The following is a 72,089-nucleotide window of genomic DNA, read 5'->3' on the forward strand; positions in this document are numbered from 1 at the left end:
GTCGATGATAAAGCTTTGTGCGGTGTGTGCAAATGATAGAGCCTAGTGAGAATTGTAGGTGTCGTGCAAGGGTGAGGATAAAAGGTGTGTCTAATCACCTAGACATTACTAATCACCTAAAGAATCTCCTTTTTTTGGGTCCTCCTCGTGGTGGTGGAATTACATGTGTTTATTAGTCAACACCCCTAAAGAGGGTTTTGTACTAATTAGCCCATTTGGCTAGATTTGTGAGCTTACCCTTAGGGTTGTCTTTGAGTGGCTATATAAGCTCTGGTAATGGCCCTTAGTTTGATGATGAGGTCGAGGGGAGGCGGGTTGGAGCATTGTGGATGAGGCTCTTATCATTGACAAGAATGGGCAAACTGAGCTTGTGAGTGCCCATGTTTTGTGTATGGGCAAGTCCATGGTATTTAGTTGATGAAGAGGAGAATTGCTTCCTCATTGGCCATCAAACCATATGCGCCGATTGGACAAGGACTGGCTTGGTTTGGGCCAACTTTTGAGGATTATTCGAAGGGACCCAAATGATGGAGTTGCCATCATTGAAGCAATGGGCTTCAAAAAGATGTTTGGGCACCCATCGTTACCAAGTGATGAGGGCCTGTGGTTGCCGGGGCCTCTTGGTTGTGGACAAGGCTTGGAGCGATGAGTAGGTTGTCGACACTGAGGACAAGCTTTGGATTTGGGCTTTGGGAGCCATAGTTCTGTGTTTCCTTCATGGAAGCCTTAAGTTTGGAGCACGTTGATAGGCACCCATCATTGTTGGCTTCACGGTGCTTGGGGTTCCCTAACTTTTGGCCACATTGGGCCTTTTGTCACGTAGCTCTTTGGGGATTTGTTGTGGTGGATAAGCACATGATGCGTTCTTGGGTATCCAGACATTGGACCTATTGAAAAATGGAGCTTACATTTTATTGGCCCTATTAGTCCTACTACACATGGCACACGAGCACGCTTCATCATTGTTGCCATAGATTATGTAACCAAATGGACTGAAGCAAGAGCTTCACAAAAAGTAGATGCCAACATAGCTCTTTGGGGATTTGTTGTGGTGGATAAGCACATGATGCGTTCTTGGGTATCCAGACATTGGACCTATTGAAAAATGGAGCTTACATTTTATTGGCCCTATTAGTCCTACTACACATGGCACACGAGCACGCTTCATCATTGTTGCCATAGATTATGTAACCAAATGGACTGAAGCAAGAGCTTCACAAAAAGTAGATGCCATGGAGAACATCATTACCTGCTTTGGATGTCCATTTAAGCTAGTGAGTGACCAAGGTAAGCATTTCATCAATGATGTTATCAAAAATCTCACTAGCACATTCATGATCACACATTATAAGTCAACAACATATTACCCATAGGCAAATAGCCAAGCAGAGAGCACCAAAAAGGTTCATAATTTGATATTGACAAAGGTTGTTGAGGCATGATGCACTAACTAGGAGTCTAAGCTCACAACAACTTTATGAGCCTATCGCACATTATAAAAAGTTGCAATTGGTTACACGCACTTTAAGATGATGTATGGACTTGACAAGCAGCAATGCCTTGGGAATTCATGACCCCTAGCTTAAGGGTACTTGTAACTGAAAATCTTGATGGTAATGAATTAGCTAACTGGTGGTTTGTTTTAGAACAACTTACATAGGAAGGACAAGGAGATCAAGGGAGGAGATCTTGTACTTATGTATGGCTCCATAGTGAAAACAAAAAGCTCTACACTTAAATATATTGTAAAGAGACCATTTAGAGTTTGTGAAGTTACACCACAAGGTACTATACGTGTTAAGACTCTTGGAAGTTGAGACTATCGATTTCCTTAATGGTAGTAAGTTTAAGAAATACTATGGACCTCTCACCAAAGAATCCTTACATGTCTCTCATGACAAAAAAGCTACCAAGGAAAGGGCCGCTTAAAAGAAAATCAATTAGCACCAAATCAATGGAAATCGTGCCTTTCTTCATGAACATGGTTCATGAGATTCACCATTGTTTGGGTGCAATTACCTACCAACTTGTAATTGTCTTTTGAATAGTAACAACTATTGATTTCCCAAATTGTGCCAAATTTTTTTCTAATCTATTGTGTGTTCAAATGAGTTTCCCAAAATGTGTAAACTGCTAAACCTCCAAAACTCTATATTTTTCTGGAATGTTGTAATTTCTCAAATGTTGTTATGCCCTTATGTGTTTTTGTTTTCCCTACTACTACTGTGTCATGCCAAAATAGGTCGCATAGATAAGAAATGTGAGCAATCACACACACAAGAAATTCAAAGGAGCAAAGAACAAATTATGGATCATGGGTTACCAATACATGACACCCTGAAATTGATGGGCATGAGCATATACATGGTGATGAGCCTAATCATGTGGATGATGTGGGGGAGGAACATGCTACTGAGCATATATATGATGTTGAACATCATGGGATATATTTGTGAAAAAATTAATGGGAATGGGCATGCGCATGTAGATGAGCCTAATCATGTGGATGATGTAGAGAAACATACTGCTAGTATACGATGTTGTGAATAGCATGGGATATTCGACCATATGGATTTTGGGCATCACCCTGAAATTATTGGGAATGAGCATGTGCATGTCAATGAGCCTGATCATGTGGATGATATCAAGGAACATGCTATTGAGCATGTATATGATGTTGAACTAGATATATGACCATGTGGATGCTGGGCATGACCCTAAAATTGATGGAAATGAGCATGTGCATGCCAATGAGACTAATCATATGGATGATGTTAAACATCATGGGATATCTAACCATGCATATGACCATGTAGATGTTGGGAAAAGGTTAAACAGCATGGGATAATTAACCATGTGGATTTTAGGCATGTGGATGTTGAACAACCTAGCGTCTCCGACCATGTGAATGTTGATAAATAGGAACATCATATGGTAGAGGGTTACCCAAGCGAATGATGTTCAAGCATGTAACTTATGAGAACAATGACCTAATACTCAAGGCTAGATGATGATTCAAATGAAAATGAGGATACTTTTTATGAGCATATAGACGATAAATAGGGTGGACCGCCAATAGGATAAAGACCATGTGAAGGGTAGCAAGGGTGAAGACCAGCAACAATAAGAGGATTCTACTCTCCTAAAGATGAAGTGCTCTTCGTGACTCTAGGATCAATTAATATTTCTCTTTCTCACCAAAAAAATTAGCTGCTGGTACTGGACATGAATGGGCCACTAAACAGATACAATCCAAGGTATGTAGCTATGATGCAAATAACCAAATATAATCCAAGGTATGTAGCAATGCTATGTAATATGTAACATATTGCTTTTGCACTTCTATATAGCATTGCTATACATCATAGTTATATGGCAATGATCATGTGCACCAAATGGTCGTCAATCCAGGATCTTCGATGGAGGCCAAGGATATAAGGCAAGGTAGGGGTCACTCTACAGACTCCTTGGCTACTGCGAGTAATTTGTCGAGACTGCTAAAAAAGTGCTATGCTCTATGCTTTGCTATGCGGCACCTTGTGACCTCCTCATATAGCCTCTATTTTTTCTCCCCCATCCTCACTCTCATCTACTCCATCTCTACCCTCATGTGCTCCATCTCTACAGCAACCCGTCTCTAACGGTGCTGACTCAGTAGTAGAATGTGTAAGTGTCTACACAAAAAGAGCAAACATGAATAAGATACATAGAAAAAACTACACGACATTAATGTACATGTAAGTAAACAAATATAAAAAAGATATACCAACCTCGATCAATAAAGGTACTGTGTATGAAAATAATTGCACCACATTCTAGATGCTCTTGGTAGTAAGGTGCACATCGACTCCTATCTGCGATCCAAGAGTCTCAACAGTCGAAAGTGACACAAATGCCAGGTTTGCCTAAACAACTCAGAGGGCCGAGGGGTCACGGCGTACCCTGCTCGCCTAAGCAACCCTTGCCTGCACCACCGCCATGATGAGTAGTAGTATAGTCCACCTTGAGTCCCATACACAAACTCTACATATAACTGCTTTGCAAAGTATAAAGGAATCTGGCGATGGTTCAGCATCCTCCCATTAGCGGCTACATATCAGCTAGATATGTGCTGCCATGGCTAGGTGGGAGCACCTAGAAATGGCTGGTACACACCTAGAAATGGCTGGTACACACCTAGCTTGATAGATGCACTATCATCTAAATAGGCCTTTAATACATTCTCAGATCGTAGATGCATGTGAATACGGGGTGTTTGAAGGTCCTACGGATGCCTCAAACAAGTTTAAGAATATTAATTTTTTTCTTTTTTTAATAATTATTTTTTGGAAAAAAAATTAGACTATCCAAACTTTTTCCAAACACGTTTCTGGTGTTTCTTAACCAGTCTGGCACAAAAACAGTGTACTTTTTTGGGTTAGTCAAGCACTACATGCACTGGCTCCCATAATTAAGCTCCTTATGGAAAAATACAATTTTTTGGAGTGTTGCACAAGTTGCATCAAAACACTCGCAAACATATATCAGGCAAACAAACTTACTCGAAAATGAGTTGATGACAAGCTTTTTTACCTTTTTTGGCTAGTGGCCTAAAAGCCTGCACACATTAAATGTAGCCAACTAATCAAGTCTAACACCTAGTAGCCCAAATTATAATGGGATTAATCTACATTAATTACACTAATACAAAATTGCAAAAAAAACTGCAAAATGCATAATTTAATTCGCCTTGCAAATCCTCCCCGAATTTCTACTTCAATCCCAATTTCTCTATATAAGGAGTCTAAATCGAGATAAACCCTATGTCCAAAATCCGATTTTGAGGTTTGATTACCTAGATTAATTCAATTTCATGTGCAATTCACTAATTTTTATTTTTAAAATTAAAAAATATAAAAATGCTGAAAGTGCAAATAATCAACAAAAACATAAAATGCAGAATTGAAAAACACACAGTTTTTGTAGAAATCGACTAAAACTAAACACATATTCAAATATAACAACAAAGTGAAACAAGAAACATAAATAATGCAAAAAAATAGACAAATTTCTAAGATTTTTCTTATGTTCCTTTTTTACCAAAAAACACAATTTTCATGAAAATGAGCCACACACAAGCATTCAAGATGCATTGTGGCTAAGCGGTGGGGCTATTCCTTGGTAGCAATGCCAGTTATGAAAGGCCCTTGAACCATGGAAAAGACACAAGAAACAAGCACTTGTCCTGTGGCTTTGCCCAACGACACTCGAGAGTATAAAATAACTCAGCCTAAGAAGCCAATGTTCCATAACCTAGCTCACAAATGCAAGGGCAGGGTGTGTCACTCACCTCATGAATACTTGTGCTTGGGATCCTCGTGGGTTATGCCACCATAGGAGCACCTGAGAGCTCCATTCCGCTACCGCCTCCACACTCCAAACGCAACTCAACCCTCCTCTCACTCAATCTCTCTCTCTCACACATACACAATGAGCATGTAACAACTCTAATTGAATTAGGCATGCAAGACACAAGAGAGCATGAGAGTAGAGAAGAAGAGCACTCTATTGATTATGCATAAGAGAATGAATGAATGGTGAGAATACAAATTGACCCTTATCTTGGCCCCAATCATTCACACCTTGGCTGGCCATACTTAAAACATAGGTCCATGGCCAATGCCGCCTCGGCTTATGCAAACATTTAATCTAAGCATGCAATATTAATAATTAATCCCATGGCACGCCTTTCATAGACAAGCGGTGATTGCACACGTAAAATATACAATATTAGCATTTTTAATACCAATAAGTGACGGTTACTAATGGATGGTGTCGACATTGGAGAGGTGTCCAATGAGGGTTAATAATGCATAAAGAGATGCATAAGGGAAGGAAGAGGCATGCCAGCTCAGTGCTCACTAAAAGAGTGGAGAAGGCAATCAACAAAGATTTCAAAGGACAACAAGCAATACCGCAACAAAAGGCGGTGCATCATTTATACTTGGAGAAGTACTATGCCACAAAATATAGGTTATGTGTTGCTAAATATGTGTCATATTTTTATGCATTTGATTTCACTTTATGTTTGTAATTATAGGAAATGATAGTTGGTCGCACCCCAAGGGAATAAGAGAACAATTATCGCAGACATCATACTAAAGCCAAAACTTGGGAATAGCATAATCTTCAAAATCTTACAAAAGATTATCTTAGTTTGCTTATTTATTTTAAAACAATAATTTAACCTTGTACATCTTTATTTGTAATATAATATAAACATCTTGTTTAACTTGATGTGGGTCACTCTCAACATATGTTTGTATTAAAAAAAAACTTTTTGTAATATATTGTAAATGTATAATTTTTCATGTTTTAGTTTTTCTTGGTAGACATAATGGGAGAGAGAAGTAGATCTAATTTGTTTCTCTCTCTCCCCATCCCCCCCCCCCCGGGCGGGCTATGGTGGACATGACTATGGATGCGGTTATGTGCGTGGCTATAAATGCAGTTATGGACGTGGTTATACACATGGCCACATGTACAGATGTAACTACATGCACAGCCATGTAAGAGAATTTTAAAACTTCAAAATTCCTTTGTTGTAGCACGGTTGTGGACAAGGCTATGTCCTCATCCTCTTGTAGTGTAAGCTTATAAGTATTGAATATGCTTATGTTCCTTTCTTATAATGGCTCCAAAAACCCGATGGAGATTGGGATTCCATCTATCTTTTGTGGGATGACTTGAAGAGCCATCGTGATCCCGCACAAGGTCATGACTATTTAGAAATTAAATCTGGTTATACTTTTTTTATACTATATCTTATCTTCATAAGAGTTTTGAAGATATATTTTGGAGATATAGTTATGCATGGGATGAATTGAAGAGCCATCATAATTTCGAGGTCATGACTACTTAGATATGGTTATATTTTCTGCTACTCTATCTTACCTTCATAAGAATCTTGAATATATATTTTGGAGATAAAGCTATGTATATCTAAGTGTAGATCATGTAGTCCTCTTTACCCAATAAGTTTGAAATCATTTTTTTTTGTAAGATGCTTATTGAAACTTATTTTTCCTTTATCCATCATAGTATGAGAAATACATATTTTATTTTTTATCTAATTTTTATGAAATACATATTAATGGAAAGGCTTTCTAAAATATATAGTTTATATAGGTGAATAGTGTGAACTTTGAAGGCTGTAAAAAAATCTGAATGTATTTTTAAAAGGATTCATTTAGATGGGCATAGGAAAAAATGTGTCTTTCTTTAAAAGGTTATTGGGTGATGGTTGGATACCATTGCAACAACGGGTGCAATGGAAGATGAAGTGTGAAAGTGCAAAGTTGTTGTTGGGCGATGGTTGGACACCATTGCAACAACGGGTGCATACAAGACTGCATGACGATAGAATGCTCCGAAAATTTTAGCTATAAAACCGATCAACCTATGCATTTTTTCAATAAAAATCAGTTCAGCTTAAAGATTATACTTTTTTTTCACTCGTTTGAAAAAGGTTTATTTCTTACACCGGATTAGAGGGGCAGTGAGGACACATCGTTGATGTGGGGTGACTTCCCAACAACTCATGAGTAATGGGGCCATGCCCAACAACTCAGTCGCAATGGGGACATGTGCGGGGGTGTTTCCCAAAGCCCAACAACTCATGAGCAATGGGGCCATGTATGGGGGTGCTAGCCAAAGCCAGGGATCATGGGAAGCTCACATTTTGGGGACTCATGAACATGGGCTATTGTACCAAATGGGTGGAAGCCAAAGCGATGCCAGATCAATGGCCAATCTCATATCACCAAATTTGGGAGAAATTTGGTTTTTCGTTAGAGATTGTTAGTGATCAAGGCATACAGTTCCTAAATGAGGTAGTGGCCTTGTTATTGAATGAATTCATGGTAATCCTTAGGAAATCATCACCTCATTATCCAAGAAAATGGACAAGCTGAAAGTATAAATAAGGTCCTTTGCTCAATCCTCCCAAAAGACAGTTGAGTCGCGCACACACACTGGGAGCAAAAGCTTCTAGCTACTCTTTGGGCTTATCATACAGGTTATGAAGTTGTAGTTGGCACAACACCTTTCCTCTTTATTTATGGCCTAGATGTTATCACTCTTGACAAACATAATATATCTAAACAATTGGTAAAGTTAGAAAAGTTGGATGAGGTAAGGCCTTTTGTAGTGGTGGAAATGTGGATAGAGAAGTGCTAAAGGAAGCGTTAATCTGATGCCAATGTGAAGAAAAAAAAGTTTCATGTGGGTGACCTAGTATTGATGTATAACATCAAGAAAAAAAAAAGAAACTGAAACTTCATGGATTGGGACCCTATAAAGTGGCTGAATTCTGCAATAGCGGTGCACTATGTTGAGACCTGGAGACCCTACAAAGTGGCTAAATTCTCCAAGATCATTGCAATGCACTTAGAAACTCTAGAGGGTGCACAAATGGATACTTTCATCAATGGTAGCAAGCTCCACCATTACTAAAATGAGCCCTTAACTCAAGAGCAACTCATGGGATTACATGTGAAAGAAGGAGAGGTTCAAAGGGAAGTCTAAAAAGAGGCCAAAGAAAGACAATTAAAACTTAGACAAAGATGCCAAATGTTGCACATAAATATAGCTAAACTTGTGGGAATTGTGGAAGAAGAGGAATGGGAAGTTAAGCCTATATGATTGTGGTTGCATATGCCAGAGGGTAATAACTTTGTTCGCAAACTAGGTTTCCTAGATTACGGTGCAAGCTACAACCTAATATCTTATGATATTTGGACTTCTCTCAAGAAACCCCATTGCCTTCCATAGCCGCACATGTGTAACAAATTGGTAACCAAATGATGAATCGTATGGGTTTATGCAAAATGGTATTTGACATAGCTAATCACCTCGTAGAAGGAATTTTTTTTTGTAATGCTTCCTAGTGCTCTATCAAAAGATTTTTTGTTGGATAGAAATTAGATGGGCCACTACAAATGCACAGTCGACTAGGATTCTAGATATACTTCATTGAAAGTTTTTGGTCATCAACAAGCAAGTATTCTCCTTTCAGAGGATGAATCTATAAACCTACCTCGATAAAGAAACCCTTTTGGTTGTGCCTACACCCTCTGAGTGTGAAAAACCTTCTAACCTAGCTGCCCTACCACCACTAAAGGCTCCCAAAAATATCTTAGACTCACTAGGATAAAGTCGAACTATGTCTCAAAAACAAACTCACGCAAACAAATCATCACTAGGGCCTCAGTATAAATATATAGTCCTAAGACAACCCTAGGCTCAAAAATCGCAATGTTGGCTACCAGGATAAAGTTGAGCTACTATTTCTCACATAAATAAACCATCATTAGGGCCTTAGTACAAACAACAGTCCTAAGGCAACCCCAAGCTCAAAAAACACAAACAACATTGTAGAGCCCAAAGTTGTCCTCCTAATGATTTAATTAATTAAGGTGTAAAAGCCAACAGACGAATGACCTTAGAAAATTTCCCACAAAGGAAGAAAACCAAAACCAAAAGAAACTATATTTCTAGTAAAAAGAACCCAATGGGAACTTATGAACCAGACTTGAAGCACACACGTTAAGTATGGGTCCCTAAGGACCTTCTCACAGCTCAAGGATATTCTGTTTAGATTCCTTGAAGGAAAACTTGTGACACTCAAACAAACCAAAAATGGCTTCTTTCTAGTAAAAAGAACCCAATGGGAACTTATGAACCAAACTTGAAGCACACACGTTAAGTATGGGTCCCTAAGGACCTTCTCACAGCTCAAGGATATTCTGTTTAGATTCCTTGAAGGAAAACTTGTGACACTCAAACAAACCAAAATGGCTTCACCTTAAGACCCACCTGAGGATGTAACAAACTCCCTTAATTCTAGTAGTGGGAACATCCAGAAATTGCCTATGGTTGTAGAGTCACGTAGTATCTCACCTTGTGAAAATCATCCCTCCATGCTACACAAATGTTATGTCCCATCATGTTGTGTGGACATAATGTGCTAGTGTTAGGGGCCAGCTGTGTTACTCACTGGGGATGCCAAGATCTAGTGAAAGCAATGGCATCATGATAATGAAGTTACCCGACACTCCTAACCTGGGATGACATCAAACAAGCTGTGAAGGAGCGGTATCTTCCCCCATCTCATGAGTCTATCAAGATGCGTGAGTTCTTTAGCCTTAAGCAGCTCAACTTAACTCTAAAAGAGTACTACCCTAAATTCATCAGTCTTTGAAAATATGCCCTACCCATGACTACCTCCCAACAGCAGCAGGTAGCCCGCTTTTGCCAAGGCTTGAATGAACTTTTGTGAACTGGTCTGGAGGCTATATAGTTGGGATTATGGCTTATTTGTGAATAGTTCCCTACTGCTGCTAAGGAGATCTACCTTAGAATTGGGACATCCGTCCCATCTAGTGGTTAGTCCACTAATGGATGGTGCCAGTCGTGATCGCTAGGGGTGCATGGTATGGAACACGCATGCTTTGTGGGCACATGCTTACTGGTTGTGTCGGTGTCTATCTCGGTGGGTGGCTCACTGCTCGCTATGTGTGGTTTGGAGCCTACACAATTGGGTGGCGAACCCCTATATGAATTTCCTTTATTTGTTTGCAATTATAATGGTATGTGGTGTTATAAATCTATGGACAAGAAGTAAGTGGATGTGACATGTAATGTGCAAGGTGCCACGTAATGTACGATATGCGATGTGTAAGGTATGGTGTGTGATATGCATTGTTGATGTGCGAGGTGCAAGGTATGACATGCATGTAATGTGCAATGTGACATGTTGTATCGTGCAATGTATGATGTACGAGAAACACATCATACGTAGTGAAATGGTGTGTGTCGATGTATGAGGTGCAAGGTGCCATGCCACCTGTAATGTTCGTTTTGACATGTGGCATGCACATGTGTAGTGAAATGTTGTGTGTAGTGAATGTTGTGTTTATTCATCCAAGCATAGGGAGGATGCCAAATTCCACTCACCACAACTATGTCAACGTTCTATCAACATTTTAGTTTTCCATAAAATTGAGTTCCATTCTAGTACGAGATCCAACTTGAATAAACAAGCATTTAGAAGATCATCATCAACACCTATGGTGTGTTTCACCATTAGGAATTCGAGACATATGGTTGTTCAAAACATGTTATGATCCCTTCCTTACTCTAATCATAAATTCAAACTCCAAAAGTAAAAGCAACCAATGTGTGATGCATTTATTTGTGCAAGGTTTATTTACAAGATTTAGTAAGGCCTAATGGTATACAAAGGAAAAAAACTTTGAAAGTAAAAGAAACCAGTGTGTGATGTGTCTAGAAGGCCTGATAGACCACAAAGAAAACAAACTCTAAAAGTAAAAGCAACCAATATGTGATGCATTTAGCTATGTAAGGCTTGCTTATAAGATATAATAAGGCCTAATAGTACACAAAGAAAACAAACTTATTGGCCCGTAGAAACTCCACGATAATTTTTTTAAGAATATACCATGGCTAATCCTTCTCTTTCTATGGTGATATAGTTGCTTACTAGAAAAATAAATAGGGTAGTCCAAGTTGTATTCTTTTGGTTGTTCCAACACACACCCAATTGCAAATTTGAAGCATCAATATGTACATGGAAGATTAAGTCCCACTTGGGTGGTCTCAGGATTGGTGCAACTCTAGCTAGTGCATTCTTAAGTTCATCATGCTTAGCATTCTTGGACGTAATGTGTCAAAAACAATTGATTTCATTTCCTCAAGGTCTCCAAGTACTCACAAATCTAAACATCAAACCAAAAACCAAAAAAAAAAAACTTATTTCCCCTCAAAACACATAACCTTATCCACTTCTTAACCTACCACAACACTATTCATAAAAAACCTTCAACTTACCATAAAACTATTCATAGAACAATGGCTAAGGGAAAAATTGCATTTGCATTTGCATTTGGGAGCAGAGGGTCTAAGAAGTGGAAACCACTGCATCTCTTACATGGACTTACACTCCTCTCACTCTCTACTCTCTCTCACACAAAATAGAAAGGAACATGCACTAAGAGTCACTCTAGCTTCTACTCTCAACTCTCTCTCATGCACACATAGACAAGAGCAAGCAAATAACTAGAGAACTCAATTATCTTAAGGGAGATTGTGTCTTTTCATTATGAGAAAATAGTTTATATACAACTGACCTTATTCATACTTGGGTGCCCAAAACTCATAAGTCAACTAAGTGAGCTTGAACATATCCACTTTCTAAAAAAGGTTACAAATTATTGAGTACCTTTTCATGACATTTATTACTAACTCTCCGTGTAACTCTGTGTGGCCATGTTTTAGGTCTCTCTAGAACTCTATCTCAGAAAAGTAGATGCAAGCAACAACGGTTGTGGGGGGAACATACGTTGCCTCCAAGCTTTGGTCTCTTAAAGACATCCAGACTAGTGGTTGTTAGCTCCTCTCCTTTTAGCTCTCTCTTCTAAGTTGTCACCAGGGAAGTTGTTACACCTCTTGTAAGGACTCACACTTCTCTCACTCTTTACTCACTCTCCAAGCTGTCACCAAGGAAGCTATTACACCTCTCCTCCAAGCTATCACCAACAAGGAAGTTGTTGCATATCTCTAAGATGTCAGCAAGGAAGCTATTGCACAAGGACTCACACTCCTCTCACTCTCTAGTCTCTCTCACAAAGAATAGAAAGGATCATGCACGATGATAGTAAGGAAGGAGAATTAATCTATTATACATCCAAAAAAGTTTCTACATCCCAAACACCATTTTACATGGCCTTTAGCCTTGAAACGATAAATGATGAAATGATAATGCCAGTGGAGTATCTAGTGCCAAGTGACAATAACGGAAGTACTGTGGGAAGATGCGTTAACAAAAAATATTGACAAAACAAGGGTAAGAGTTGTCCATGGGATGGTGGTGGAAAATTTGCAATAACAATCTCAAGGACAAGGACATAATGATAGCAACCTCAAGGACAAGTACATAAAGGAAGGAGATTTAGTCCTAATGTATGGTGTTTGAAGTACAGAGCTGAAGTACAAAGGGCATGGTTTTTTTAGAGTCACCAAACTTACTCCACAAGGTTCACCCAAATAGCTAAACAATGAGGATACATTAAGGAAGTACAGTTTTTTACAAAAAGGGCATGAGATGTTACCAACTCTTAGCCCTATGTATTCCCCAAAATGCTAACGTGGCTCTACAAAAAAATGTGGTTGTCATTGGCATACTCATAATCATGCTTTCTATTGTTGTTGTGGTGGTTTTACTCTTAAAAGCCATGATGGCCATCGAGAAAGGCCTGGGATTAGCCTTTCTTTGGAGGAGAGGGAGCTTTTGGCTCCCACAGTATTGCCCCCTCTCCTCCAGGAAAGGCCTTTTCCTACACCTTCTAGGTTGAATACTTCCTCCTTTCATGAAGTGCCTCTTCATGACTTCATCTCCTTGTTACGATGCCTCCTTAAGCTCATTAGAAAATGCTTGCTTGCTTATCTGACTATAGATCTAAAGTTTCAAATTGAGTGTCCTACTTAAGCTCATTAGAAAATGCTTGCTTGCATATCTGATTATAGATTTAAAGTTTCAAATTGAGTGTCCGACTCATATTCAAATTGAGTGTCATACTTAAACTAAGTGAAGATGATGGAAATGTTATGACTATTGTGGCGTGAGAGGCCTAATTTTTGTTGTACATTGTTCACACAAAACATTTTTCATTGAGGGATGGGGGAGTAGCCCAATGGTAAAGCTTCAACTTTAGAAGATGGGCACACGAGTTCAATAATCGGCCTCCCCTTTAAGTCCATTTAAATGGTGACCTATAAAAAATATATTTTCTAAACAATGAGAAAAAGAACAAGGTTAGAGTTAAATTTCCTTTATCAAAATCCAATAACTGGTAAGTTTTACAACTAAAAGTTCTAAATTTGAATGAGTTCTTTTCAAGATAAGGTCAAAGCTTAGTTGGTTTTGAATTTTAGTCAGTTCAAAATACATAAATGGATATTTTTGAGCACTGGGAGAGCGCATTATATTTCCTTTTTATAGATTGTTATTTATTAATTACTATTTAAGAAATTATCGATAAATTATGATTAAGGTCAAAGTTTAGTTAGTTTTTTGAATTTCAACTGGCATAAAATACATCAATAGTCACTTTTTAAAGCATTGGGGGACACATCATATTCCCTTTATAGATTGCTATTTATTTAAGAAAATATAATATATTTATTGATAAATAGCAATCTATGTATTCAATTAATTGTGTGTGTGTGTGTGTGTATATATATATCTATATTTTGTATATTTATATAGATCTATCTATCTATTTATCTATACGTATATTCATATAGATATATATCCATGTATGTATGTATGTGTGTGTGTGTGTGTGTGTGTGTATATATATATATATATATATATATATATATTGGTAGATGCATACATATACATAATACATATTGGTAGATGCATACATCTAGATAGATATCTATGTATACATATACATAATACATATTGGTAGATGCATACATCTAGATAGATATCTATGTATACATATACATAATACATATTGGTAGATGCATACATCTAGATAGATATCTATGTATGTACATACATATAGATAGATACATACATATACATGTAGATAGATGCATACATATACATGTAGGTGGATGCATACATGTACATAAATATATATAGGTAGATGCTCTAGAGACCAAGCTTGAAAAAATTCCATTAAGTAACACATAAATAAGATTAAATCTTGGTAACACATAAATCAGATTAATGCTTGGTAACACATAAATCAGATTAAAGATTGGAATCTCCATACCAAGTTTGATAAAAATTCATTAAGTAACACATAAGTCATACGTTGATCAAGTTACCTGTATGGAAAATTCCCTAACCATCATTAAAAAATGGCTACACCCAATCTTGCTTTTCTGTGAAAGTTATGGGTTGATCAAGTTACCCCTAGAGAAAATCTTTCCCTGAACGCCACTAAAATGGCTCCTACATGCATATATGCCCACGTAACAAAAACCCATACCTATAAAATATAATAGTGCATTTTGAGGTTTTTAAAGTGACAAGAAGGTGATTGAATTCTAATGCACTTATGCGAACATGATGCACAATTGATGTATAACATGTATGTAATGCTTGAAAAACCCGATTTTAATGTATTTCACTAACATAAATTCAAGATCTCCCACTTGCAATTTGACATCGCCTTTATTTTTAAGGGATAAAAATAATACATTCTAGTTATAATCCTAGAATTTATCTAATTTTTAGTTGCTTTTGAGCATCATCTTTATTTTAATTGGTCAGAAAAACAATGCTATATATGCAATGTGCATAGGAAGGACAGTTGTTAGTCTTGTAATATAAGAGCCCCGTCTCACACTCCCCCTTTCACAATTAGAGCGCTTCTCTCCCTTCACCGTCCCACGGATATGTACTTGTCACTATGTGCAACAGAGGAAGCCAAAAAAAGCAACATATTTTTCTTTAATCAGAATGTATTATGAGCAACTAGCGTCTAGATTCATGGAACCCCTTTCATCATCGTGAAAGTAGCTGAAATCTTCATTTTCCATCGCCATTAGCAGTGCTTCGAAAACGCACGAGAGAAAAATGGAAAAGGGCATGTTTGCTTTTTTGAGTAAAGAAAGATGCACTACTAATGGGGCTCTAAAAGCCACCCTCCTTTAATAAAAAATAGAAAAATAGAAAAAAGGAGAGATGGAATAATTATTCAGAGCTTATAAAGAGTTCGTCCCCTTAATATAATACACCATTAATTAATCCCTATTATGTGATTACATGATTTGACGCGCGGTGAATGTTGATGTGTAAACGGATTGAGAGAGAGAGAGAGAGAGGGGCCATGCAGAGGGCCAACACGGAGGAGTTGGTAAAGGGTGCCCATTTTCAGAAAAGAATAGAGAACAGCAAGAAGACATTAAGAAACCTTTAAAAGGCAAGCAAACACAGGGATTGTGGGTTCTCTTGGTTTTCCTGTTGGGTTCTTCCATCTTCATCGCCCTCAGGCTTCTCTTGCCTTTAAAAATAAGCTTTTCAAATGCATTCTTGTGTTGATTTCCCTTAACATATAGCCTTTTCATAACCGCCCAGATCTGCTTTTCTTTTGCCTCTTTCCATTCCCTGCCTTATTTCTTTGTCTACTTTGCTTGATGCCCATTGGATGTGAGATTCCCTCTAATACAAGGGCCCAAGGCGTTTGTGTGTGTGTGTGTGTGTTTTTTTTTTCGGGGGCGGCGGGGGGGTGGGGTGTTTTTTTTAAAATTAGTTTGCAGTGTTAGGGTATCTGCATTTTCTGGGCTGAATAGAAAAAGAAGACGAAGAAAAATGATTTCTGCTGCAACAAGTTTTTATGCATGTCCTTTATTTTCTGGTCACTTCAATGCACCACCTCTATGCACTAAGCATCGTGTGGATACATGCACTTGACTTCTAAGCTGCTGATTTAGATGGTGATTAGCGAGCATGCGAATGGCCAATAATGTTGAACCTCACTGGTGAGCCTACAATGGATTCTGGACTTCACTACAGTGAATGGTGATACTGTTTTTTCGCTTTGCTGAAATCTTCAATGTTTTGAATGGTGAGCCTAATCGGTGATATGTTATGCAATTTGTACTAAGCAATCCAATGATATGAATGGTGAGCCCATAATGTTCATGCTGAAATATGCATAAATGATGATGAATGCCCATCCCTGTCTATTATGCTAGTAGGGGAGCTTGTTATACTCAATGCAGAAAGTTGTATTGGATGAAAGGTGAGCCTGCCATACTCATCTTTATATTGATCTCCTTTGTGAGCCAATGCTGTGATAAGCCTATTGTAAATGGTGAGCTTGTCATGTCCATTGCTGAAATTCATATATGCCCAATGCTGATAATCACCTATGATGAAGGGCGAGCCTATCATGTGGTAAATGGTGAGCTCAAATAGCCACATGGGTGAAACGACTCAAGAAAGCTCTCTAGTAGAAATGGGCGATTCTGAGGGATTTGACAGTTACAGAGTTTTCACACAGGACGAGCAAGACTTTGAATCACAGTACACTGGATGCAAAGAAGAGGACAAATCTTCCACTTTCACAGGTCCCAAGGGGGCATTTGACCATATGGGCTATTCATGCAGCTCCAAAAACACCAAGAAAATGGTTGGAAGCAAACAGATCGGGTTTTGTTTCAAGCGAAAGGCTGGAGGGGAAGATCATGTGATGTATTTTGTGATCCAACCACCTTTTTTGAAGAAGCTGGCTGTGAGTGGCAGTGAGAATTCATCATCTGGCAATGTTTGTGTCTCAGAAAGCCACGAGTTAAAGTCAGGGCAAGCAATTTGTCCGGTAAGATATGGCGGCGTTATAGAAAGTCCAGTTTTGGATTCAGGATGCAGACTGGTTGGAGTTGGTGTATCAGAACAGGGTTGCAAAGCTGACAAGCATTGTTCAGAATCGAGTATACAAACAGCTACTGCAAACGGTTTGGTGAAAGGTAGAGCAGAAGGCAGCAAGAACCTTCTGGGGCACATCGATGACATGGAAGTATCGAATCAAACCTTTCTTACATTGGAAACAAAGCATGGGGTGACCCGAGAAGGAGCATTGTCAATCAAAGGGAGATTACAATGCCTAGTTCAGTTGTTCGAGTGCTCAAACTTCAGGAACGTGTCGAGCTCAGGTAGTATGGCTCCCAGTTCATGCAGGGATTCCTATTTGAGATTCATAGATGGCAGTACGAGCGACCTTGAAGATGAAGAAAAGGATGATGATAAAGACGAGGAAGGTCTTGACAGGAGAAGTGATGAGATGGATGCCAATGAGGATGGTATGACAGAGAGAGAGGGGGACAAGGAGGAGGATAAAGGTGAAGTTGTTAAAGAGAACGAGAAGGATGAAGTGAAAGAGGTCGAGAAAGAGGAAAAGGAAGAAGAAAATGAAGACAAAGAAGAAGGTGAAGGTGACGGCGAAGGGGAAGAGGAAGACGAAGATAAAGATGAAGAGGAGGAGGAGGAGGAGGAGGAGGAGGAGGAAAAGGAAGAGGATGACAGTGAAGTTCATTCTGCTGTATGCACTTTGTCTGTTCCGCCATTGAAGCAAATTTGTGATTCTGGTGTAATATCCGAATGCAGAAGCCAGCAATCTGATGATATGTATCACGGTCATCAAGAGGGGATCTCTTCTGAAAATTTTGGAGGCAAAATCTTTGTGTCCACCAATGAATGTTCAAAACGTTCATCATCATCATCAAGGGGTCACAATATCGATCAGGAAACTGATGTCGACGTAGGTACATCTGCTTATTCTGTTTGCCAGCGCCCATTGTCCGATGGCAGACTGCATGAAAGCCCTTGCTTGCAGTCAGTGGTTGTCGATGCAAGTGGGCAAACTTCCTCGGATACCTCTAGAGATCTTTATACTGATGGGAGTGCTTATTATAGCAGGCAACAAACACCCCCATATGGAAGTCCTTGCATGCATCCAGTTGTAGATGCAGGCTGGCAAACATCATCAGATATATCTAGAGACCTCTATACTGATGGGAGTGCATCTCACAACCGACTGCAAACGCCTCATTCAAGCCCACCTTTGCATCCACTAGCAGTCGATAGGGGTCAGCAGACATCATCAGATGCCTCTGGAGACTTTTGTGTGTCGCCCAAGCAGCTGCCTCAGCCTGGCGGAATAAAGCTAAGAATCAAATTGCCAAAAGAAGAAATTGCCAAAGAAGAAGCACTGATCACTGTCGATAGTAATTCTAAAGAAACTACTGTCAAACAGTTACCTGGCACTGCCAAGGCGCTCTTGTCATCGGGTTTGCTTGAAGGATGCCGGGTGTACTATCAATACAGGGGAAGCGGAGTAAGTGCAGATCAACAAAAAACACCTAAAAGCATTGTGGAATGGCTATTTGTTTTTGAAGTAAGCTGATCATTCAAGTGGATTTTTGATTAGATTATGCTTACGGGAGTGGTTAAAGATGGTGGGATTTTGTGCGACTGCAGAGCTTGCAAAGGCAGAACTGTAGGTTTTGCATGGTCTCAGGAGACCTATTTACATGTCTTTTTCTTGTTATTTGAGTTGTGGAAAGGGTTACCACTATTTGTCCCTTATTGGCATTCTTTCTTTGTTTTTCTGGTGAAGATTGTCAACGTGTCCAGCTTCGAAAAGCATGCGGGAAGCAATGCACGGCATCCAAGTGATTACATTTTTCTCGAAAACGGCAAGTCATTGCATGAGATTATCAAAACTGGCTGGCAAACTAGTCAAGGAATGTTTGTAGGGACGGTTCGCAAGGCCATGATCCATGCTGAAGAGGGGATCGAAAGGAGCAGTTCACGAAGTGGCAGCAGTCGGAGTGGTGGTGCTCATCGCAAGAAAGTTCTCTCTCTAAATGCAGGTCATTACTCAAGCTCGTTCCCTTTTTACTAGAAGGTGGTCCTAGTACTTACTCTTTAATTTCTCTGCACGGTCTGTGTTTGGGCACAAGTTCATCTGTGTTGCTTGGCTGTCTTCAGAATCATTGGTGGGTGTTGGCTACCATCAGCGCAGGTCAGATTCCAACTCCTCAAGGAGCCTACAAACACCACAGTCATCTCTAACAAGGTACATGCATTGATTATTGGCTGAAACTGTCACACGCCTTGTGGTGGGACCAGTTCGATACGCATCTGCAGTTTTTGCTTTTCTAACATGTCTTTTCCGAGGATAAGGTTGAGGTTTTCTCATATCCAGTAGATTTCACACATGGGACTTGTTGAGAGCAAGCTTTTCTTTTTTTGGATTATGTGTAGGGGTATAATTTATTATTTAACTATGAAATCATTTCAGAGATGGGAGCCGGCACAAGATGCTTTTCTTGCCTGGAGGCTTACCAGATGGGACCGAGGTTGCATATTATGTCAAAGGACAGGTTTAAGCTACTACCGGAATTGCCCTTAATGTTTCAAGGGAAAGTTTTAGGGATCTGCAACATATTTTAGGAGCTTTATGATGAGGTGTGATGTTTGAATTCACTAGGTCTTATGAAGGCTTGCCTTTTTTTATTTGCAGTGTTTTTTAACTGGCACAAAGAAGGGCCATGGAATCTGCTGTGGCTGCTGTAATGAAGTGGTGAGCTTTGCTCCAGTTGTTAGCTAGTTGGCTGTCATTGTTTTGCAGCAATTGCTGTGCCTTCCTGTTGATAGATCTGTTTGATGTGCACTTCACTTCGCAGGTCAGTTGTTCGCAATTTGAAGCTCATGCTGGGTGGGCATCCCGACGAAATGCGTAAGACTTTGTCCCTCCTCTTGTTTTGTAGGGGACATATTTTTAAACGTTGTCCACATAAACTCTTCAGTTCTGTGTGGCCTCAGGTATATCAGCATGTTTCTATCCAATGGGCAGTCTTTGCATGAGTTTGCACTAGCTCTTGCAGCTAAGGATCAAAAATCGACAGACATCAACAGTTCCTGCCGAGACAACGATGATTACTGTGCTGAATGTGGGGATGGTGGGGATCTTGTTCTTTGTGATACATGTCCTGGGGCTTACCATGCAGGTAATTTAATCTTATGGACTCATGATCCAGCCTCCCTTTTCGAAAAGTGAAATGCCTTTGGCTGGCAACGTTGCCATATACGGTTTGATGGCTTTAGTAGTAAATACTGTATTTGAGCACTCTCGTAATGGGAGACATGATGAATGCTATCCCCTGCCAAGCCCACTCAGCCTTTATGCATCCCCATATGCAATGTTAAATTGATTCTGGCCACCTGATTGACTAATAGCTTGGTGCCATGTCGCTTTCAATCAGAAGAAGAGAGCGACCTCTTGGCTTCTGCCAGAGCTCAGTTTCTAGAAAGAAACTCTGTATAGCTCTCGTCACATTATTGTTAGCGCTTTCAATTCTGAGGGAGCTTGGATAAGGACCACCTGTTTTTTTGGGGGGCTAAAAGTAACAAACTTAAATTCCTGATGCAGTTTCTTCCGAAGAGTGTTTGTTTTTGGGTGCTGTAGCATGTGTTGCAACTTCAAGTGAAGTTATGCTGTTGTTTGCAGAATGTGTCGGGCTTTGTAGCATTCCTGCAGGTGACTGGTGCTGTCCTCATTGTGAAGACAAAAAGCAACAGCCATGGAAGAAGAGTGCAAGAGGGAGTGGAAGGGTGCATAACATGTTGACCAGAGAGAAGCTTTTACAACGGTGCCAGCGTGTTGTCAAAGCATCCCGAAACACGATAGGGGGCTGTGTATTTTGCAGGTAATCTCTTTACCTGCTTCTGGGGGCTAACGGCATCTTGACATGCATGTTGAACTGTTATTATGATTTGCATCAAGCAGCAGCATTCAATGTGGTTAGTTTTTTGAAAACTAATTTATGTAAATGCAAAATGCACTGCAGCCTTTAGGTGATTAACCTGGACATATATGTGATGTAGGAATGGTGATTTTCTAAAATCAGGTTTTGGTGCAAAGACCATCATGCTATGTGATCAAGTAAGTGTTCATATTGTGGACCTTGCATGTCGGCTAGGGTCGAATGATTGTGTTATCTATCAATCTAATGGCAATTATTTGCAGTGTGAGAGAGAGTACCATGTGGGCTGCATGAAGGAGAACGGTGTTGCAGACTTGCAGGTATTTGCTTTTTATTAATTTCTGCATATAAATGTTTTCTATGTAGAAGCCTTCTTTCATATGTCTGCTGCCATTAGCATTTGCACTGAAGAGATCAAGGGGTTATTTGGCTGTAGGAATTGCCAGCAGGAGAGTGGTTTTGCTGTGCTGATTGCAATCACATCCACAATGTTTTGGAAGGGCTTGTCTCAAGTGGACCAGAACCTGTACACATTCGCATTTGTAGTGTCATGCTGGAGAAGCGGCAGCAAAGAGCTGTTGCCGGACAGGTCAATCCCCAAGATTGTGAGTTCACTTGGCAGCTACTTCACGGAAGAAGAGGTGACCCTCAAAATGGGAGGACATTATCTGAAGCAGCATCCATATTCACAGTTGAGCAGTTTTTCTCTTTCTTTTTGATCATCAGTTTTTTATTGCAAAGTTTATTTGAATGCCGAGCCATTTGTTTCTGCAGGAGAGCTTTGATCCAATAGTAGATGCTACTTCTGGTCGGGATCTCATATCTCTAATGGTGTACAGGTGCGAAGTAGTGAGCATGTTTCAGTATAATATTGTAAATCAGCTGGTTTGTGAATTTTATTGGTATTGTTGTTTGCTTAATGCACTTGCTTGTCCATGTTGTTGCAGCCGAAGTATCAGGGATCAAGATTTTCGGGGCATGTATTGTGCTGTTCTCAAATGGAAGTAAGTACGCCTAGAAAGTTCGTGATTTTATTACTTGTTTGTTCATGTTAGATCATATCTAATGAACTGAAGTCATGGCTGCTACACTTTTGTTTGTGTAATCGTGTGCCAGTGCCTATGTCTGTGTCGTGTCTCTGCATGCAGGGTGCATGAAAGACGTAACCTATAAATCCCTTATGTGTATCTAGTCTAACTGCAGATTGGCTGTAGGGCGCATGAAAGACTTAACCTGTAAATCCCTTAGCGTATCTAGTCTAACTCCAGATTGGCTGTAGGGAAGAAGTTATCTCAGCTGCAGTACTTCGTGTTTTTGGACGACAGTTTGCAGAGATGCCTCTTGTGGCAACAGCTTCTGCTAGTCGTGGACAGGTGCTTTTTGCATGCAGTTGCTTTTGTGCAAGATGTAAAATGGCTCACTTGGGTCTGGCATTTTCTTTTGAACAATGATTGTTTTCTGTGGTTAGGGGTATTTTCAAATGCTGATGTCAAGCATAGAGCAGCTCTTACGTGTGCTTCAAGTTGAACATCTTGTCTTGCCGGCTGCGGAAGGGGCAGAAGGAATCTGGACAAATAAGTTTGGATTTTCAAAGCTTAACGATGGGCAGGTGTACATGTTTATTTAAACTATGAAAGTGTTCAAGTGGTTGATATGCGTTTTACCAGCTTAATGCTGTTGTAACTTATTGATTTTTGAGACATGTTATACAGCTGCAGCAGTTTGGATCAGAGGTGCAGATGATGATATTTCAGGGCTCTTCCATGCTATTTAAAGTTATTTCATAACAGAAAAATCAAGTATACTGCAAATAATCAAAACAAGGTAGTTTGTTTGCTTTTCACTCGAAAATCTGTGCTTCACATGTAGATAGATCATGCTAGTTGATGATAATGAGTTTGTTCGTAAACTCCAGTTTTGCTTCATTGGAGAGCCTGAGCACCTTCTTGCCTGCATTACTGTCAGGGAGCCTTTCGTCACGAAAAGTTAACTGCTCTGGAGGGATTAAGGGTTTTGCTAGTGTATTGTGCGCCTTTCCAAGTGGTATTTATGAAAAATATGGACTCGGCATGGAAGGTATGCTTGTGGCGGTTCTTTTTAGTAGCTAAATGTTATGTGGATTTTGTTATATCACAGGTTGTCCATAAGAAAGCATTTCAGAATGGACTTCAGAATGTTGGAAGAGTTTTTCAGTTCAATCTGTGCGTATGAGGAACAAGGATAGAGCGTACTTGATCTCCACCAAGACAGGAGGACACGGCCACTGCCTAGTGAAAGAAATTATGCTCTTTATCTTCTTCTGCTAAGCATGTAGAGCACAATTGGTGTTGGATTTTGACTCCACAAGAGGAGGAGAGTGAGATTGCAGCCCTACTTGTGATGATTCGGTCAATGTAAAGGAAGGGGGAGTGAGAGTGTAACTTGGTTGAACACAATGCTAGTCAATACACTTAAATACACTAAGATTTGATGGACACTTGCTCAAATACAAGAAGTAAATTGTTGAATTGACAAGAGACACACAATGAGCCGGAACGGTCGACCCCTCCCTCAAATAAAGTATATTGATCTTGGGAGAATCAAGTACATAGTGTCATGGGCATTTGTGACCAGATTTCCATACCAATGCACATGAATACAGTATTGCAAACAAGTGGTTGTCGATGTAGACTTGCAATCCACACTACCTTCTCAAGTGCCCATGCTCCCTACCATCTGCTCTCTATTGTTCCACCAACACATGGTAGCAACAATTTGCAAGAGAGCACGTAGGACAAGAGAACACTACACAAGGTATGTGATCTAGTAATCTGGTTACTCCCTCCTGCTACTTGCTCCCATATTTAAGCATAAAAGCTTACCAATAGCAAGTAGAGTTGATGACAACGGAAGTCTTCGCGATGGAAGTCCTTGGAGTGTTGAGATCTTCGATTTGTCGCATTTCTTTGACACAAAAGTCTTCGAGAGGATGAAGGGAACCTTGGGAAAGCTTTCCCTATGGTTCAACTTGAGAAAGGAGGGCTGAAATTAGGGTTTTCAGCAAAAAGATCAGAAATTACAGCAATAAAGAGAGCTGTTTTGCTGAATTTCAGTCATTGGGAGTGTGTAGGAGAGTGATTAGCATCTGGAAACTCTCTTGGAAGCTTGAGAAACACCTTAGCAAGCTTGGAAATGGAGTTGGAAAGGAGAAAGTGCAGAAAATGTAGCCCAACAGTCCTCATGAAGGAGGCGCCCATCTCTAGAGAGAGGAGGAAGAGTGAGGTGGTGAGTTGTCCAGTGTAGGTGGCAGGCAGGTGCTTTGTGGAGTAAGCTAGAGTGGACACATGGTTGGTTACTTCCTTTGTACAAAGGGGATAAGGTCTGAGCGGACATTGGGTTATGTCCACCTCGAGACATCAGTGTGTGTGAACACCCGGTCGGTCATAATTTATAAGTGAGTTTTGGTCGCCCAAAACTTAAAGAAGTGTGTACACACTCACTTATAAATTAGTGCTAACTCGTAAATCTAGGTTTATGACCAATACTTACCACCTGTCACATGCGACATAACCATGTCAGTAGACAGTTTCACACGCACGGTTCGTGGGCGGATGTCCCTTTACTCGGAACTACACTTTGGTCAAGCAAGCATGAAAACAACATACAATTTCAATTGCAAGCAAGCACATAAAGATGCTATGCAATGTAGCATTGGTATGGACAATCCCCGTTCATGAGACTATACCAAAATAGACGTGCTCCAGGCAAGTACACGAGGTACCAGATCCAATGGAATACTAATCTACCAAGCATTTCTGGGCATGTACACAGAGGCACAAGTCTCAACGGAAAGCCAAGTCCACAGTATCACATGAGTGGCATCAATCCCTGGCATATACAACTACCATGGACACTAGTCCAATGTACATACATGATGAGAAAGCACGGGTGGACCAATTGGGTGGCCAAATAGTGACATTCCTCTCGGCTTCTAAACAGTTGTCCGCAGCTGAAAAGCATCCAAATATGTCTGAAGCACATGCGGGCAATCTTTGAAGAACTCTTCATCTACCCATTTAGCATCAATGGGAAGATAGTTCTTAAACTTCACAAGGTAACGCCTCACAACTTTGCCTGCAGCAAGCTTGCGTTCCTTGTGATACACAATCTGCTCTGGCTGTAGGATCTCCTCAAGCTCATCCACTTCTGGTGGATCCTCAATGATCGTTTCACTGGGCTTTGGTCCTACATATTTGCGAAGGAGACTCACATGAAAAGCATTGTGTATGTGCCAATGACTAGGTAATGCCAATCTGAAAGCCACTTCATTGATCTTTTCGATCACTCGAAAAGGCCCATAGTACCTGGTTGCATGGTTAGTTAGTACGAAAGGTACGATACGGTACGGTACGATAAAATATGGTACTAATTGGTACCTTAAAATTTTTTGAGGTACGGTACGATATTAATACGTTAAAAAAAAAATACTTCCTAAACTAAAAAATTGTAGACAAGAAGTTACAAAATAGTAGAACCATGAACATAATGTCATCATGCCATTAGAGTACAAATTGCTACAAAAGGATAGGCCAAAAACTCATGGCATGGGCAACCGCCAACATGCGTACATACATGATACTACATACTACAATACATCATCGATAGGCTAGAAGGAGATAGATGCCCAATGCCTAGAGAGCTATAACATATCAAAAGTCTACATCATCACCAACATCTGCATGATCATCAACATGATCACTACTAGAGTGTCCATCAAGAGAGTTCTCTGAAGAGGACTCTTCGAAGGTGGACGAGACACTCTGGGGATCATTCTCGCTAAGTAGGTTGCCATCATCATCAAACAAGGGCTCTCTAGGCAGTGGGGTATCATCATGAGGGAGCAATGGAATATCATCATGAAGGCGGGGATTGGAGCTCGAGGATCCCCGCCTCACATTTGTGCGAAGGCCACCCTTTGCCGATGTCGAAGGCGGAGGCCTATGAACTCCAACCCGTCCATGCTGACTCCTGGTGCTGCGAGTATCTGCTGCCACAAGCTCACTATAGAGCTCCATGAAGATTGCCTCCTCCTCCTCATCAGGTTGTTGATTGACACTTGCAAAGTTTTCACTCGTCAACGTGAAAGTGTCAACATTGACCTACACATTAAGGCACAAAAGTTAGAGTCTGTACAGTGTACACAAAACTTAAAAGTTATGAGTCATGACAAGTTAGAGTCTAGACTTGTCACTTACCTGCTTAGGACTACCCATACTAAGAATGCCCTGCATCATGCGCAAGTTAGTGCGGCAGTAGACTAACCGCTTCAACTGTCGTGTGCTCAGTCGATTGCTTATCCTCGTGTGTATGAGAGAATAGGAACTCCAGTTCCTCTCACATGCACCGTAGAACAATCCTGGGCTAGGACCCTTAAGGCTATGGGTTGGAGATGCTCTAGTCCATACCCAAAATTGTCCCACCAAAAAAGGGGCTTCACAAGTGACTCCCTCCTCGAGCAAGTGGGAGACGAAAAGGAGGTTTGACCTCTTTGATCAACATAGCAGCCCAACTCCTCTAGAAAGGCATTGTGCTCATCAACTGGCACAGCTCGAAGCATATATGCATCCTGATCTTGTCGAAGCTCCCTATCGGTGCAAACTACTGGAGACTTGTAGGCTGGATGTACCAATGCTGCAAACCCGTGGATTGGTTTGTGCATCCACCTCCATCTCTTCTGTGCAATCTCCATGATTTGTGCTCGCTCGTCAAATGTAATGTCTGTGCAAGCCTCCAACTCCACAAGGGCAGCTCTAAAGAAGTGAACAAGAAGGCCCATGGTGGACCCCTCGCAATCTGTCATCCGCAAGAGCCTATAGAATGGAGTCATAGCAATGACAATTGCTCGGACTCTAGTCCAAAATCTCTCCTCTAGGCAAAAGCGTTGCATGGCTTTGGCCTCTTCAGTGACGTGCTCATCCCATTCGTTCCACATGGTGGAAACAACTGTCTGGCGAAGGGTGGGCCTCACATCGTATAGACGTTCCAAAACCAGCCACATGTAGGCAAAGCGGGTGGCCGATGGCTTCTTCAAGTCAAGCTTGCTATGCTCACGAAACATAGCAAGCACCTTCACCTTTAGCATGAAGAAGTTGACAATAGATGTAGCTTGTTGCACAATCCTCTTCACCCACCCGAGCTTCGCCACATCCTTCATGAGTAAGTCAATGCAATGACTCGCACATGGAGTCCACACAATGGTGGGGAATTCCTCCTCAAGCAAGCGGCCCATGCGTCGACAATTTGATGCATTGTCGGTGATGACTTGCACCACGTTTTGAGCCCCAACCTACATGGTAGATAAATCATATGAGTTGAGGGCTTTGCACAAATGACAAAATCAGCCACACTTAAGTAAAATAATGCTTACCTCTATGATCGCTTGCCTAATATGGCGGTAGATGAAACTCCCGGTAGTCTTTCTCCCCCTTCTCCCGGTGTCAACTGCACGCAAGAAGTATGTGCCAAGCGGGCAAGACACAAGGATGTTGATAATGCCACGCTTCCTTTGATCACTCCATCCATTTGTGAGAATAGAACATCCATACTTCGTCCATGCGGCTCGAATCGGGTCAAGGGCTCGATCAATTCTCTCCTTCTCTTCATCAATCTTCCTTGTGCGCATAGCCGTGTAAGAGACCCCCGTCCACCCCTCACATGGGCCCACATTTGCAATCGCCGTCACCATCTTCTTCCATTGCTCCTTTTGGAGTAACATTGAAGGCAAGATTGCATTCAATAATGGTGCGAGCAATCTCTATCTCCGCAAGGCGTTGCTGCTCCTTAAGGAATGCAACCGAACCTCTCACACTACCCGTGACTTGGTGGAGAGAGGGTTGCACCCCTTCACGCTCCACCACCCTTTGCCTTTTGCCCGGTGCGGAGGCGGACCGTGCATCCGTGGAAGTGGCAGTGGAGGATACACCAATGAAAGAGCCGGTGGCCACTTCATCATGTGCCGATGGTGGTGCTGGTGGTGGTGCCGGTGCGTGTGTTGATGATGCTCCTCTACTTGAATTTGAGCCGTCGCTCATCTTCCACGAAATGTCATCGGCAATGCTTTGCGGAATCTCCTTGCATGGGGCAACTTGTCCCCCAATCTTTGAAAGGTGCTGGAGAAGCCTTGTTGTTCCATTGGTGTATGACTTGCCGCAATATCGGCATGTCCAATGATGGGAGTTGGACTTCTTGGTGTCCTTCTCCACATTGAGGCAATGCAAATCAAAAGCCTCATGCTTCTCCCGAGGCATGATGGATAAGAGAAGGGCTAAAGCGTGGAGTAGAGGAGAGAGCGTAGAGAAGATGAAGTATGGGAAGAGCTTGGAGGAAGAGAACTTGGAGTAGAGACTCAAGTGGGATGGAAGGAGCTTGGAGGAGGGTGGAGGAGAGGCTTGGAGTAGAGGCTTGGTCCTTGAGGCTTGGAGTAGATGGAGGAGAGGCTTGGAGTAGATGGAGGAGAGGCTTGGTCCTTGAGGCTTTTATAGAAGGACTCAGGAGAGATGAAAGGAAAACAACCAAAAAAACGGGCAGAAAACGGCTACTTCCAATGGGCAGAAACAGGCAAAATTCGTACTTGATCGTACGGTACCGTACGGTACGACTCGTATGTACGGCCAGATCCGTACGACGTACGGAACCAAGCATGCCTGGTTGCAAGCTTAGGAATGCACCCTCTTTGCCAGGCCTCTTTGTAAGTCTTGCTTTCTCAAATTTCAGCAATACCTAACCATTCTCTTTAACATCCAATTGCCTTCTATGATTGTCGACAGCCTTTTTATGCTTGTCTTGTGACCTTGCAATGGCTGTCCACACGTGAGTAAAAGCAATATCCAAGTCTCTTATATACTCATCAGCTGCAAATATCTCATCCTTTGTGCGAAGGATGGGTGGCAAAACCACCTTACCATAAATAATCTCAAACGGGGTCTTTCTTGTAGATGCATGCACCGTGTTGCTGTATGCAAATTCCACAAGCGGTAAGTATTTCTCCCAAGAAGACTTCTGATTCGCCACATAACATTTCAAGAGATCCAACATGGCTGAATTTGCAGCCTCACTTTGTCCATCCGTTTGAGGGTGATAAGCTGATGAAAAGTCCAATTTGGTGCCCATATTATCAAATAAGGCCCGCCAAAAGAGACTTGTAGTCCTGGGATCTCTATCCCCGACAATGGACTTCGGCATTCCATGATGCTTGAACACTTGTGCAAGATATATTTTAACCATATGCTCAACTTTGATGGTCTTTTTGATTGGCAAGAAGTGAGCTTGCTTGCTAAACCTGTCCACAATTGTCCAAATTGCATCATTACCCTGTTGGGTCCGTGGCAAGTCCATAATGAAATCCATTGTAATACTTTCCCATGTCTGCGTGGAAATAGGCGATGGCTGAAGCAAACCTCGTGCCTTTTGCCTATCAAATTTCACCTTTTGATAGGTGATACATGCACGTACATGTGCCTCTATGCCTTTCCGCATACCTGGCCAAAAGAAATACCGCTCAATCATGTGCGTAGTAGGCATTATGCCTCTATGACCAGCATATGGAGGAGCATGGCACTCATCCAAAACCTTTTGCCTCATGTCAGACACCACGCATAGGCAATTATCTTTCATGAGATAACCCTCTTTGATCACATATGAGACATGTGCATGACCAGCCATCAAATCAGCCCAAATAGTGGCAAAATTAGCATCCGTATGATACAAATCACGCATGGCAGACAAGTCCCCATGAGAGGCAACCGAGATGGCTGCTACATACGGCTTTTGTGACAATGCATTGGCCACTACATTCTTTTTTCTTGGGGTGTGCAAGATCGGAAAAGAAACATAGAGAGGAAATTGGCCATCCTCATATGCTTCTCTGACAACGTAGTTTGGGTAAGAAAATACCTCAAACTCTGGTGATCTGTCTTTACACTGAAATCAGCCCCAAGAAGGTAATGTTTCCATATAGTAAGTGCATGAATTACAGCCAAGAGCTCTTTCTCATAATTGCCAAGAGATAGCACTGCATTATGCAATCTACGGCTCTCATAAGCCACGGCATGTTCTTCTTGATTAAGGATAGCTCCTATGCAATTTCCAGATGCATCACATTCCACACTAAAAGGCTTTTGCAAATCCGGAATGATCAACACTGAACCATGAGTAGTTGCATCTTTCAATTTGAGGAATGCATCTCTCTCTCTGCATTAGTCCATTTGAATGTGGTCTTCTTTGTCAAATCATGCAAAGGAGAAGCAATCCATGCAAAGTGCCGAATGAACTTGCGGTAGTAAGAGCATAATCCAAGAAAACTACGGATCTCATGCACCGAACTCAATTCGGGCCAATTCCGAATTGCATCAATCTTTGCAGGATCCATCCGCACTCCATCTTTGGACACAATATGCCCAAGATAATGTATCTCTGACAAGAAGAACTCACTCTTCTTTGCATTTATGAAGAGTTTATGCTTACGGAGTTCTTAAAAAACAATGGCCAAATGAGCTCTATGCTTCTTTGGTCTTCGAGAAGACTAGGATGTCATCAAAGAAGACACTTGTAAATTTCTTGTATCCACGGAATATGTGATCCATCATTCTATTGAATGTAGTCGGGGCATTCGTAAGACCAAAAGGCATAACAAGATACTCATAAAGCCCAAATGCTGTCCTGAAAGCAGTTTTGTGTACATTCTCGGGCACTACACGCACTTGATGATATCCACTCTTGAGATCAATTCGGCTAAAGCATGCCGATCCATCCAACTTGTCAAGGATGTCGTCTATGCATGGAATCGGAAATCGATTCTTGATAGTAAGCTTATTCAAAGCTCTATAATCCACACACATACGAAAGGATCCATCCTTCTTTTGAACCAAGAGAACGGGTGAACAATATGGGGAAGAGCTTGGCTGAACCAAACCCTTCTCAAGAAGCTCATTCACGTGCTTCATGATCTCCTCTTTTTGGGATGCACTTATACGATAGGTTGGCCTATTAGGTGGTGAGCTACCTGGCACAAGATCAATACGATGATCTTCCGGTCGTACAGGTGGCAACTCATTTGGTAAATCATCAGCAAAACAATCATTGTACTCTTGCAAGAATTTCAGCCTATCATTACTAAGAGTGTTTACATGTACATTATTTTTCTCAACATGATCTCGTACAAAAATCAAGTACGCAAAAACACTCTTTTTCATTACTTTCTTAATTTGTACATGAGATACAAGGAGAATGGTATCACCCTCTTCACCAGTATCAATTACATGCTCTCGGCCTTTATGCATGAAGGTGATCTTGTTGGTCTTGTAAGCCTTGCACGGATCAATACGTGTATGCCAAGGCTTTCCAAGCAATACATCACAGCCACAAGAAAATCCTCATGATCCACATAGCCTTGAATGTGTGCGTAACTTGCCAAAAATAGGCACGACCTGCACTTCTCTACTAACAAAGGTAGCCCTTGCTTCAATTTGAGGACCCATGTACTCCACTTCAATTCCCAAAGCAGCTGCCATCTGTGTGGATCCCGATTGAAACCTTCTCTTCCTTTCCGCCTCGGTGACATGAGCTTCTCCTTGAACTCTTTCCATGAGCTTCTCCGTGAGCCACCAATAGGTAGCAGGGCCTTTCATGAACATGCTTACATGCCGGATCATGGATTTCTGAGTGAAATCCTCATCAGTGAAAGCAATATCAAACTGGGCAATAAAAGCAAGTGCCTTTGATGCATCATATTCCCCATGATATGTGTCAAACTTCACAGATTTGTCTCCGGCTTTGAAGTCACGAGACTTTGATGCATGTGCCTGCATTTCAACACGTTTTCCCCCATGTTTGTCCATTGGGATAGCCCCTGTGATTGGCATCATTTTAGGACCAAAAGGTGATGCAACATGTGCCCTGTAAGCATGAGGCATGGCTGGTCCCTCAACATGCATTGATACATTTTCAGCCATAGCTTCTCCCTCACGAGCACACTTGAAGGCATGAGTGGCATGAGAGAACGCGGAATACCTGCACCAACAAAAAATTGCAGCCCATGTTGTATGTGTTGTGCATGCACATTTTCAGCCGGCAATGGCATTTGACATACATTTTGACCACTACCATAAAGATTGTATCCTTCACGGGCTACATAAGGGATTCCTGCATGGCGCGAAGTCACTGATTGTTTCTCTCCCATTGCATGGAGATTCATCCTCTTAGACAAGTGTCATGGGCATTTGTGACCAAATTTCTATACCAATGCACATGAATACAGTATTGCAAACAAGTGGTTGTCGATGTAGACTTGCAATCCACACTACCCTCTCAAGTGCCCATGTTCCCTACCATCTGCTCTCTATTGTTCCACCAACACATGGTAGGAACAATCTGCAAGAGAGCACGTAGGACAAGCGAACACTACACAGGGTATGTGATCTTGTAATCCGGTTACTCCCTCCTGCTACTTGCTCCCATATTTAAGCATAAAAGCTTACCAATAGCAAGTAGAGTCAATGACAGCGGAAGTCTTCGCGATGGAAGTCCTTTGAGTGTTGAGATCTTTGATTTGTCGCATTTCTTCGCGACAAAAGTCCTCAAGAGGATGAAGGGAACCTTGGGAAAGCTACCCTTATGGTTCAACTTGAGAAAAGAGGGCAGAAATTGGTCCCAAGGTTCTTGGTCTCTCTCATTGTCGAAGCTCGCCATAGCAAGAAAACGCACTTTCTTTCCGGAGCGCAATCTGACCATCCACTATGTGTGTGGGAGACTTCTGGAGGCTAAAAACCAACCGTCCTTCGAGGGACAGGAGTCACTCCGAAAGGGGTAGTCCACTGGCGTCTGAAAACAAACCACACCAGCGGGAAAAAATTCTGGTTTCTTTGCTGAATCTTTGCACTTGAAGTAGGCTCTAATACCACTGTAACATGCGGAAGCTTCGGGGGAGATCAGTAACTTCAATGCTCAGAAATCAGCACACTTTTCGCGACGGAATTAACGCACAAAACTGAATGAAGATGTGCAGAAAATAGAGAGAGCGAGGGAGAGAGGAGAGGACACAGTATTGGGTCCCGAATACCCTTTGTAGGGCCCCCACCATGAATGGTGTATTTGCTTTATTAGAATGATGCAAATCTGAAAAGAAAATACAGAAAACTTGACCTTTCTTGGCTGAGATAACTCTGCCCTTGACCTGCTGTCCTTCACCCCTTTGCGTTAGCAAATCCTTGGCTGTCCTAGCCCTTGATTAGCCTTAGCTCTTGGTGAATTGTGAGATAACACAATGAATTGTGGGCTCAAGTATTTATACTACTCTAGAAGAGGCAATCGGCCAGATATAAAGCAGTCGGCTGTCATAAATCAGCCCACGACTGTTTATTCAGCATTAAATGCTAAATAAAATCCAGAAAATGCTGCGCATCTCTTCCTTGATGGCTGGGCACTAGGCGCATGGTCTTCTAGAGGCCTGGGTACTCTAAACTGGCTGTTTGGAGACTGGGCAGCCTATATGGGCTGCCCCATACTTGCCCTACAGCCATAAAAAGGCTGGACAACCTGTATGCTACCCTTGGCCTGCCCCTAGGGCTGTCCTACAGTCCTCCATGGTCTATACATGGCTGGTGGGTACAGCCAGGGCCTTCCTGGCCCTCATGGGGGTTGTTTTACACTGTCCCCATGCCCACACAAGTACTTGGGGTAGCCCTATGGGCTGGCCTCTTTCCTATAAGCAAACTCTAACTTGTCTACACAATGATCTGGCATCCAGTACCATACTAGATACACAGAATCACTGACATCATTCCAGAGGGAGACTCACAGCACGGACTGGCACTGTTTCATGTGTAGGACAGTGCACACTTGACCTTGGACTCATGTGCCGGACGATGCACACTTGACCTCGGACGACTGGGATGGAACCCTGGTTGACTCGTCCCGGACTGGGCTCACATGGGACCAGTTTACCATCCCAGGTCCTGCACCTTCTGGACAGATATGTCTACGTGGCATCCAAGTGCGGGATGCACGTGACAGAATACCATCTCTCTGCCTATGAGGGCTTGCAATCTCAAAGAAGTCCCCTGTGACTATCTCCGACCTGGGTCCAAAAGGAAGCTCTGGCATGGTATTTGTACTGCACCCTCCTCTCCTCGATGGATCTGATGTCTGTACCGGCGGCATCAAGCTGACTCTCAATCCACAGGCTATCGGGGGAACTCTCCTGAAGACGCTGGAGAGAAGCAAGATCCCTCCCAATGCTCCTCTCTTGCTCACGAAATCCCTCCAATCTGCTTTGTGCTGCCTCCTGCAAAAGCGGCTAATCTCGTCGAGGCCCACATCCATAGTGCATGCTGTAGAATTAAAGATAAAATCTAGTCCCGTCCATATCTGCTCTATCTTGCTGTCCAGAATTCTAGTGCTCACATGCCTGTCTTGCCTCCAGGGGTCCTCCAAGGACAGAATAACCGGAACATGATCAGAGAAAGTGGTGCCTGCCAAGATGTCAATCATGTCCCGCGACCGCAAGTCCACTCATCCACATAGAATCTATGAAGTCGAGAGAGGTTGGGGCTGGTGCTCCTCCCATTGGACCTTGAGAAGCACAGGCTCCCGAGGCTGCGCCCAAACTCCGGAAGATGCCAAGGGTCCTGTCCCTTGAGTGCCATGATCAACTCCTCCCAAGTAGAGTACTTTGCGCGTGAGACTATAACCCCACTGGCTCCTTCGAGTTTGTCTTCTATTGACTCGATCATGTTAAAGCCTCCACCCATGCACCAAAGGAAGGGCTTCACGAACTTTACTCCAGAAGGTGGTTCTACTTGCTGCGACATTTGGGGCATAAATATTGAGGAAGCCCACACAATCCTCTCCAATCCTAATGGTAAGTTGTAACCCACTGTGCTAATCAAGTGACTATGACACCTGGGCCAGAGCTGCTCACTGACAGAAATACAAACTCCAACCTACATCTTGGAGGGGCCGAAATAGGGAGACCAAAAAGTGTGACTCCTTCCTGGCAAAATCTTCCCACAGTGATGGGTACGTCCCTCGAAAAGATGGTGCTCTTGGAGAAAGAGAACGTCGATGGGTTCCCTAACTGTAGCTCTATGGAGCTCTCCTCTAAGGACGCCTCGTCTCTGAAAGCACTGAGGCCTCCCCAAACCTTGAATGTTTCATGAGGCTATCCGCATGTCAATCTTTGTGGGAGGTAGAACTATCGGAACTACCCTCCACGCAAAGAGTCTTGGGCGTGGGTTTCAACGGGGAGTAATCACAATCGGTCTTGGGGCGAAGGCGTGCCAGGTGGGCACAGATCCTGTCCTCCATGTGTCGCCACTCTGTCCGAGTGCGAGAGTAGGCATACTCTCAACTCCACCGATCATAATAAAGATATATGTAAGAGGGGGGGAGGTGTATTGCATTGAGATATGAAGGAACACAAAGAGCAGCACCTCCAGGTTGGAGGACAACACCTCCCCGTCGTGCTCATGGACCCTCTTCTATAACGAATCTCAAAATCAAAGTCTTGCATTAATTCAGTCCATCGAGCTTTCCTTCCTCTCAAATCATCTGCATCACACACATACTTGATTGACTGATGATGAGTCAATACTACAAACTTGGAATCATATAAATAATGTCTCCAAACCTTGAGAGCGTGAATCACAGCATAAAGCTCCTTCTCAAGGGTTGGCCAACGAAATTGAGTGTCGTCTAGCTTTTTACTTTCAAAAGCAACAGGTCTACCATCTTGAAATAGAGCAGCCCTGATTGCATAGTCAGTGGTATCAGTTTCAAGAACATAAGGCCGACTAGGATTGGGTAATGCTAAGAAAGGTGCTTCCTTGACTTCATCTTTCAAAAGTCTGAAGGCCATATCCAGATCGTTATTCCAAGTGATAGACTGATTCGACTTACGTCCACGACCTTTCAACAAGTCGGTCATCGGAAGTGTGAGCTGAGAGTACTCCCGCACAGGTTTTCGAAGAAAAACAACAAAACTGAGAAAAGAACGAAGTTGTTTCACTGTTTGCGGTATAGGCCAGGCCAGAACCTTCTGAACACGGTCATAATCAATGCTCAATCCATCTCTAGTGATCTTGTGTCCCAAGTAAATGATGTCTGTCATGAAAAACTCACATTTACTTAATTTAGCATATAGTTGATTCTGTCTTAAAATAGTTAAGACAATCGTGAGGTGTCTAACATGATCCTCAAGAGTACGACTATATATCAAAATATCATCCAGGAACACAACCACAAATTTTCCCAAATATTCACGAAAAAGATCGTTCATCATTTGCTGGAAAGTGGCTGGAGCATTGGTTAACTCAAAAGGTAATACTAGAAACTCGTAATGGCCATACCTAGTCTGAAAGGCGGTTCTTTCGACACGCCTTTCATGAATACGTATCTAGTGATAGCCAGTACGTAAATCTATCTTCGTGAAATATTTCGCTCTCGCTAATCGGTCAATCAGGTCATCTAATCTAGAGAGAGGATAACGGTTCTTAATTGTCATCTTGTTCAATCTCTTGTAATCTATACATATTCTCTAGGTGTTGTCCTTCTTTCTCCTAAGCAACACAGGTGCACCCCAAGGTGATTTACTTGGATGAATCTGGCCCATCCTCAAATAATCTTCGAGTTGTTTGGCCAACTCATCTTCCTCAGCTTGGCTTATCCTGTAAGGTGGAATACTAATAGAGTGAGCACCAGGGACCAGGCCAATACGATGATCTATTGTCCTTTCAGGTGGTAAGCCCGATGGCAGTTCCTTAGGAAATACATCTTGAAACAAATCAAGTATCTTCTTTAATTGTTTGCTTTCAAACACACTTAATTCATTGACATCCATAGTAGGTATGAGAAATGAAGAAAGTGAAATCAAGACACAGTGGAAAGCAGTATACAAAGAAGAATCCATTATATTACCAAAATCAATTGTATTTACAAGAGGTCCCCGAGAGGGATGTATACAATCACCTAAGATACTATACTGGGTGTTCCTATGTTCAAAAGAAAAAATATGACTAGACTAATCTATATGGACCTGAAGAGTCTTAAACCACTCAATCCCTAATAACAAGTCTACATGCTCTAGGTGCATAATATAGCATTCCAAAGTATCTTTGTAGTTTTGAATCCAGATCGATAGCGTCTCCACCTTTCGATCCCATACTTGCTGACCTGCAGGTGGGCGTACCTCATAGGTATGATTGCTGGGTGTTGTGTCAAGACCCAATTTCTGCACAAGTTTGTAATTAACAAAGTTGTGTGAGCTGCCAGGGTCTAGAAGAATGTAGATTCTATGTCCATTCACTTCTCCATAAACTCCGAGAAGATCATGCAAGCCAAAAACTCTAGAGTTGAACAAACAATCAGAACATGAACTAGGGCGAGAAAGTAAAGTAACTGACGTACCTGTCAAAGACAACTGGTTAGCTGCCTTTGGCTTGGGTCCTGCGTTAGTCTTTGCACCCTTTTGCTTCGGACACTCGTTACGCATATGTCCTTTTTCTTCGTAGATGAAGCAACGTCCCTCCTCCTTGAGCTTCAAAGCCTTGAGGAGATGTTTTTTCTTCGCTGGGGTTGAAGTTAGACTTTCCTTTTGTCGTGCTAGCCATCGGTGCAAAGAACTTCCTTTTGTGCTTGTTGTCCTGCTCGGGTAACGGATCTAGACTTGGAAGAGACCATTGTATCATCATAGATACGAGCGGAATTAATGGCCTCGTCCAAAGTTTTGCATTTGTTGTTTTTAACCTGTAAACGGTATGAGTCGGGTAAACAGGCTACAAAAAAACCCAAAAGAGTGGTGGAATCCATCTTCGTGGCTTTCATTTGCAAATCCCTAAATTTCTGGAGATAGACCTCATAAGTGAGGTTCTGCGAGGTCATGGTCAAAGTAGCAAACCGGGCAACAACATCATAGTCATTCTCTTTCTTGAGGAATTCTTTCTTGAAGACGTCTTCGAACTGTGTCCAGGTTGTTGGTTTAGGGTTGAGTTCTTTCCACCAAAGAAAAGCTTTGCCAGAGAGGAAACCTGCTACTAATTGGATCTTTTTGCCATCGTCATATGGATGAAATTGAAAATGGACTTGCCACTTATATAGCCAAGTGTCCACTATCTCTTTGGTACGTTACTTTTGCTCGTCCCCAAACTGTTCCGGAGTAATATTGGGGCCCAAAGCAGATGCCAAAGTATCCATACCCAAAAGAGTAGATAGGGTAGTGGTCAACAAAGAGATGGACTTCTGTAAAGCTTGCATCTGCGTGACGATTTGTGGTTGACGTTCCGAGGAAGAAGCTTCGAGAGAAACTTTAAACTCTTGGAAATTTGATTTTGAAACAAAATCATCGAAAAGATCGCCTTCGGTGACTTCCGTAGCTGGCAGGTCTTCACGTTCGGGAAGAGGCTCCAACTCGGATTCTTGGGTCGACATCTTGAAGAGGGCAAGGTGAGAGAAAAGGTTGATCTTGCACAAGGAGAGTGCTAGAGAGCTTGAGAGCTTGAGAGATGTGTGGCAAGAAGCCCGTTTAAGGGAAATTTATAGGCTTCCCCAAAAGCTTACTTAGCTTTTGCTTTTGTGTTTTTTTTTGGGTTATATATATATATATATATATATATATATATATATATATATATATATATTCTGTTTTCTAAAAAAAAACACTTATAAAGCTACACTTGGGTTTTTTAAACCCTTTAACTAAGGTTCAGCAAAAAACATTTGCAAAATAAACAAGGCGTGGGTTTTGTTTTTGTTAAAGAAAACGAAAGCTAAAAAAAAACCTCTACACGTATGCTTTCGCTTTTTTCTGCTGCGCCTCAGCGCCCATCGCCTGCCACCCGTACGCCTCCGTGAACCGGCCTGCAGAAGCTGTCGCCTGTGCACATTTATTCACGCCGCACCTATGCCGGCCTGCGCGTACAGATGACTGACTGCACTTGGCTGCGCATACAGCCCGTGTGCAAGACCCTCCTGCCCACGTGCGCCAGCTTGTGTACCAGCCCGCTTACGTGCACCATCCTGTCCGCCTGCATGTACTGCCGCTTGCGACTGGTGTGGTTACCTTGCGGCTGGCGTCTTCACACATGTAGGCTGCGTAGCCTTCAGGCGATACACAGACATGAACAGCCTTCACTTCTTCTCTCTCTCTCTCTCTCTCTCTCTCTCTTACAAAAACATAGCCGACATGCTGTTACTTCTTCTCTCTCTCAAACTGTTCAAACAGTTGCAAAACATACAGCCCTTCTTCTTGCTAAGCAAACCAACCCTTAACAAGACCAAAACCTTCATCACGGGTTCCTACGATGCAAAAGCAACATACTGAATCTGAAAAATAGCAGTATGTACAGAAAAACAGCAAGCTTCTTGAACTCATACCTTTTCTTAGACCTCATCTTCTCTACCTACTGACTTGCTCGTTCACGAGGCTTGCTCTGATACCACAGTCAAATCCCCATAGGATCACCTGGTAGAACGCTCTTGGTACAAGACTCGAAACCTGCAAACAAACCAAACAAACGTGAAGGGGGTGTAGCCTGCAGGCCTGACTCACCTCCCAACCTTGACAGCCGTGGGCAAACCCACAAGTCTAGGCTGTCCCCACCGAGCCACGAGATGAGCTAACTAGATGGACGTACCGACCAATCTCTACCTCGTGACGTCCCATACCGCCACGAAGCTACCCTTGCAGGCCTCGGCTACGTAAAGCAGGTGCACGTCTGCACTAGATCCAGGCTCCTGACCATAGAGCTCTCACAAAGACACGCGAGACTCTATGAACTAATGACTAACCTTGGCCACCCTTTTATAGGTTCTTGGCCGATCATCGGGCGTCCACACTTGGGCGCCCGGCCGTTAGTCTATCCCTAACTCAGCTCGCCAATCAGCCTGCCTACCTCCAAGCTTCCCCAAACCTCGAAGCTAGTCTTGTGTGCGTGTAGCACACGGTAGATACACACTGTGCACATGACACATATTGTATTGGAAGAAACAGGTGTAGCCAGTGGTGAACCTTGGGCACCCGCAAAGTTGTATTGGAAGAAGACTCCTTTTTGGTAATCTAACCATAAGGAAGGGGGGGGGGGGAGGTCAGCCCATCTTCTGGTGCCTAGTGTGGTGTACTGTTCAAATTTGTCATCTTGTTTTGTCTGGCATGCTTATGTGTATTTTCAGATTTCATGAATGATTAGATTTTCCGTGTACAGTTACCCTCCCGTTTACATCATGGAAGCATATGCATAAAGAATGTTATTTGAGGCAAAAGCTTATGCAATGTGCATAAAGCAAACCTTTATGCATAAGCATATGCTTTATTTTACAAAGCATGACCTTTATGGCTTACTGGTGCCACAATGTGACTCCATTACCTGTGAGATAAATGGACGCCTGAAGTAACTTGGTCCTCTCTTTGGTTTGCACCACATTGAAATAGAATTCAAACTGATATATACTATGGGGAGCAACTCTGTCGCAAATCCCTAATTTCTCGGAGCATTTGGGACACGATTATCTTGACTAATCTTGCAAGCATGTGTCCACCCCAGGTGGTTCTGGTCTACACATCAAGGAAGCAACTCACTCTCTCCTCTCCATCGCAAGGCTGTATGGACATGACATCATCATCATCATTATCCATTGCATGACCAGATCAAGATCAACGGTTCAGATAGAAGGCTACTGATGTTATCACCTGTACGGACGGACAGAGTACGGAGCTGTATGGACATAGTACGAAACTGTACGGACAGCATGTGCAGACTATTCAAAACCCTAAAAAAGTGCAAAAACCCTAAAATTGCCTAAGAAACCCTAAAAGCTGTTTTTTGAAGGATTTTATCACCCCAAAATCATTAGAGCAGGCTGCATCAGATTTGTGATTTGACTGAACCCTAAAAGCATTTGGGGACATTTGATCGCGTGAAGAAGGCTTCCTGGAGTGCCTTAGCACTTGTGTGTGTGTGAGAGCCCTTGTGAAGATTTGAAGACTCCGTGTTCGGTGTGGATTGCTGGACCTTTGGGAACTTTTACGCAGGACGAAAGAGTGCAGGAACACTTCTTCCTTGAGATCTTTATGCAAGGCAGAGGGGTTCAAGGAATGAATTGCTCTTAAATTTTTATGCAGAGCAGAAGAGCCTAGGAAGGTTAGCTTTGGGATCCTTACGCAGGGTGGAAGGATCCAAAGGTGACACTTGGTTTGATTGTATCCGGTGCATGTACTTGGATTGGTCATGTGCAGACCGGGGGCGAACCCCGGGCACCCGAGATTCGGAGCAAACTCCTTTTGATAATGTAACCTAAAGAGGAGGGGGTGGGTGTCGGAATGCACAGCGGAAAGAGATGAACTGCTGGGAGAAAGAAAATGTAGAAGTGCAGAGAGAGAGAGAAGCTGTATAAACTCTGCTATATACACAAGATCCGGTACAAGTGAAGGGTGTGGGGGCAAGGGTGGTATTTATACCACCCTAGGCTTCTGGTTGGCCAGCCTAAAACAGGCGGACAGTAGGAGATTACTGAAAATCATCAGTCGGCCAGTAAAAATGGCAGTCGGCCAGGTCGTGAGCAAGTCGGCCAGCATCACAATAGTTGGCCAGAAAAGAGAGCCCCCATGACCAGACAAAACAAGGAAAACATGATGGAAAATGAGAAAAAATGGAGACTACTCCTAACTGGGCGGGCACACCCACAATAGAGGCCCTCAGGGATTTGGCAACACTTGGCTTCTTTGTATAAGAGGGTATCACCCATGAAGCGGATTTCCTTGGAAGTACAGATGCGAGTGATGAATCCCACAAAGTCTTCGACAATGCAGGAGCACATTACCAAACTCCAGGCTCTTCAGCAGGAGGTTCTTTAGGCTGAGAAGGAGATATCTTCAGAGGATATGGCCATCACTTTGCTGTCTCATCTCACCCCTCAGTATTCAGTTTTCTATTCTTCTTTGATCACCAGTGGGAGGCTCAGCACCATCACATGGGAGGAGCTTTTGCCGATGGTTTTTGATCAGGAAGAGCGGTTTACGAACCCTCCACAAGGCGGAGGTTCTGAGGCTCTGATTGGCCAGCGGTCAAAAGGCCGCAACAACAACAACGACAAAGGGAAGTCTTCACCGGGAAAGTCTTCTAAGCAAGAACAGCCCGACTCAGATTGTGATGCCTTGAAGGCAGAGCGGACTTGTAACCATTGTGGCGAGAAGGGTCACTATTGGAGGAAATGTCCTTAGCGGAGCACCGAGAAAGGTGCAGATTTCTCAGCTGTAACCGTGAAGATTCCAACTTTTGTGCACTTGGAGATTATGGACACTGGAGTTTCATCTTCTTCGAGTAGGGAGGCGGTTGGACTCACCGTTGGGGATACTCGGGAGTGGATTCTAGACAATGGTGCTTCCAGGCAAATGACTCCTTCTCGAGAGTTGTTACAGGATCTTCGCAGGCAAATAGGTCACATCCTTATTGGTGATGCATCCACTGTTCCGATTCATAGTAAGGGCAGGTTGGAGATCGTTCCCGATGGCAAAGGAGAGAAGCATTCCTCCGAGGTTCTTTATGTCCCATCTCTTGGTTTTCATCTTTTGTCAGTGCATGAGGTTTGCAAGACTGGCATACGGGTGGAGTTTGATGAGCATTTTGTTGCTCTCCGAGACAAAGCAGAGTGGAGAATGGGATTTATAGACTCTCAGCATTCTCTCTTACAAGTCCTCAGCTAGGTGATTTGTGGCAATTTTGTCATGGCCACTTGAATGTGGATACGCTGTGGCGGACTTTACGAGACCAGATGGTGGAGGGCTTGCCAGATGTTGGCAGCAGGCAGAGACATTCCAATTCTTGCGCTCATCAGTTAGAGGAGCTTTTACAGGTGAACTATGCTTTGATGTCTCGTATCATTTGGGACAAAGAGCCCACTTCCATTAAGGAAGCTCTTTCCTAGGAGACTTGGAGGAAAGCCATGCAAGTGGAACTTGAAGCCATTGAGAAGAATAACACTTGCAAGTTGGTTCCGAGGCCGTCAGAACGGTCAGTTATTGTTGTCAAGTGGGTCTATAAGACCAAGTATACGTCTGATGGATTGGTGGACAAGCACAAGGCCAGACTTGTGGCTAAGGGCTATGTTCAGCGGCCTAGCATTGACTACGAGGACACCTTTGCACCAACTACGAGGATGACCACGATTCGAACAGTTCTTACCCTTGCCTCTTCTCAACGGTGGCCGGTGTATCAGATGGATGTAAAATCTACGTTCCTTAATGGTGACTAGCAGGAAAAGGTGTATGTTGAGCAACTTCCAGGCTTTGAGGTTCCTGGATCAAAGGGGATGGTTTACAGGTTACAGAAGGCCTTGTATGGTCTTAAGCAGGCTCCCAACGCTTGGAATCAGAAGATTGATTCCTTCTTTCTATGGAAGGGATTCCAGAGTTCAGTTGCAGATCCGAACTTGTATCTCTTTCAGGAACGCGGTATGGTCACCTTGATTACCCTTTATGTGGATGATCTTATTCTCACTGGCAGTCATGTGGAGCACATAGTTGTGAAGAAGTCTGCCTTGTCAAAGGAGTTTGAGATGACGGATTTAGGCTTAGTCCATTTCTTTTTGGGATTGGAGATTTAGCAGACCCACAGGGGGTTCTTTGTTTCTCAGCAATGGTATGTTCATGAGTTGCTGGAGGCCTTTGGGATGGAGAACTGCAAGCCTATTTCTTCACCAATGGATCCGAATACCAAACTTACAGTTAATGATCCTTGTGAGCAGGTTGATGCCTCCTTGTATCGAAAGCTTGTTGGTTCATTGATTCGGTTGCTGAACACCAGATTGGACTTGAGTTTTCCAATGGGGCTGTTGAGCTCATTCATACAGACACCTTTGAAGACTCATTGGGACACAGGATTGCGGATCTTGCGGTATGTGCAGGGTACGAAGGATCTTGGATCTACATCAAGCTACGGATTTACCCTTGGCTCAGGAGCTATTTCTTGGAGCAACAAGAGGCAGCCAACCATTGCCTTGTCTTCTACAGAGACAAAGTACCGGACTACTTGTGGTGCTACTTGCGAGGTTGTGTGGCTGCGGAGGTTACTTGGCAAGACTAATCAGATGAAGGTTAGTTCAGTATCTTGACCTCGTTAGAAAAATTCGTTAAGAAATTCAAAATGGTGGAATCATCCTCGTTTACTTGGCATGGGAAATTTTCCCAGTTTCGGTTTTCGGAAGGACCACCAGCTTAGTCTCGTGCCCGGACATTCGAGGGCGAGGCCTCAAGTGAGAAACCCTGCCCCGCGCATGAGGAAGCTGCTTCCGCTGCTACCATCCGTGTAAGATCCCTATTCCCACCGAGCAACAGATTCAGGATACTAGCAGTGGAAGTAGCACTTCTCGCGTGGGACAGGGGTCCCACATTCGGGGCCTCACCCACGGATATCCGGATAAGAGACTAATCCGTCGGTTGTTCCAAAACCGAACCCGGAAAAACTTCCTTTACCGGAAAGCACGAGCGACTCCACCAGGATAACCGGTCTTCCATTCCCGGACCAAGCACATAGAGATACAATATCACTTTGTTCGTGAGAAGATTTTGGTTGGTGACATCTTGCTTATCTATTGTTCGACGGAGGACAATGCAGCGGACCTCTTCACGAAGTCTCTACCTCAGGCGATGCTCCGTCAGCACTCCAGCTCACTGGGGTTGGTTCCACATCCGAGAGCTGAGAGGGGGTGTTAGCAGTCATCTCCTGTCTGTACCATATTACTCAGTAGGGAGTCACTTGGGTTGTGCCATTAAGGAAGATGAAAAAACGCACACAGCATTGACACGATCCCACAACTGTGCGTGAGCCTCCCGCTCTTTCCTAGTAAAAGGTAAAGCTCACCCTCCTCCAACTCTGGCTGTGGAACTCCAACTACAATGAAATTAGCCAAATCATAAGACTTCATGATTGAGTCCAGACTCCATCATTGGTTCCGTCCAACTGTTGGTCCACCGGGAATGTCGGGAGGGTGGGGATCTTAACATGCTTCTTAGCCATCTCAAGCAAATCTGCGATCTCAAGGGTTCACAAGGTCTTGTGAAGGGAGGGTGGGTGGGAAAAAAAATGAAGAAGAGGCTAAGAGGCTGCAAACACTTGCAAGGTGGCTGTCCAGCAATGATGGCCGCCTTCTACCTGTTTCTGCAAGTCCCGAACAGCCCAGAAATTCTCCAATCAGCACCAAAAACAGCAAACCCTCAAGCTCTCATTGTCTCCAAGCTTCAAGCCACCTGGGGCTCTGATACCATGTCGGAATGCACAACGGAAAAGATGAACTGCTGTGAGAAAGAAAATGCAGAAGTGTAGAGAGAGAGAAGCTGTATAAACTCTGCTATATACACAAGATCCGGTACAAGTGAATGGTGTGGTATTTATACCACCCTGGGCTGCTGGTTGGCCAGCCTAAAACAGGCCGACAGGAGGAGAAATGGCCACGACTGAATATCATCAGTCGGCCAGCAAAAATGGCACTCGGCCAGAGACAGGACAAGTCAGCCAGAACAGAGACAGCCCCCACGATCAGAGAAAATAGGGAAAACAACATGGAAAATGAGGAAAAATGGAGACTACTCCTAATTGGGCGGGCACACCCACAACAAAGGCCCTCACTCCCTACTGAGTAATATGGTACAGACAGGAGATGATTGCTAACAGTGGGTGGGAGTCCGAGTGTGTGGTGTCGTCATGTTCTTAATCTTTTTTATGGTCAATTGTTTCCGAGACACGCTCTGCCCCGCACATGTGGTTTTGTAAAACCTACTGGACACCTTTCCTGGAGCTTTGGCTCGTGTTGGTGATCTCTTGCCACTGAAGCTTTAGCACTTGTTGGGGGCGATCTCTTGCCACTGTATCCCCACCGCATGCAATCCTTCTTGCCTCGACCTCCAGACCACAACTCGACTGTCCACCAAAAACTCTCCTGCTGGGAGATTTTCTTTGACCTGCTAATTGCTAAAAGAAACCAGTTTTGATACCAATGTTAGGTGCTCTTACAAAAATGTAATATTACATTTGTGGTTAATTCATTGCTAGATCGTTCAGATAGTAGTTTCACTAGTCTATTTCTGATGACCATCCAAATGTGTGGATTTTAAGGTGGAGACAGTTGTGGCATTCAGGTTGTAAACACAGGCACGTGCAAGCATGCTCTTAGATGGTATTCTGATGTATGGTGCCATGCTTGCAATGAATTTTTGAAGGATTGCACAAGACGATGGTGAGCTGCATGATGCTGTTGTATAGTACAAAACTTGTCTTTGGTGGCCGGCAATTTTATAAAAGCTAATGAAAAGGCAGGTATATACAAGCTTTCTTACTGGTCTCGAGTTCTGTCGGTGGTGGACTGGAAAAGTAAATATTCCATAAAAGAATTAAATTTATTAAGAGGCTTTCTAAAAATATGCTCTTTGTATGTTCAATGTCTGCTTGTCGCTTCTTTTCTTGAGGCATTTGATAGATTTTGGTATTTCAGGTAAAAAGTGAAACTGGCACTCCAGTGCCTTCTGAAGGCTTAAAGGGGTCTAGCTTACCTGGAAGCCTGATTTTTGATGGCTGGTTTGCGGGTGTTTAGGGGAACTACATGCAGTATGAGGTGGAAAATACACAAGATTTGAGATTCATGCCTAAAGTCTGGGTCAAAAACCAGGCCAACTGGAGGTCTACATTGTTTCGAGGTATGGTGGCTCTGCAGGGTTTCTCAATCAAGGCCAAAGGGGTCTAGATGCATAAACCACTTGGAACCCTTTCAAGGGGAGGTGGAGCTCCAGGGTTTCTAAAGGCCAAAGGGGTCTAGCTAACCTGGAGGTAAGAAGCATTTGAAACTGTTACAAGGGAAGGGGATTCTCCAAATTGCTCACCCGTGCTGGGGTCACCTGATGTAACGAGGGCTCGCCATAGCGGGCTTGAAGTGCTCTTATCATGGACTTATGCATGAAGTTTTGTATTCGGAAATATACAGGTGTCTATATTTTTCTTTTGGTGTTTTTGTGAGCAGATTGATGTAAAATGACTCGATTGTCTGGAGCTAGGTATCTTATGCCTGAGTGATTGTAGTGCAAAACAACCCAAAGGTAAAATACCAATTCTGGTTTGATGATTTTATCACCTCGCTTGTGTTATGTATGTTATGGAGCCTCCGAACTAGTGCTAAAATCTCTCATTATCAGGTCTGATTTTTCTTTGCTAGAGATCTTTTTAGACTCAGTTTTTGCTATACATACATATGTATGTACACATGCACATGCACTTGTGCAGATGCAGATACACTCATACACACCCCTATGCACGTGCACGTACACACCAGCACATGTAGTTGTGTATTTTATGTATATATGAAAAAAGGGAGATGAGGGTTGGAAGGCCTTTAAAAACACTTGCCACCTTATGGGCACACCTTTACTTGTAAAAGTGTGGTGGGGAGGGGTGGGGGTCCCTTATCTCTTGGAAGACATGCACATGAATACTGGAAGTTCTATAATCTATGTGGAAGTAGTGCTTTCAATGGACCATGATCCTGCGTTGGTATGTGCCAAATCCATGTCTTACTCCAGTAAATATTCACGGAGTACTTCACAACGGATAATAATCAACATGCGTCTTGCGATGCAACTAGTGCAGAGATATCTCTATGCTTCAGGATATTGATGATGCCATATTTGAGCTCGACAGCACTTAGGCATGTAGTGTGCACATGCACAATTGGTTGTAGTGTCATGCCCTGCTCTATGTGAGCCTATATCCATGCCTACCTTGCAGCCCCTACCATGTATTCAAAAATGTCAGCATGCATGAACATGTGGGAATTCGAGGGTGCTTGCCACAATGTGGTAATTTACTCGGAGGAAGCTTGTCACCTATGTGAAGAAGAGATGCACCCCGCCTTCTAAGTGGCTTCACCTAATTGTCAACTGAGTCTTTGAAAAGTGTTTGTGTTTTGGTGTGAACCATGGTTGCATCATTTAACCTAGGCTCATCACACACGTGTCCTTTTGAATGTGTTAGTGTTTTGGTGTGAACCATGGTTGCATCATTTAACCTAGGCTCATCACACACGTGTCCTTTTGAATGTGTTCTCAAAACCAAAGATGGAAAAAGCAAAGAGAAGGTTTAAACTCTTGATCACATAAGACGACAAAAGTAAAAAAGCACTATGAGGCTCTCTTATATGGTCTCTAGACTTTTGGTTTACTTAAGAAAATGCAGAGATTAATGACTTGCTTTGATTGTCATCAATTAGAAGCGCTCAACAATTCAGTAACGAGTCATTGCTGTGAGTTTTGTGTGTGAAAATGTAGAAAGAAATACCAAATGGATTTCTTAGTCATCTCGTGACATCTAAACCTACCTGCCATGTGCATCAAAAGCAATGCAATGTGGAGGAGCCAACATGCAAAGGCCTCCACAAGCATCCATCCTACTTTCCATAGATAATGTTGCACGCTCTTCACAATCTATGTTGGAAGTTAGTGAACTCTCTAAAGAAAAAGCAATATACAAAGACTATTTTACCAAAAATAAGTAGGCTACTCTCCTAAAGGAAAGTGTCCATGAGTCTCATTCCAACAAGCTAAGAACCCTCAAATGGGGCCCACAACCCAAGAATAGTGTCCTTGATTTGCTATCCATCACCACGAGATCTCACTAATGCAGTCATATAGCCTACACAATCATTCATCCTACTTAGCAGAGTGCTAAGTAGGATGCATGCCAAGTCTACATTAGCCGTTTCTTAACCAATGGCCACCATCCAATGTCTAAATTGGGAACTGCCATGCTCGGGTGCTCACAACAAATAGTTACTCCTTATAAAGGGGGCTTACAAAATAGAGCATATCTATCAACCCGCCACACCAATAATAACACGAGGGTAAAGCATTAAGCAAATGATTTTCCAACACCCCCCTCAACAAGTGAACTACCTCTTTTGTCCAACACCGAGTTGATAAAGATGGTGCTCCAAAAAATCTCTCCCAAGAGTCTTTATGTTACAATGTTATTGGATTGTAAACAAGCTCCACCTTTCCATCCATGATAAGCTCATGTACATACTGGTACTGTACCTTAATGTGCTTCGTACAACAACATTGTCGCTCCCTTTTGAGCAATACCCATGTCTCCTAAAATCCTTCTCAACCAGATTTCTTCACATGAAGCAAATCATCTATCTTGTACTCAACCTCTATAGAAGAAAGTACCATTGTAGATTGCTTCTTGTTTGCTGATGGACGTGGATGTCCATGCGGTCTGTTAGCTTGGTGATGGAGTTGTATGCCAAGCAAGATTTGGATGGCATACTCAAACTCTGTGCGGTACAAAGGATCACGCTAGTTGAGTGGATTGAGGCGGGTCCACCTCCTCATGCTCCAGCGGGGGTTGGGGTGGAATCATGCCTTTCTCCAGGGGGGTTGGGGTGGAATCATGCCTTTCTCCAGGGGGTGTGGGTGAAGGGAGGCTGGCAGGGAGAGGTGGTTGAGGTGGAGGAGCAGCTAAGCAAGAGGGGGCAGTGCCGAGGGAGGCATTGAGGAAAGGGGGTGGACATGACGATGTAGAGGGAAGGGCTTGGGGGGGTATGGGCAGGTCCAATCCTAGATAGAGGGATGAAGTGGGGATGGTGGTGTGGGTGAAGGAGGTGTCGAGGGAACATGAGGAGGGGTTGTAGAAGGTGAGGGAGAAAGGAGTAAGGTTGTGGGTGAATTGGTGGAAGGATGGAAATTGGTGTCCGTGAGGATTTTTCCAAGGAGTGTTGGTGTGCACTAGTGTGGGTGGGGTTGGTCGGCGGTTGAGAACTAGGGCTATATGGGAGTGGGAATGTGGTGGTGGTGGAGGCTGATGAGGAGGAGAGTGGAAGGTGGGGGGGGTTGTCTCCTATGGGCGGATCGTTGGCATCATCCCCGCCATCGTCATTGTCGTCGTCATCATCATCAACCGTTTGGAGGAGAAGAACATTTTTGCCTCGCGTGCCTCTTCGATGGAGATGTTGTATGGGAAGGCGATGTGGTGGTCATCAAACTGCATGATGTCGGTGGCGATGATCTACAGTTAGCGGTAGCATTGATTGTAGAGGACTAGAAGACCATAGGGGGAGAAAGGTGGGAGGGCTCGACAGCGAAGTGCCTTGTAAGCATAGAAGATTGTTGTTAATGCTGAGCCGTTCCACAAGAAGCCAAGGGCAGCGATGGATCTAGAGGAGGAGGAGTCATAGGGGTATGGGCAGAGCCCATGGGGAACAGAAAGATCAATAATGGCATCGACATCGGTGGCATGCCCATACTCCAGAAGCATGGCTTTGTTGGTGAGGTTAGCGGAAATGGGGTGTATGGGAAGGGTGAAGAGGTGAATACAAAGGAAACCTGGTTTTGGAAATGGGGTGTTGGTGAGGTTAGCGGAAATGGGGTGTATTGGAGGGCACATTCTTGCATAGCCGGGCATCCTTCTGCTATAGGACCTATTTATAGGTGCAGAGTCGGTTGCAACCATCCTCGAGATAGTTTGTACTGTGTGGTGGCAGAGGCGTTGAGCTTATTTTTGGGCGAGGGAGAGGGTGTGGTTAGCTGTGTGGGTGTCTTCCTTGGCTGCCTAGAGTTGTTTTGCTGGAGCTGGGTGACAGTAGCCAGGATGGTGGGTGAGAATATTCTCGTGATCCTCCAGGGTCATCTGCAACAAGCGGGCGTTGGTGAGGGTGGTTACCTAAAGATATTGCTAGGTTTGCAACTAATATGCTCTGGCTAGGACCATAGCCTACTTGGTGGATGTAACTTGTTCATGTTGTTGCTGCATATCGTCAGTCATAGACGTGACTAGTTCCCTAGCGAGGTTCGAAAAGCCCTCTGTGAAGTCGGGAAGAGCGCCAAGTCTAGTTCCCTAGCGAGGTTCGAAAAGCCCTCTGTGAAGTCGGGAAGAGCGCTGTGGGAGGACATAATGCCTTCTGAATAGGCCTGTTGGGAGCGGAAGCAACCCACTTGGACCCAGCGAAGGATGTCCATTGTGTGCTGCTGTGAGGTAGATGGGGATGCCGAGAGACCTTGTTCTGGAAAAATGGGGGGCGGCAAAGGGAGGTGCTAGCTCCCTGCGCTGGGAGTTTGGCAGGCCTCCTCATGTGCTTGAGGATCTGCATGGTGGCGTTTGGAGGGCGGCAAGGTGGGTGAGGGCTGGGGTTCTTGAATAGGGGCAAAATGGAGGTGTTGCTCTGGACGTGAACGGGGTGTGGAAGGTCCTCCCCGCCAACGACATGATGCCATGAACTTGGGTTTGAGCAAATGGCATGGAGTTCTTTATGCAAGTACTCTACCCAATTGACCATGACTCCTTGCTCCTGGCGAGTGATGTTCTGTCACTCAACTCCATCCTTGGTGGTGGGTCCCTGGAAATCGAGGTTGAGATGAACAAGGTGGGGAGCGACCTCACTATCCACGACCTGCCCTGTTGCTTGGTTGGCGTTGTAGGTCTCTATAAAATAGAGGCAATTTAGTAGGTTTAGCCCCCAGAGCTGCAGTGTGGCAATCTGCCGAGCCCTATTTGCTCCAGGCGGGTGACTATGGTAGGGTATATGATGGCAAGATAACAAGGCTTTGTGTAATAGAGCAGCTTGTGCTCGACCTTGTGCATATTTTTCATGAGGCTATGGATGGCATGGCTATCAACTTGCTTCATGAGTGCCTCACCCAAATGGGAAAGCTGGGTGGGTGCTTCCCATACTCCTTAAATCGGTGGCTGGCATGCCTCCTCTTCTTCTATGGGGTATGAGCAATGACCTCATAGGAAGAGTCATAATGCTTGGGTTCGGCCAAGAGTGTTGTGGGTGAGCAAGCAGGTAGGAAGACGTGCAAAATTGGGGGAAAAATTGTAATAGTTCGGCCAAAGGGCAAGAAGAAAAGTGAGGGAAATGAATGGGGATGGGCCCTTATATAGATTTCCAAGGAAGGTACGTCCGTAGCTTCATAGAGGAATGGGCGTTCCTTTGTGGAGGAACGACCATGCCTTCATTAAGGAACTGCCATGGCTTTGTGGAGGAATGGCCATGGCTTCAGGAATAAACGACTATGGGTTGACAAGTGAACAGCTATGGGCTGGACCAAGGAATGACCTTGGCTTGGTTAGGGAACAACCGTGGCTTTGTGAGTGAATAGACATGGCTTTCTGAGGAAACGACCGTGGATTGTCAAGTTCTTGGAAAGGTGGTGACATTGATGCATTAAGTTCGTCTCCTTCAAAATACTACCATAACTTGTTTACTCGGACTATGGGAACGTTGGCGATTCCATCTGGTTATATGAATCTGTCCTCATCAGTCTCGTCATAGCTCCCTAGTTCTGTTTGTTCTTCCATTCCTACTCCAAGTTGTCCTTCCATCCAATCTTTCAAATCTTTTCATAGACTCAGGCTGCCTTGAAGTAAGGTGCCAATGGGAATCTGGGCTTGTGAAGAAAGGAAGGAGGAAAGACATGCAATGTCTCTTGGAATGGGTGCGGGTTCATTAATTGGATTATCCCTATTTGTGCTTAGGCTTTTTCAGGTGTAGGGTATCGGGATATGAACTTTTGTGTTAGTTCTTCTTGGGTGATCGTCCCTCAGATTTTTGAGATATGCAGCAACAGGATCTACCTGTACGAGGGACTACCATGGCTTTTGGTTCCATCTTTCGAGGGTGATTCTCAGGGAGTGCTTGGTTGTCGGAATCTCTATCAAGCTCTTGGGTTTCCTTAGTTGGTTGTAACTTTGGCATAAAGGATCTTCCTGCACAACTGCTCGAGGTTTGTCCTCTACCTATCTTGACACTCCATGACCAACTCTTGATTGAGTGGCCTTTAGCTTTCCCTTCTCCTCGATGGGGTTTGGATATTAGCCTAAGTTTTGGGGTAGCCAATTGGGATCTATTTTCTCTCTTACTAGGGGGATGAAAGGTAGCATTTTTTCTGTGATATGAGGAAGATGACACATTGGTGGTGGTCCCCTCGTCAAACCCACTCTTTATAACCACATGGCTATCCCCTTTGCCGATCTTTTTGGACTTTTTCTTAACAAGAACCTAGTTGCACATGCTTGTTCAGGGACTTATTTAGGGGATAAAATCCTTGCATGTCCTCGAGTTTCCTAGTTTTACAAAGTAGATGCTGTGTGAGCTACGGCTCTCCTTCTACTTTACATTTTAGTGACCGCATTTAGAGGCACTGTGTGTATGAAGCCGTCTCCTACACTCAATAAGTTAAGGCTAGTACTAGGTTTAGCTTCATTCCCTTTCCCAATTGTACCCATTCTCAATGGACAATTCTTGTATATATGGTCTATCCCACAACCTGTGCATAAAGGAGTTAAGGCAGGAGTACTCATAGGAGTACTACCCATCCCTTTCTTGACTGGACACTTAGCTATTCGATGAGGTCCAACGTAATGATAGCATTGCATAGGCGGTCGTTCAACCAAGCTATTCAAGTCTCGTCCGGGGTTGCACTGCTAGGTACACGAGGTACACGTGCTCACCTTCCATCACATAATGACTTAGGATTTGCGGGGCTGCATTGCTTGACTTAGTGGGTTTAAAGGTGGTGCTGTTAATTGCTTCTCCCTTCTCACCTTCTTCAAAGATCTCTATCAAGCTCAATTGATGATCAAGGTTCATTTGAGGTAATGGTGGTCGTGGCAGAAGAACTGGGGGTGGGTAAGGGTACCTCGGGCACCTTAAGGATTCCTCTCAAGGCCATTTCATGGCCTGGTTGAGGTACATTGTGTTGTGTTGGAGCTGGCAAGGTCAGTGGGCTTTGGTGGCAAGGCCTAGGGTAGAGCTTGTGCTTGAGTAGCTCTTTAGGAAAGCAGTTGGAGGTTTTGTGATTGCCCCACCTTTGGCCATAAGCATAATAGAGAGTGGGTCAAGGTCTCAAATGTGCACACTCCGTACTAGTATGGTCAGCTCGACAAATTGGGCACCATACTAGTTCTCTCTTAGGGTAAATATGGGGTTACCCAACTTGGCCTATTCTCCATTGTTGGGTCATTTTCCACATTAATGTAGCTGCTAACTTCTTCACTTGTTATCTTGAAGAGGACTCTTTTCCCTTTTCTTCAAATTTCGTGCTAGTAGTTTTGAAGGAAGCTTGAGAAGTGCCCTCGTGCAATTCTTGGGAATGAGTTCCCTTGAAACTATCCTCGAGAAGTGCCCTCGTGCAATTCTTGGGAATGAGTTCCCTTAAAACTATCCTCGAAATCCATGGCACTTCTACAACATTGCTTGAAGGAAGTGTGGGCTAGAGCATATAGGGAGTTATGCAAGGCTACATCTTTAAGGCCCTCTAGGAATCACCCAATCAATCTTTCGTTTGAGAACTTGACTCTATCATTACATCAGGGAGAGTGGAGATATCTCACCCAATTGATATAGTCTCGGATGGATTCTCCATCTTTCTATTTTACATTGTGTAACTATTCAATTGGACTCCATTGAGTTCCTTGTCTTGAATATCCTACTTTGAAAGCCTCCTTCAAGTCATCAAGGAGGTAGTCTTGTCTTCCACTTTCAGTGATTGAAACCACTGTCTTACTTTTCCATCAAGGGTGAGACAGAAGACACTCACTTAACTTGATCGTCGACATGGCCAAATGTCTCACAAATCTGGTTGATGAACATCTCGAGATGAGGTATGGGATCTCCGGACCTGTCAAACTTGGTAATGAGTTTGGAAATGTGGGTTGGTTTATTCCTCTCCAATCTCGGCCATTGCACCAATTGTGCAGGTGTTGGTGGTGTAATTTGTCAAGCTACTCCCCTCCATAGTGAAGAGCCTTGATGACTCTTTGTGCAACTACTACATATGAATCCAACTATGTAGAGGCATGAAGAGCCTTGATGACTCTTTGTGCAACTACTGCATTTGAATCCAACCATATAGAGGCATGAAGCGAATATAAAATTACAAGGCTATGGTCTTAATGATGAGGGGTCATATGCTTAAGTCAAAGAAGATAGCCCATTATTGTAGACCCTATTGAGATACATTGAAGGTTTAATTATCAAAGGGGCCTTGTTGTGCCAAGGTATGGGTATAGAGGGTGTCTCAGTGGTGACATTCATGAGTCACCATTAAAAGGATAATCTATTATGTTTCTACCAATACCATGGACTACGCTTTTTGCACCCACCATGGCCATCAGCATTATCATCGATTTCTACATTCTTGCCAAGTATCATTTTCTCACTCTACACTCCGCATTTCTTCATACACTTTGTAGGTTTCCATATCGGGTTACATTTAATAGGAATCGATAGTATCTATAAGTAGTTGGGATATTGCATTCTATGTTAAAGATTAGTTATTTGTAGGGTTGAATAATAAGCAGTGATGTATTTGGGATGCCTTCTGACACGGGACTAACTATTATTGTGGTCCTATATAATGTGTGATGTATTGGTCTCACCAAATGGCTTTGGAATGTTGTTATTAGCATTGAGGCATACCCTATCTCACTATCACAATAACATAGTATAGGTACTTTGGATGGTGAGATATGAGTTCTGATGTAACTGTGGCATCCACCTCTATATAGGTACTTTGGATGGTCAGATATGAGTTTTGATGTAATTGGGGCATCCACCTATGTACCTCCCACAAAATAAGAACAAGCCAAGAGGGGTAACAGGGATGCAGACACATGCATTAGTGGCACTTGCAATTAAAAAGAGCATTATCCCTCATATTCACTCATGTAAAATTGTGAAGCATGCTTGGGATGCATTGTTTGCACTTTATCCAGTGCGTAACAAGGCACGAGTGGCTTACTTGCGCAAGAAGTTAGAGTCTGAACATATTAAAGAGGGAGATTTAATGGGGATAAGTTCCTTACAAGGATTAAAGATCTTAAAGAGCAGCTCTGTTGCATGTATTGATGAGGCCTATCTAGATAGTTTTGTGGTATCTATTATTCTCATAGCTCTACCAAATTCATACAAGGGTTTTGCATCTACACTTTGGCTCATGATGAAGGGAAATCCCAATACCTTTACTTTTGAGATCAATTTTTTGCACTTCCAAAGGTATAATTAGCCTATTCTTCTAGAAAGGCTTCCGAGAAGAGGGGTGGTGATAAGCCTAAGAAGAAAGGCAAATATAACTAATGTTTCTAGGCCATTACATCAATGAATGTAAAAACAGTTTGGAGAAGGAGAAGAAGAAAGACTCAGGAATGGCTGTGGTGGGTTGATGCATCAGAACCAACAATAAGTCCTGAAAAGAAGGAGTCAGTGAACTAACACAAGATGATTGGGCATGCATTGTGCATTACAGCTATGATCCTTGTGTCCATGATGCATGCCAGTGACACATGGCATGTTTGGTACTTTGATAGTGGTGGCCATTACTTCTTAGCATGATTTATTTTCCTTACTTGTAATCACGTGTGCAAACAACTCCTCGTATCCAATAAAAGGAGTTGGTAAGGTTGTACTCATTGTTGCAAATGGTGAGACAATCACTCTCCCTCAAAAGTCTTGTTTGTGCCAGCCACCATAAAAAAGAACTTTTGGTCTCTACCATTGCTAGGGGATAGGCCTAGTGGGGTCAGAAGTTATGAACTTTTCCTTTGTGGATCTCCTTGATGTTGTGGTTGAGGTTTCTTCATCTTTAGAAGGTATGAAATTTTCTCTTATAGATCTCCTTGAGGTTTCATCTTCATGTATAGGGGTTGATTGTCCCTCCATATCTTGACCTTGTTTTGGTGTAGAGGAGGTGGAACTTTGACAAGTGATTGATGACTTCATGGGGGAATCTTCTCAGCTAGAAATTTTTGAACCATTACTTTGAACTTCACCTATGTCTTCATGGTATATGTTTGTTAAACCACCTATCATGCTCATCAATAGAGACAACATCCCTTGACACACACAACTGATTGAAATTAAGATTATACACCCTGTAACCTTTAGAATGTGTCATATTTAATGAATATATATTTTTTGATCTTTACATCTAGTTTTCTCTATTTTTATGTTAGATATACATGTAAGCAATGCAGGTAAATACTTTCAAATGAGATATGTTTGGTTTGCTACCTGAGTATGATTCTTTTGGAGTGAGATTAGTAAGTGCTTCTGTTCATGAGGTAAACTAATGTGTCGATTGCTTTAGCCTAGTAGTAGTTTATAATTAACATGGCTCTAGTATGCTTAGTAATCACCCTATTCTTCATGCTACTCCAATTTATTAAAGGAATAGGAGCATGTCTACTACCTCCTTATGCCTTGCTGCATGCAAAAGTCTTCAAATTCTTTGAACACATATTCCCTCCCTTTATATGACCTCACCACATTCTTTCTCTACCATAGATTTAAATTGCATAAAATAGAGGAAAGGATGAGTCTTTTGATTTAGAAAATAGACCCATATCTTTGTGGACATATCATCCACAAATGTCATGATGTAGTGTGCTCTTCTAGTAGATGTTGTTTGGCTTAGAACCCACAAGTATATATGTATAATCTCCATGATGTAGTGTGCTCCTCTAGTAGATGTTGTTTGGCTTAGAACCCACAAGTATATATGTATAATCTCCATTATTTGCCTTGCTCTGTAAGTTCTTTTGTTGAACCTGGTTTTTTTTACTTTTTTCAAACATGCAAGATGGACATGTGCTTTGATGTTCATTGAACTGTAGCATGGGAAGCCCTTCCATAAGACATGTTAAGATATCAAGCTCAACTAGTGCTGCTTGCGGACATTGATGAGACCGACGTGGGTGATAGCCTCTACACTTATGCCATTGGCATGGTTGGTGAGATTATGGTTGATATGCCGCCAGTGTGGATGATAGGCTGTGTGATAGCCACTTTAGAGTACTAGAGTTATGGAATAGTTATAGCGCGCAGCTCATATAGTCAAGTTCACACTATGGACCAACCATTATATGTTATTATAGGAGAGTAATTTCTCTTATATTATATACTCTTATCTTTTTAGATATATGGTTATATATAGAAGCGAAGAAGATAGAAGAAAATTCAGCCATCCATCTTTCTCTTGTGTGTGTGTGTTTTCTTACACAAGGAACTCAAGCTCTGTCTCTCTCTCCCATGCATTCTCTTTATGGTATCAGAGCTCCGGGGTTCATGTGAGAGCTAAGAAGGTAAGCAAGAGGCAAGAACAAATCAAGTAAGGAAGCGGTACATGGGTGAGAGTAGCATAATCTCTTCCCTTCTTGTTTAGGTATGACACCCCCTTAGGTAGCTCCGGGAGCTACATCTCTCCGATTGAGGAGCTTTCTTCGCAGGGTTGGAGGTGCTTGTAAGGTGAAAAATACTTTGTACTATGGTTTTGCAGCCATAATCACATTTTGGGTGCATTTTGGTCTGCGTTTAGTCATTTTGCAAGGGTGTTTTCAGCAGTCTCGGGAAGTTCTGGGTTGAGAACTATCTGTGCTCCAAATCTAGTCATTGGTTCCAATGCAGTAGTGCATTTTGGGAGTGTAGACAGTGTTTGCACCTTTATTTTGCTGACCTTGGGTGTATGTACATGCTAAGTCTACCATACTATCTTGCACACAAAGAGGGAGAGAGAAGAGAAAAGAGACACATGGAAGGGTCGACTCCGGAGAGTTGCACTTAGCCAACCCAAATGAGGGTTAACTCCTCGATGTGAAGCCACTAGGGGCTCACTCCACCTCTACTTGTGTCACCCAACTAGAGATTCAATGGATAGGTAGGGAGTAAGAAGGAGGGAGCTATGGAAAGATCAACCTTCACTTCATGCCACACATGCATGCAATAGGGACTCGGTTGTTGAGAGCAAAGAGAAGGGAGAGAGGTTAGAGCATCCCTACAAGCACACACCAGCAATCAAGCATGCAAGAAAGAAAACACAAGCTAGCATACATCCACAAGCTCAAATAAGAGAGAGAGAGAGAAGAAGCAAAGCTCAAATGAGACTAATGGGATTGTCCCTTTTCATATTTCATAAATGTCTTATATACAAGAGCTCATAGTTACAATGGCTGACCGCCCATTTACAATTGGGGGACCAAAACTAGTGTTACTAGCTATATGTATAAGTATTCCTCATGACCGGCATTACACAAGCCATAAGATTGGTCATCCCCATGTCTCTTTTACATTAAGCGCTTTTTTGCGCAATTACCAAATATGGATTACAATAAGTGTAAACATGCTCAAGGTAATGTTAACCAGAGTGGTTAACACCCCCCTCCCTAATTCAAGTCCGTCTTCAGAGCTGGCCAGATCTATCGGTAGTAGATCGAGTATGTTCGAATGAAGTTGAGACGCGAGGTTGGAGTAGGGGGGGCTCGATGGAAGACTCTATAGTTGGTCTAGAAGGTCGTCTCCATCATGTCTTTGAATGTCTGCACGCGCCAGGTGAGCATCCGCATGATCTACTTATAATAGCCAAAAATCTGCTTGAGCATTGGGCCTTTGTTGATGTCAAAGACGAAGCCCTACGTGCCTTCATTGTAGGGGTCCTAATCTTGAAAGGTCTCCAACAACGTGATGATCAAGTTGAAAAATCTGATCGTCTCGCAATCACGGTTGGGTTTAGGATGTGATCATAGCGACAGATGAACTCGTTGAAGCGCTTGATCATTGTATCTTCGTTACATGGCGGCTGCACCGTCGGAGGAGCAAACCATGGAAAATTGAATTACAGCTTTGGGTTCTTCTTTTGCTCCTCGTGGAATACATTCCATGCCCACCGCCTTCTTATGGGTGTAGGTAGTCTAGGCTGATGCGGAGTGCGTGGGGTGCGTTGCAAAAAGGTTTCCCAGATGAAAGGTTTGAGTAGAAATGGTCGCCTCTAGGCTGGCTGCTTGCTCATGAGTTCGAATGGGCGCCTCTAGGCGGGTGACCGGTGGTATCTGCCGCACTCGCTTCTGCCATTGTCGATGCGCGGCTTCAAGGTATGGGTGTAGGACATTGATGTCCATGCGGTTCATTATTTGAGTGATGGGCATTGCTTGGAGCTGTCGACCGAGTAGGATGGCGATTGCCTGCTCAAACTTGGTGCGGTCGAGGGGGTCTCAGAAGTTGAGAGGGTTTAGCGGGGAGGGTCGACCTCTCGCGCTCCTGTGTGGTCAATAGGATCTCTCCCTCTTCAAGGTTTGGGTGGGAGGACTGTTGTGTCGGTGATGGGGGTGGAGGGGTGGTTGTTGTGGAGGCTCTCGTGGAGAGGTGTGCGTCAAAGAGGGGAGGGGGTTTGGTTAAGATGCAGGGGATGTCACGGAATGCAGTGTGCATTCCCAAGTGTAATGACAAAGAGGGTGGTGAGGGTGGGCTTGGTGTAGGAAAATGAATGGGAGGAGAAGAGGTTTGGGGAGGGAAGAGTGGTAGTGAGGATATGCCAAATGGGGGTGGGGAATGACAGTTCTATTGATCCATATTCTTGATGATGATCCAAAGATCATCATGATGATGTTGTTTCTCATGATATTATTTTTTATGATGCTATGGTGATCCATGATGATATTCATGATATTTCTATGCATGATGGGATCCATGTTGATGGATTTTTTCATGTGATAGAGGGTTTATTCCATTGTTTTATGAGGCATGATGGGGCTGATTTGCCTATCCATGCTATGGTTTCTTATGCTATTCATGATGGGATTTCTATATCTTTCCATGCATACGGAGGAAGGAGCATATTTATCTTCTCACCTTGATTGGTGACACACATGTTCTTCAGGAGGATAGTTATGTGGATCATAATCATGATGATCATTCTTTTGATGATGATGATATCTATTAGATGCTGTGTCCGAGTTGAGTATTATGATGCTCTAGATGATATTCTAGTGAAGGATCATACTCTTGATCTAGTACCTTTGGTGGATCATTCAGATTTGATAATATTCTCTTTGGAGGATGATCTGACCATCCATTTTTTCTTGATGGAGTTTCTTAGATATTATTTGGCATGGTTTTATGGTGATGATATTTCACCATGTGTTTCATTGACTTATTATATTGGTGTTGTGCCATTTTGGGCATATGTCCTAGCTCGAGGATCAATATGTTTAACACTTTATCCCTTCAAACTTTAAGAGAGAGAGAGAGAGAGAGAGAGAGAGAGAGAGAGAGAGAGAGAGAGAGAGAGAGAGAGAGAGATCTGTACACCTTATTAGGGTCCCAAATTACCCACTCAAGGGGCCCTCCTATCGCTAGGAGTATTTGCTTTATTATCTTTGAAGAGACTGATTGAGGGACTGAATTTGGACTGTAGATAAGCCAAATGCAAGACCTTTGGAAGACCAAAAGTCGAGCTGAATTGTACATGGTTGTAGAAGCACCAATGATGAACGATCTCAAGCCTATGCACTCTTCTTCCAATGGAATGCATGAAGGTTGCAAATCCGAGGCTAATAGAAGGGGCTTATTGGGACTGTTCTAAGCTGTGAATGTATGCTGAAAATGAATGTATGAATGCAATGATATGAGTGAATGTTGAAAACTATGTGAATGCTAAAAACGCAAGGTAATGTAGTGGCTAAATGCTAAAAACGCTGGCTAAATGCTGAAGGTGCTACATTTTGATGAAGATATGCTGAATGTTCAAACGTGGATGCTCCTTGTGCTGAAGGATGAAACACTTGAGTGATTTGATTGAATAATTATGGAATGTAAGAAGCGATGCTATTTATATGCATATGTTGATGATGAATGATTATGGAATGTAAGAAGCAATGCTATTTATATGCATATGTTGTTAGTCGGTTGATTGGCAAACTGGCCGACTGGTTTAATGAAGCTACACGACTAGATAATAGGTGAAATAATGGTAATAAATGTTGGAATAATATGGAAGAATACCAAATAAATAGGATAAAATACTGAATGCTATTCTGAGGCTTCTGCAATGGTCTAGATGATCTATATGCATATGGGATGAAAATTATGCAAAATGCAAACATGATCTAATGCAAACCCTAAGGCTTCTACTAACTTCTACATGCATGCATGATTCTCTCCAAGTGGGACTGATTGGCTGACTCTCTAAGGCTAAGGAAGGACCTACATAGCTCATGCCTGACATATCCTGGACTGAGGATTACAACGGGGTCATGGCGTACAATAAATATCAAATCCTAAAGGGTTCTACTGCTATATAGTGTTGCACTGATGATGAGCCATCTTCACCATGCACTACAGTGCAGAGTGCATGTGACATTCCCTCTTGCTTAACTTGGTGGTGGCAGGTTCATGGCTTCCATGGGGGTACTCTTGAAAGAACTCTTCGTCTAGCCAAATTGCTTCATGGGTACCTCGATCTCGGAACTTTGTATAGAACTGATGGAGTCTTCGACGAGAACCATGCTTCCAACAATGAAGAAGGATCTGCTCAGGCTCAATGACTTATGATTCATCTACCACGTCTGGCTGTTGTTCATCTAAAACATCAAACACTTATGGTCCAACATATGGTTTTAGCTAAGAAACATGGAAAACATCATGCATTGTCAATCTGTTAGGCAACTTCAACTTCATACAGACATCACTTATCTGTTTAACTATAGGAAAGGGTCCAAAACTACCGAAAGAAAGCTTGGGACAAGGTTTGCCCACTTGTTTCAATCTCTATTTCGTGATGCGCAAAAGACCTTATCCCCTTCCTTGAAGTGGACATCTCGTCTAGACTTATGTGCCTATTTGTGAGCTGAATACTGGCTAGGCTCAGAATTGAGAGCCAAACTATATTGAGTACCAAACTTTGTGGAATCGACATGTGGATTGGTCATGTAATCCAAGTCTTTTCCAAAGATTTTGAGAATGGTAGACTCTTGAATGGTCTGGATGCGGTCCTGTCTACTAAGAGCATAGGCCACTAGGTGATGCTTATCTGGGATATACTTGTTCAGTCCTCCAAACTGGTGGAAGAGCTGACTCCATTTGGTGTGCTGATCACTCCACTGGGCACTTCACAAGTCTCACACCGCCTTCTTTATCTTGAGTTTCAAGAGTCTTTAGCAATCCACTTTTATCACTTCAAACTTTAAGAGATGAGAGAGAGAGAGAGAGAGATCTGTACACCTTATTAGATCCTAAATTACCCACTGAAGGGCCCCCTCCTATTGCTAGGAGTATTTGCTTTATTATTTTTGAAGAGAATGAATAAGGACTGACTTTGGATTGTAGATAAGCCAAACGCAAGACCTTTGGAAGAGCAAGAGTCAAGCTGAACTGTACACGGTTGTAGAAGCACCAATGATGATCGATCTCAAGCCTATGCACTCTTCCAATGGAATGCAGGAAGGCTGCAAACCTGAGGTTGAGAGAAGGGGCTGATTGGGACTGTTCTAGGTTGTGAATGTATGCTGAAAATGAATGTATGAATGCATTTTACCTTCACTAGAAGGGCTGTAGCAAAACAACTATACAAGTGAATGCTGAAAACGCAAAGTACTGTAGTGGGTGGCTGAATGCTAAAGGTGTTGCGTTTTGATGAATATATGCTGAATGTTCAATCGTGGACACTCCTTGTGTTGGAATGCAAGAAGCGTATTTATATGCATATGCTGCTGGTTGGCAAACTGCCCGATTGGTTTAATGAAGTTACACGACTGGATAATAGGTGAAATAATGGTAATAAATGCTGGAATAATATGGAAAAAATGCCAAATAAATAGGATAAAATATTGAATGCTATTTTGAGGCTTCTACAATGGTCTAGATGGTCTATATCCATATGGGATGAATGTAGGCTTCTATTGACTTCTACATGCATGAATGATTCTCTACAAGTGGGTCAAGAGACTTGATTGAGTGACTGACTCTCTAAGGCTAAGGAATGACCTACGTAGCTCATGCCTGACATATCCTGGACTGAGAATTACAATGGGGTCACGACATACGACAAATATCAAATCCTAAAGGGTTCTACTGCTATATTGTAGTGCATGATGACAAGATGGCTTATCATCAGTGCAACACTGTAGTGTGCTTAGAGTGAGCTTGCTTGATTCTTGCTTATGATTATAGCTAGACGTGGAATGTGATTGAGAGAGAGAGAGAGAGAGAGAGAGAGAGAGTGCTAGCTTCTACCTTATGTGAGTGATTAGGTTACGAAGGTCCAAGCATTGGATTGGAAGAGCTTAAGGGCTTGACCACCCTTGAGGCTTCCGTTCCCACATTGGATTGGAAGAGCTTAAGGGATTGGAAGGGCTTGACCACCCTTGAAGCTTCCGTTCCCACATTGGATTGGAAGAGCTTAAGGGATTGACCACCCTTGAGGCTTCCATTCCCACATTCAATGTGCTTTTATGCTCTAGACAGGTTGTACTCCTTGGTGAAGATAATTTTTATTCTAAAGCTACAACTTCCTTGAACAAGAAGCACCATTGTCGTCGGGGGTCACCCATGTGACAAGTGGGAACATGGCCATTTTCTAAGTGTTTTGTTTGGAGCATGGCCATTTTCTAAGTGTTGTGTTTGGAGCATAGCCATTTTCTAAGTGTTTGAGATAAATGTCCAATGCCTTGTTTTCTATCATGTCGGTTTATTTTCTCATGAACTTATTTTTTGCTTAACAATTGTGTATTTTGCTTGTGACTAGTTTGTTGTTTTGTCGGTTGTAAATAAATCACACAACTTTAGCGAGAAGCATCATAATGCCAGTTCCAATCCATCATAAATGAATGATCTAGAAATGGATAGTAGCCTAATAATAGTCATTACTACGCTTTACTTCCAAGCTCTACTTCCAGAAAAAGCAAATCTTGCACATCCAATTAAGCATGGATGTGAAAAACCACTAGATAGCCACATATAAGTGATAAAACCAGCTTGAATGAGGAAAATGGAAGACATTCTAACAGACCTAGAGAGGAACACGTAATCACTTCGACTCGATCAACCATACACCACAAATAGGTTAACAAAACAGAGATGTGCAGAATAGGCAAAACCTCTTCACATAAGGAGAATGCATCAACATGTAAGACGGAACGAGGAGCGCAAAAATAGTTTGATTGACAACAAAGATAGACTGAAGGATGTCCTAAGTGATAACGAACAATCTGCAACTTAACCACAAGGGTAAAAGATCCACCCATGCCAAATCCATGAAAAGATGATGCTCATATCATAAACTAGAGCATGTGTGGGGAATCGATCGTAGCAAGATCGCCAAAAAGTGTTGGTGGATAAACCAACACAGTATTTACAAATTTAACATTACACATAATTGCGACATTAATGAACATTCAGATAATCATCACACAAATTACATAATGTTATAATACACAAGATTGCAAAACTAACTTTGGGTATTCCTTATACATTAGCACTTTGCACATAAATTACTATCTGGATTAGGAAATCGTTGGCAAACAAAGCATTATCTTCGATTCGTCATGCTTGTTGAGATCTTATTCCTAAGGTACCCCTAAGCTAAGGTGGAAATAACAATAAAACTAAGGCACGTTATTCCCTAAGCTAACATACATTCAATGTGTGTGTGTGTGTGTGTGTGCATGCATATATGCGCGTAGATATATATAAGTATATGCATGGTGTGTGTGTGAACATGCATACACACATGCATGTACATACACACACACAATACGCATGCATGGTGTGTGTATATGCATACATACACATATATACAATGCATGTATACGTACCTAGGTACATATACATACATGCATACATACTTTTGTACATACTTATATACCTATGAACCTATGTGCGCCTATGTACGTACCTATGTACACACTTGTACACTATTAGACGTATGTATGCATATGTACGAGCTTACATACATGCCTACGTGTATACATTTTTATGTAATACATGTACACTATCATACGTATGAATGCAGATATACGCACCTACGTATACATATGCATGCATACGTATGCACATATATATATAGGTACATACCTAAGTATGTATGTACATGCATAGGTATGTACCTTCCTATGTATGTACACACATACATAGGTATGTATGTGTGTACGTACCTACATATGTATGTGCGTACATAGGCACACACGTACATACATATGTATGTATGTGTGTACGTACCTACATACATACGTGCATACATACATACATACGTATGGACACACATATATGCGTACATACATACACACATCTATATGTACCTATACACATACATACATATGGATACAAATACATGCGTACGTATATACACATATCTATATGTACCTATACACATGTACGTACGTAACACACATCTATATGTACCTATACACATACATAAAATTATACATACACACATATATACGTACACACATACATATGTGTGTACATATGCACACACATACATACATATGTACATACACATAGACATACGCATGTACACACGTATATACACATACATACGTATGTACAACATATGTATAATAAAGGACATGGAGATCCTTCTTATATTCAATTACTTATTAGTCACATTCTTATAATAAAGGACATGGAGATCCTACTTATATTCAATTACTTATTAGTCACATTTGGCTTAACCAAGTTGAAATCCAAGTTGAAATCCACATTTGGCTTAACCAAGTTGAAATCCACAATTTGAGTATACCTAGTACCTCATACCTTGTGTTAACAAAAGCCTAGCCTTCCTAATAGGTTAATATAAAAGCACTACGAAGATTGTTGCTTAGAATGACACCTTTTTGCATATGTAGCTAATTACATTATCCAAAGTGTATTTCTCTAGACTAATCATCTAATAGAAATGTTACACTACTTAGCCTTAGAGGACTTATAAGTCCTTTAGAAGAGGGAGGAGATACATTTTCACACACACACACACACACACATGCGCGTGCACACACAAGTGAAAGAAAGCACATTTAGTTGAGTGTAAACATTGAAATGCTAATCATTTGATTGACCCAAATTTCATTTCATCTTAGTTGTTCAACACCTTTTAAAAAAGAGAAATTCCATTATTTATAGAAAATAGACTTTCTTTGCTCTAGGAAGATGAAAAGATGTGCAAATAATGCAGATGTGTGTGTGTGTGTGTGTGTGTGTGTGTGTGTGTGAGAGAGAGAGAGAGAGAGAGAGAGAGAGAGAGAGAGAGAGATAACCTATAATTATAAAACACATATAGAAACTACTCTCAAAAGGACAAGATCTCTTCTCACCTCAAAGATTAAATGTCACATAACTTTGCCAAAACACACATAAAAAGCTACTTTATTGTCGGTGCATGATTGCAAAATTCAACAAGATGAACAAATCTAAAACATCTAAGGATGCCTTAAAAGTTCTTCTTATCCACATGCTTACTTCACATGGGGTTACTATCACGCCATTGAAAACACATTACAAATTATTTGAATCACAACACCCTTGGTCTTCATAATATACTCTTCTTTTTTACTCCATCACCCTCTTATGCACTCATTTTGTTTTTCTAACTTTATATGGAATCATTTGAAAATGTCATGGAGTTGCTTATCAATGGCCCATTAGCTTACACATCTTTAATGCTAATGTATAAACTTAAATAGGTTATATGCATGCAATGTTATGGTGTGTGACATGAGGTTCTAAAGAGTGGAATGCTTTGTTGTTTTAATCTTCTCAAGCTAGTCATTAGAAGAGTAAAGACACTTATCTCTTTTTAACCAAAACATATTGATATTATTATCATGATGTTCAAGGCCAACAATATTATTTATTTATAATCCATTCAAGTTTCATGCCTTCTTGCGTCATGCATAACCACATTTTTTGAGGGGAATATAAGGCTAGTTTCACAAGAATCTACGCACAGGTGTGTAGGGCACATGCTTAAACTAAAAGGAGCATCCTTGTGCATGATACAATTCAAGACTTTAAAAAGATGAAAATTTTAAGATCAACTAATTATATTAGCAAAGCCAACTTGGGTGATCAGAAAATGTGCATATCTTTTGATTCAAATGGATTTTTTTTCATGGGCTAGACATGTGGGGAACTCATGCTTGTTTGGTGGGCTTCCTATGTGAGCTGGGTGCCTACTTGGAATCCACATTTTGGGTGCTGAGGTGAATATAAGGCTAGGCTCACAAGAACTTATGCATAGAGTGAAAAAGGGCATCCTTGTGCATTACAAGTTGAGACTTTAGGAAGATAAAAAATATCTTGAACTCGAGATCACCTTATCATATTAGTAAAGCTAGCAGGACATTAGCTTGGGCAATCTAATGCTATATGGTGTCTGTATCTTGGACCTACATGTTTGCATCTTGGACCTAGATGACTCTTTTCCATGGGCTATACTTGTGGGGGCTCACACTTCTTCGGTGGGCATTCCTTGTGAGCTAGGTGCCTAATTAGAATCCCTGTTTTGCCAATAAGGGGATGCCAAGTTCATTACATTCACAAGTGGTACACCTTTTTCTGATCATAACCTAAGAGCTTGGTTGCATACTTAGTGGGATGTGCTACCTTGAGCTACATTGAGATTCAAAAGAAATATGATAGTGGAAATGTTGCACATATTTGTAACAACCCAAACAACTTTGGCCGATAAGTTGGCTTATCTAGATGTGATCGCCACCACACTGGTTCAAAAGGGGCAACCCTATATGGGTGGCTTACTTTTATGATCAAGCTTGTCGAGCAATCTTTGTTCTTCTAGGAGATTTCCACATTCCTTGTAGGCACCCAGAGATGTATGCCTTATGTAGGACAGTGGGGGGATTGGGTGAGTGAAAGGTGGTTTTATTAAATGTATCAACTATGAATGGATGTTTTTGTGTGAATATTTATATTTATGTATCTTCTTAATGTCACATTTAATATTGCATGTGCTTTGTTGTAAATGAGGGTGTAGGAAAAGGCCTCGGGCAGGCCTTTCCTTGAGGCCTCCCTTCCTCGAGGCCTTTCCCCGTTGCCTCCCCCCTCCTCTAGGGAAAGGCCAACCTCAGGCGTTTCTCAAACATCCTCTTTATTGAGAGGGGTGAGAACAATGGCCCGGAAGTGTCTCTAGAAAACCAGGTCAACGAACCTAATGTACACACGACAACCAAGGTTATCACCATTTGATATGTTTCTATGTGGCGAATCAATAAAGAAAATATTCTTTTGGTCACAAAAGTTATTCCGTTTACGGATTAAATACGATTATTCTACAATTTCTAAGCAAAAAGCAAAAGGAAAATGCTCGAAAGGGCAAGCAAGCGTGAGATGATGCCACGTGGAAAGAAGATGTGATCGGACGGCTAAGGGTGTGCGATGCAAAGCCCTAATTTGAAGGTCCTCTGCTACATATGGCGATGGCGAAGCTTAGTTTCATCTCTCTGATCAGATCATCTGAGCAGGTTACCTGCTCTGTCAATCGGTGTGCCGTCTGTTCGAATCGTCCGGCTGCTCGCCACCATGTTGGTCTACCAGGATCTGATTTCAGGTTGGTTTCCCATATCTCCGTTCTTTCCGTTGCTTCGCCACAGATCGGTTGTTGTCTGCGTTTTTTTTCTTGCCGTCCGTTCGTCTCATCTTGTTTTTTCTGCATGTTTACCCTTTGCGAATTCAAGCGCGTTTGATCTTGCGAATTTCGAAGTCTAATTTTCAGGCTTGCGTAGGGCCCTTGATCTTTGTAGAGATCAGATGCTTTTCTTGGCTATGGCTGCTCGAAGCTTTCTGTGTGTTACTACTTTTGAATGCTGTAGCAGTATACACGTATGCCATTAATACATGGCAGCTGATCAGGGTATGAATAATTCCCTTGTCTGCGTGCGCGTTTGGGCTTGAAGTGAATTCATTAGCCATAGATCCCGATAGTGGGATCATCCCAAAGTGCAGTCTCATCGATAGTTGGTTGAGTCCCGAAAGGCGCTTCACCCCGCGTTGTAGCTCGTACAGTTCTTTGAAACATTTAGCCATCCATTGATACACGTGTACGGTTATCGCTTTAGCAGCATACACAACACATATCTCTGTTGCACTATGCAGGTATGTCACTGAAGCACGTACATTTGCATGTTTACATTTATGGACATACTTTGGGTTCTAGCTGCTTGTGATTACACAAATTTGTCTGTGTGTCATTTCCTCAATCCGTGTGAGTCCAACCCTCTTTTTTTTCACGTATGTCCTGTTATTATTAGCACTGAATGGTTGAAAGATGGAGACAAAGATTTCTCTACATGAAGATGCTTCTGTCCATCTCTACATGGCTCCTAATCTTTTCTCCTGGAGCAGAAGTGCACGCTTTTAAGGCATGCCTATGGGCATGACAGATGAACTATGTAAATGTCTTGCTCTGAAGTAGGGCAGATCTAAGTGCTTTTGAATTCTTTGGTCAATGATCTCTCTGGGTGTCAATAGCCCTGGGAGACCATCTACTACTTGTGTTGATAGCACTAATGATTTGGTCTATCTTGCTTATTTTGGTATGTCCCGACTTGTAATCTTGTACTACTTGTGCTGACAGCACTAATGATTTGGTCTGTCTTGCTTATTTTGATATGTCCCGACTTGTAATCTAGGGTACTACTGAGCATTCGGCTTTGCAGATGTGTGTATTTGCAAATCTGAGTTTCAGTTTGTGTGCCACAATATTACCAACTGTAGGTATGCATTTATCAAGTAGTACTGGCGGATATTCCTGTGCTAGGGAATGTGTGAGCATTTCTTATCCTGGGGAATGGCAGTCCCTGGTCCTCGAGGCTCATTTGTCTGCAAGTTTCCCAGAAAGTGGATTTTGGCTAGCCTCATTTTGACGCAGTCAACTTTTTATTTGTGCCAAATTTGCCCTATGTGTAGGCAGGCTTCTTTCGTGGTGGGTTCCTTTGTGACTCTTGGTAGTAGTGGTGCAATTAAGACTCCTGTTAGTATACTATGTAGGTAGGCTCTTTGTGTCTTGGGATCCTTTTATCAAATATTGTGTAAGGATAATTTATGCTGTCACTTTTGCTTAGTTTATTTGCCTTACTTGATATAGTGCATAGGCCACCATCAAGAAAAATTTGTGCGCTCACAAGTGTTTTTGATAGGAAAAGTTACTCTAGATGTACTCCAGGCTGGTCCTTTCAGTTTAATGCCTGGAAACTTTATGCCATGAACCTAGTACACACTAAATGAGAAGTGCGGCTTGTGCAGGAGATGAACTCCTGTCAGACTCCTTCCCTTACAAGGAGATTTTGAATGGAATCATTTGGGAAGTAGATGGAAAGGTACAAACAATTCTTTTGTCTACCTGCAATTTACAGTTGCAATTGAATTACATATTCAATTGTTCTTGCAGTGGGTTGTGAAAGGTGCAGTTGATATTGACATTGGAGCTAACCCATCCGCGGAAGGTGGAGAGGATGATGAAGGTGTGAGTGATGAAGCCGTTAAGGTGGTGGACATTGTTGATACTTTCAGGCTCCAAGTGAGTGATAGTATCTTTTGTTCATTTCAAGTGGAGATGCTGTCATCAGTTTTGGAGATATATCTTATTTTGACAAAGAATGTGCTGTTGCTCTCTTGTTTACATTTTCAGGAGCAGCCATCTTTCGATAAGAAAACATTTGTTGCCTACATAAAGAAATATATCAAGAACCTGACCCCGCTTGTGCCAGCTGAACGACAAGAGGAGTTTAAGAAAAACATCGAGCCTGCTGTGAAATGGCTCATGGCTAAGCTCAGCGACTTGCAGTTGTAAGGCTGAATTAGCTTTCTGAATGTGTGAACTGGTCATTTCTTGGTCTGACATTAGTACTTCTTGTGCAGTTTCGTAGGGGAAAGCATGAAAGATGATGCATCTTTGGTGT

At 42.5% G+C, this 72,089-nt stretch overlaps 2 protein-coding genes across 8 annotated transcripts in view; both read left to right on the plus strand.

Annotated features, from left to right (window-relative positions):
• The first annotated feature begins 16,834 nt into the window (after positions 1 to 16,834).
• Positions 16,835 to 47,489, plus strand: LOC147613305 (uncharacterized). Of its 7 annotated transcripts, none has more exons than XR_015263397.1 (20): positions 16,835 to 18,914; positions 19,008 to 19,076; positions 19,197 to 19,452; positions 19,571 to 19,658; positions 19,884 to 19,965; positions 20,106 to 20,165; positions 20,269 to 20,321; positions 20,408 to 20,592; positions 21,093 to 21,291; positions 21,470 to 21,527; positions 21,612 to 21,668; positions 21,785 to 22,039; positions 22,123 to 22,187; positions 22,296 to 22,352; positions 22,628 to 22,721; positions 22,817 to 22,957; positions 23,061 to 23,172; positions 23,264 to 23,424; positions 46,482 to 46,682; positions 46,858 to 47,489. XR_015263397.1 is itself a non-coding variant. In XM_086782588.1 (18 exons), the coding sequence occupies exons 1-17, from the start codon at positions 16,983 to 16,985 to the stop codon at positions 23,133 to 23,135; spliced, it is 3,726 nt and encodes a 1,241-aa protein (XP_086638714.1). In that variant the 5' UTR covers positions 16,835 to 16,982; the 3' UTR covers positions 23,136 to 23,172; positions 46,482 to 46,613. The 7 variants fall into 7 exon arrangements, 1 of the variants encoding a protein (XP_086638714.1); XR_015263396.1 differs by having other exon boundaries at positions 23,314 to 23,424; XR_015263398.1 differs by having other exon boundaries at positions 23,314 to 23,424; positions 46,505 to 46,682.
• A 22,091-nt stretch (positions 47,490 to 69,580) lies between these two features.
• The window catches only part of LOC147613306 (translationally-controlled tumor protein homolog), a 2,783-nt gene continuing 274 nt past the window's right edge, over positions 69,581 to 72,089 (plus strand). Inside the window, exons 1-5 of the mRNA XM_086782590.1 lie at positions 69,581 to 69,739; positions 71,434 to 71,507; positions 71,579 to 71,707; positions 71,819 to 71,976; positions 72,049 to 72,089. The exon at positions 72,049 to 72,089 is cut by the window's right edge and continues 274 nt beyond it. Of these exons, the coding sequence (XP_086638716.1) occupies positions 69,712 to 69,739; positions 71,434 to 71,507; positions 71,579 to 71,707; positions 71,819 to 71,976; positions 72,049 to 72,089 (430 nt within the window). The 5' untranslated portion in view covers positions 69,581 to 69,711. The remainder of the gene's footprint in view (positions 69,740 to 71,433; positions 71,508 to 71,578; positions 71,708 to 71,818; positions 71,977 to 72,048) is intronic.

The sequence above is a fragment of the Cibotium barometz genome, chromosome 44 (genome assembly GCF_041138505.1).
Source record: "Cibotium barometz isolate CiBa-2024 chromosome 44, ASM4113850v1, whole genome shotgun sequence".
NCBI classification, from domain to species: domain Eukaryota; kingdom Viridiplantae; phylum Streptophyta; class Polypodiopsida; order Cyatheales; family Cibotiaceae; genus Cibotium; species Cibotium barometz.

Bases quoted from the DNA above. Each gene is read 5' to 3' on its own strand.
- LOC147613305 (XM_086782588.1), top strand. From the start codon at position 16,983: ATGGTGAGCTCAAATAGCCACATGGGTGAAACGACTCAAGAAAGCTCT. The intron at 20,322-20,407 runs GTAAGACTTTGT...GTGTGGCCTCAG, and splicing joins TGGGCATCCCGACGAAATGC to GTATATCAGCATGTTTCTAT. The intron at 22,040-22,122 runs GTTGAGCAGTTT...TTGTTTCTGCAG, and splicing joins AAGCAGCATCCATATTCACA to GAGAGCTTTGATCCAATAGT.